The 58,301-nt window shown below is 37.6% G+C and overlaps 1 protein-coding gene and 1 pseudogene across 1 annotated transcript; one reads left to right on the top strand and one right to left on the bottom strand.

The window, feature by feature from the left end:
- Positions 1-15,155: 15,155 nt before the first annotated feature.
- Positions 15,156-46,338, top strand: LOC104109762 (beta-galactosidase 9-like; annotated as a pseudogene).
- Positions 46,339-52,497: 6,159 nt separating this feature from the next.
- LOC104109759 (pistil-specific extensin-like protein) lies at positions 52,498-54,537 on the bottom strand. Its single transcript, XM_009619116.4, has 2 exons — positions 53,630-54,537; positions 52,498-53,107 (listed from the first exon to the last, which is right to left on the bottom strand). Exons 1-2 carry the CDS (start codon positions 54,513-54,515, stop codon positions 52,770-52,772), a joined length of 1,224 nt encoding a protein of 407 aa, XP_009617411.1. The 5' UTR covers positions 54,516-54,537; the 3' UTR covers positions 52,498-52,769.
- Positions 54,538-58,301: the final 3,764 nt, after the last annotated feature.

Genomic DNA, 58,301 nt, shown 5'->3' on the forward strand with positions numbered 1-58,301 from the left:
CTTTTCCAAGACTTTCAATAATGGCCCGAGATATCCTTGCTATTCAAGCATCATCAATAGCATCGGAGAGTGCTTTTAGCTCGATAAGATTTCAAATCGGAGATCATAGACATTCATTAGCGGAGGACAACCTAGAGATTTCCGTATTATTCAGAGATTGGATTAATTCAAAAAGAAGAAATCTTGGTTTTGAAAAATTAACCACTAGAAAAGAAGAAGAATACAATGAGATACTTAGCACTGGGAGCGATGATGGCATGGAACTCATGGAACATCAATCAACATTGCCAATTCCAGAACACTATCCGAGAGAAATTATAGATAAGTTACAACGAATTTATATAGGAGCTTACAAATATTAGTATGATAATTTGTTATTGGCTACTAAGAGACCTAGTTCAAAAAAACCCTTCCTGGAAGGTGGCTGCGTAGATTAGGTGCTCTTCAAAAGAATTATATTTGTATGTGAGATTTGAAAGTTCTATTAATAAAATAAAAGGCTCTAAGCATTGAATTTGTTTTATGAATTGTCTTACACTCTTACTTAGTTACTTAATGGATTAAAATTATATTAAATAAATTATAACTCTATTATATATTTACAATTGCTAGAATATTTTATTACAAGTCTTTTATTTTAATATTTTATAATTCTTTACTTAGTTTCCTAATTTTTGTTTAATTTTTAAATTTATTAAATAAGTCAAAAAACTAGATGTTGCAAACTTTAAAAACTTAGTCATTGTCAAAAGAATATCCGTTGCCAAACTCAATGCTTAAATAATTTATTTTAAAAACGGCACTTAAGGGCGAACCCGTCCCGTCCTGTCCCATCCCCTTTGTTAGCGGGATGGGATGGGCCTACCGTCCGTACCATCCCGTTTGTTATCGGGACAGGATGGGCCTACCGTTTCCTCCCGTTTGTCCCGTCCCGTTTCGTCCCGTCACGCCACCGTCCCGGCTAAATGTCATCCCGTCCCGTTAATTTTATCACGTCCCGTCCCGTTGGACAGCCATACCCGTGAGTGAATCCATTATTGTGGACCGTGTGTATCGGTCGTGTTTAATTGTTATTAGTGGTTTTGAGACCAGAGCTGATTTATTATTGCTCAGTATGGTGGATTTCGATATTACTTTGGGCATGGACTGGTTGTCGCCCTATCACGCTATTCTTGATTGTTACGCCAAGACGGTGACATTGGCTATGCCAGGTCTACCGCAGCTAGAGTGGAGAGGTACCTTGGATTATGTTCCTAGCATAGTTGTTTCATTTCTTAAAGCTCAACGAATGGTTCAGAAGGGGTGTGATGCGTATCTGGCCTATGTGAGAGATGTTAGTATTGGTACTCCTACTGTAGAGTCAGTTCTTGTAGTAAGAGATTTTCCTGTTGTATTTCCAGCATATCATCCGGGTATGCCACCCGACAGGGATATTGATTTTGGTATTGATTTATTACCGGGTACTCAGCCCATTTCTATTCCACCATACCGTATGGCCCCAACAGAGTTGAAAGAATTAAAAGAACAGTTACAGGAATTCCTTGATAAGGGTTACATCCGGCCTAGTGTATCGCCGTGGGGTGCTCCTGTCTTATTTGTAAAGAAGAAGGATGGTTCTATGCGAATGTGTATTGATTATTGCCAGTTGAACAAGGTTACAGTGAAGAACAGGTATCCATTGCCACGTATTGATGACTTATTTGATCAGCTTCAGGGTGCCAGGGTATTCTCTAAAATTGACTTGCGTTCAGGCTATCATCAGTTGAAGATTCGGGAGCCAAATATTCCGAAGACTGCTTTCAGGACTCGGTACTGTCATTACGAGTTCCTTGTGATGTCTTTTGGGCTGACCAACGCCCCAGCAGCATTTATGCACTTAATGAATAGTGTATTTCAGCCCTATCTTTATTCCTTCATCATTATGTTTATTGACGACATTCTGTTGTATTCCCGGAGTCGGGAAGATCATGAACAACACCTGAGGATTGTGCTTTAGATTTTGAGAGAAAGGAAGTTATATGCAAAATTTTCAAAGTGTGAATTCTGGCTTGATTCAGTGGGATTTTTGGGTCATATAGTTTCGTGCGAGTGGATCAAGGTAGATCCAAAGAAGATTGAAGCAATGCAGAGTTGGTCCAGACCGTCCTCAGTTACGGAAATCCGGAGTTTTCTTGGTTTGGCTGGGTATTATCGCCGATTTGTAAAGGGTTTCACTTCTATTGCTGCATCTATGACCAAATTGACCCAGAAGGGTGCTCTATTCAGGTGGATCGAGGAATGTGAGGAGAGCTTTAAAAAGCTCAAGACAGCTTTGACTATAGCCCAGTATTGGTATTACCTACAGGTACAAGATCTTATACTGTGTATTGTGACGCGTCGCATATTGGTCTCAGCGCAGTGTTGATGCAAGACGGTAGGGTGATTGTCTACGCGTCCAGACAGTTAAAGGTGCATGAGAAGAATTATCTTGTACATGACCTGGAGTTAGCAGCTATTGTTCATGCCTTAAAAATTTGGCGACATTATTTGTACGGTGTCCATTGTGAGATCTACACCGATCACCGAAGTCTACAACATCTGTTTAAACAGAAAGATCTTAATTTGCGGCAGCAGAGGTGGTTGGAGTTGCTTAAGGATTATGATATCACAATTCTCTATCATCCTGGAAAGGCCAATATGGTGGCCGATGCCTTGAGTCGTAAGGCGGAAAGTTTGGGCAGCTTAGCATATTTACCGGTAGCAGAGAGGCCTTTGGCCTTGGATGTTTAGGCCTTGTCCAACCAGTTTGTTAGATTGGATGTTTCTGAGCCGAGTCGAGTTTTGGCTTGTGTTGTTTCTCAGTCTTCTCTTTATGATCGTATCAGGGAATACCAGTATGATGACCCACATTTGCTTGTCCTTAAGGATACAGTTCAGCACGGTGATGCCAACGAAGTCACTATTGGAGATGATGATGTATTACGGATGCATGGCATGCTATGTGTGCATAATGTGGATGGCTTGCGTGAGTTGATTCTCCAGGAGGCTCACAGTTTGTGGTACTCCATTCATCCGGGTGCTGCAAAGATGTATCAGGACTTGAAACAATACTATTGGTGGAGGCGGATGAAGAAAGACATAGTGGGGTATGTATCTCGTTGTCTAAATTGTCAACATGTGAAATATGAGCATCAGCGACGGGGTGGATTACTTCAAAAGTTAGAGATTCCAGAATGGAAATGGGAGCGGATCACTATGGATTTTGTTGTTGGGCTCCCACGGACTCAGCGGAAGTTTGATGCAGTTTGGGTGATTGTGGATAGGCTGACCAAATCAGCTCATTTCATTCCTATGATTACTACTTACTCTTCAGAGCAACTGGCTCAGGTATATATTTGCGAGATTGTCAGACTTCACGGTGTACCAGTATCTATCATCTCTAACCGGGGTACACAGTTTACCTCACGGTTTTGGAGGGCAGTACAGCGTGAGTTGGGTACTCGGGTAGAGTTAAGTATACCATTTCACCCTCAGACGGACGGGCAGTCCGAACCCACTATTCAGATACTGGAGGATATGCTTCGTGCGTGTGTGATAGATTTTGGGGGTGCTTGGGATCAGTTCTTACCATTTGCAGAGTTTGCTTACAACAACAGTTACCAGTCAAGTATTCAGATGGCTCCGTATGAGGCCTTGTATGGTAGGCGATGCCGGTCTCCAGTGGGTTGGTTAGAACCAGGCGAGGCTAGACTTTTGGGTGCAGACTTGGTTCAGGATGCCTTGGAAAAGGTTAAGTTGATTCAGGATCGACTTCGTACAGCCCAATCTAGACAGAAGAGTTATGCGGATCGGAAGGTTCGTGATGTTGCATTCATGGTTGGTGAGAGGTTATTGCTCCGGGTTTCGCCTATGAAGGGTGTGATGAGATTCGGGAAGAAGGGCAAGTTGAGCCCTAGGTATATTGGGCCTTTTGAGATTCTTGAGAGAGTTGGGGATGTGGCTTACAGACTTGCATTACCACCTAGTCTTTCTGCGGTTCATCCGGTATTCCATGTTTCTATGCTTCAGAAATATCACGGCGATCCGTCTCATGTGTTAGACTTCAGTTCGGTTCAGTTGGACAAGGATCTATCTTATGTTGAGGAACAAGTGGCTATTTTAGATAGGCAGGTTCGAAAGCTGAGGTCAAAGAACATTGCTTCCGTGAAGGTTCAGTGGAGGGGTCATCCAGTCGAGGAGGCAACTTGGGAGGCCGAGCATGATATACGCAGCTGTTATCCACACTTATTCACCAGCTCAGGTACTTTTTCTAACTCCGTTCGAGGACGAACGTTTGTTTTAGAGGTGGAGAATGTGATGACCCAAAATGTCATCTTTAAATTTAATGATTAATTATGTGATCTAAGCACTATTTACCATTACTCGACTTGCATGTGCAGTCCGTAAAAAAATTTTCGGAAAGTTTTCAGGTGGAAAATGGATTAAAATGTGAATTAGATGTTTAAAACACAACTGAGTTGACTTTGGTCAACATTTTGAGCAAACGGACTTGGATAAGTATTTTGACAATTCCGGTAGGTCTGTATCGTGAATTGGGACTTAGGCGTATGCTCGGAATCAAATTCCGAGGTCCCTAGCCTAAGTTATGGAATTTTGATGAAAAATTTAAAGTTTAAGTTCAAATAGTGACCGGATGTCGAATTATGTGCAAATGACCCCGGAATAGAATTTTGATGATTCTAACAGCTCTGTATGGTGATTTTAGACTTAGGAGCAAGATCGGAATTTTATTTGGAAGTCCGTAGTAGAATTAGGCTTGAAATGCCGAAAGTTGAATTTTTGGGAAGTTTGACCGAAGGGTTGACTCTTTGATATAGGGGTCGAAATCCGATTCTGAAAATTTTTATAGCTCCGTTATATCATTTATGACTTGCGTACAAAATTTGAGGTCAATCGGACTTGATTTAATAGGTTCCGGTGTTGTTTGTAGAAATTGAAAGTTTCAAAGTTTATTAGGCTTGAATCTATGTGTGATTCATGATTTTAGCATTGTTTGATATGATTTGAGGTTTCAAATAAGTTCGTATGATGTTTTAGGACTTGTTGGTGTATTGGGTTGAGGTCCCGAGGGCCTCGGGTGAGTTTCGGATGGTTAACGAATCAAAAACGGGACTTAAACAGCTGCTGCAAAAGCTGCTGCAATTTTCTGTTGGAAATGCTGTCAAAATCGAACTTCCTGAGGATCAAAGGCAGGCTCGAGATCCATGATCGATGGCAGGCTCGAGAGCCATGACCAAGGCCAGTGATCGAAGGCCATAAAGATCGAAGGCCATAAAGATCGAAGCCATGATCGATAGCCAGGATCGATGACTGTGATCGATCCCCAGAGTCGAGGGCCATGATCGGACTCCCTATGATCGGACTCCCCTTAATCGGACTCCCTATGATCGGACTCCTATGATCGAGGTCCAGGATCGGACCCCATGATCGAGGTCACCCTAGACAAACCTGTAAGATATAAAATCAGAGGGGCTTCGTCCCATTCGCCATTTTTAACAACTTGGAGCTTGAGCAGAGGCAATTTTTGATATATCTTCAAGGCAAAATATTGGGGTAAGTGTTCTTAACTCAATCTTGGTTAGATTACCCGAATCCATCACTGTTTTTAACATTTAATTGGTGATTTAAGTTGGAAACAATTTGAAAACCCTCTTGGATAGATTTGTGGATTTGAGGGTCAAATCGTTATTGGAATTTAGTCATTTTGGTATGGTTAGACTCGTGGTTGAATGGGCGTTCATATTTCGTAACTTTCACCGGATTCCGAGATGTGGGCCCCATGGGCAAATTTTGAGTTAATTTCGGATTTTATTGAAAAAAATATAATATTTTCTTATGAAATTGATTTCTATAATTTTTGTTGACTGTATCGAATTAATTATGACTAAATACGAGTCGATCGCAGTCGAAAAATCGAGGAAAAAACATAATACATGATTAAATTGGAGCAAGTCGAGGTAAGTGACTTGTCTAACCTTGTATGGGGGAAATTTACCCTAGAATTGATATTAATGTGATTATTGAAATATGTTGAAAGTCGTGTACACGAGGTGACGAGTGTGTACACGGGCTAAATGTGAAGGATTATATTTTTAAATTGTGTAGATCATTTTTGTGCATTTATTAAATTATTTTATCTTGTTATATTCTTCATCATTGATCTGTGATATATATTTTAAATTTGTTTGCCTTTTTCCTGCTAGTTATTTTACCTGTTTAATTGAAACTTGATTTCTTTCATACTGTGCATTATTTGAAGGTCGATTTTCTTTAAATTAAATATTATTAATATGAAGTATTATACATTTTTAATTTTGATATTGAAGCAACGTATTAAAAATTTGAAATATTATTTTTCCTGAATTATTTATTCTTGAATATTTTTGCAAGATTTTTTTTGGATTATTCTGGCATGAGCCGTGAACTCTTTATTATTGAAAAAATATTGTTGTTGATTTTTTTGTGGAAAATTGAAATATTGGGCACTTAAGGTGCAAATTATGATATATTATGATATTGATACGCATGCGGTGGTATAAAGTTTGGGTGTTGAAACGCATGCGGTGAGATAAGGGTGGCTTGACACGCGTGGCTAGTAGGGGTGACTACTAGAAGTCATGCAGTATGATAAGGGTGGCTAAAACGCGGGATGCTATTTCGGGAAAATGCTTTCTTTAAATAAATTATGGAGGCTCCCGCAGTGATATAAGAAAATGAGATATTGTGAAATTATTTATAATTTGGGACTACGAGGCGGTACCTCGGTAGTGCCCTTGTTGATATTGATTTATGCCTATAGTTGTCTTCGATTAATTGTTGTGATTTTCATAAAGTTGAAGGAAATTCTGTTTTGATTCTACGAGATATTATTTGTAATTATTTATTGTCATTAAATGTGATATACTATTTGATTCATTTCTAATGTCATTTTATTTTACTATATTGATAAATATTTTACCATGCCTTTATTATATTCAAGTAGGGCCTCACCTCACCTCGTCACTACTCTACCGAGGTTAGGCTTGACACTTACTGGGTACCGCTGTGGTGTACTCATACTATACTTCTGTACATCTTTTTGTGCAGATTCAGATACATTTTACTAGCCTAGACGTCAGTGAGTTACCAGCGCACGGAGACTTCGAGATATATCTGCCAGCGTCCGCAGACTCCGGAGTCCCCTTCTATCATTTTATGTTGCTTCCTTATATTTTATTTAGACCTTGACTTATAGAGACATTGAGAATAAATTCTTAGAAGCTTGTGATTTATTTCTATCGGGTTTTGGGAGTTGAAATTGTTTGAATTGTAGTTTATTTATTTCAGATAATTATTATTATTCCGCATTGATAGGCTTACCTAGTTTTAGAGACTAGGTGCCATCACGACATCCTACCGAGAAAATTTGGAGTCGTGACAAAAAAGTTGACCCGAGTCCACGTCTCAGAATCGGGTAAAAGTCACAAAATACAAACATCCATTCAACCACGAGTACCCTGGTACCAAAATTACTCAAATCTGATGTCAAAATCTCAATCAAAACCCAAAAATTCAGTTGAAGAACCTTCCCACTTTTCTCAACCACAATCCGAAATTAAAGGATGGAATTAACGATATATTAGTGGAATATAACCAAAAATAAGTGAAAAAACGTTACCCAATCGATACCTCTGAAAACCCCTCAAAATTGCGTCCAAATCCGAGCTCTCTATCTCAAGTTTTGATAAAAATGGCTAAACCCTCATTTTTGAAATGTTATAATCTGCCCAGGTGTTCACACTATGCGATCGCGGAACATCTCATGTGATCGCGCAGAACAAGGTAAGCTGACCCTATAAAAAGGCTTACGCGAACGCGGACACGCTATCGCGAACGGGGACCACTGCCATGCCAAGCTACGCGATCGCGTAACACCAAACGCGACCGCATAGAGTAAGTCCTTCCACTGCCCAGGTCCTCCCTCTCTTCACTGCGAACGCAGCCCAAGCCACGCGTCCGCGATTCACTGGGCCAGCAAGCTTCGCAATCACATACGAACACCTGAGATCGCATAGAACAAAAAGAGGCTGCCAACACTCAAGGCTTTGCGATCACGTCTCCTCCTCCGCGACCGCATAAGAGGAAACCAGTAACTCAAAACACCAGAAATTTCTGAAATCTTCCAAGTCTAAAACTAGTTCGTTAACCACCCAGAATCCACCCGAGGCCCTCGGGACCTCAACCAAACATACCAACAAGTCCTAAAACACCATACGAACTTTGTCGAGCCCTCAAATCATATCAAACAACGCTAAAAACTCGAATCACCTTCCAATTCAAACTTAATGAATTTAGAAACTTCAAACTTCTACAACTGATGCCGAAACCTATTCAACTCACGTCCGATTGACCTCAAATTTTGCACACAAGTCATAATTGACATTACGGACCTACTCCAACTTCCGGAATCGGAATCCGACCCCGATATCAAAAAGTTCACTTCTGGTCAAACTTTCCAAAAATTCAACTTTCGCCATTTCAAGCCTAATTCAGCTACAGACCTCCAAAACACAATCCGGACACGCTCCTAAGTTCAAATTCACGCAACGGAGTTAACGGAACCAACGAAACTCCATTCCGGAGCCGTCTTCACACAGTTTCAACTACGGTCAAAATCCTAAAACTTAAGCTTCCGTTTCAGGGACTAAGTGTCTCAAATCACACCGAAACCATAAAGAAAACCTCCCGGCAAGTCACATAAGCATAAAAAGATATGGGAAAAGTAGTAAATATGGGATCAAGGCAATTACTCTCAAAATGACCTGTCAAATCATTACAAAATTACTTACCTTGTGTTGCTTGATGAAAATCTCCCCTTGAAGCTCTCCAAAAATCGCCCAAACCAAGAGAGAAATGAGTGAAATGGGCAAAAATCCCGACTTAAAACAATCTGCCTAGGCCCGTCCTTCTTCACGATCGTGGGAATACCTTCGCAATCATGAAAGCTAAAAGTTCTGCCTCCATACTTTTCCTCTACGCGTTCGCGACCCAAGGGCCGCGTTCGCGAAGCCTTGTGACTAGGGGTGTACATAGGTCGGGTTGGTTCGGATTTTTCAATTATCAAACCAAACCAATGGTGTCAGGTTTTTAAATTTATAAACCAAACCAAACCAACAAAGTCGGGTTTTTCAATCTCGGTTTTTCTCGGGTTTTTCTGGGTTTTTGAGTTGTTTTTTCGGTAAAGTCTTCATAGCATAAAATATGTAACTTGTGCTCCAAATATTTCTTAAGTCCTAGTAAAATACAATAATATAATGTATTTTCCAAGAAACTAACACAATAATATGAGATAAGTCATAGCATTATACTAAAATATTCAATAACAAAGATAAAATAATAAAATTACATAATACAAATATTGCTAATTAATAAGCCATAATGAAAATTAACATAATTTTAAAATACTATATATGTCATGCTAAAATAAGTATAGCTAATAAGTACTAATATTAATTACATAAATAAGCGCTAAAGAAAAAGATAAACTAAGTTATGCATTTTTATTATAAACCAATGTAAAACTATAATAATTATCCAACACTATCGTCATTCCTAGTATTGAATTGAATTTCTTTTGTTAGCATTAATATTGATTTGAACTTTGTTTGAGTTACTACATTTATGAGATTTAAAATTTATTTACCATTCAAGAATGTTGTGTCTAAACTTGAAATAATACGTTAAAAGATAAAACTGTGAAAAAGTTTAAGAAATATTTATAAATTACATTACAATAAATATTTATATGTATAAACTATTTTTAAAAATTATATAAATATACTATCGGGTTGGTTTGGTTTCGGTTTGACTTTTTTTAGTTAAAACCAAACCAAATCAATTATGGTCGGGTTTTATTTTTCAATACCAAACCAAATCAAACCAAACCATATCGAATTTTTTTTTTCCGGTTTGACTCGGATTATCGGTTTGGTGCGGTTTATCGATTTTCTTTGTACACCCATACTTGTGACCACTACCCTTCGCGTTCGTGGGCCACGAGCCGCGTTCGCGAAGGCTTAACGCCTGGCAGCCCCCAGCTCCCCCTTCCTCTTCGCGTTCGCGGCCTTCAGCTCGCGTAGGCTTCCCCAGCTTCTGCTTCGCGTTCGCGTATCCTTCATCGCGTTCGCGATGGCCAAATCCCAGTAGCCCCAAAATCCCTCTTCATGAAGGAGAAAACCAGACACCAGCACAGTAGTGACAAAACAAGGAGAATCGATCCAAAACCATCCCGAAATTTACTCGAGACCCCCGGGACCCCGTTCAATCACACCAACCAGTCCCATAACATAACACAGACCTGCTTGAGGCCTCACATCACATCAAACAATATCCAAATTATGAATCGACGACCAAATTCCTTCTTTAAACTTTCAAACTTCCAAACTTCGACGAACGCGTCCGAATCATACCAAAATATTCCCGAATGATGCCAAACTTTACGCACATGTCACAAATCACGATACGAACCTATTCCAAGGTTCGAAACCCCAAACGGACATCGATAACACCAAAGTCCACCTCAAACCAAACTTAAGAAATTCTTAATCTTTCAAAATGCCAACTTTCCATAATAAGTGTCGAAATGCTCCCGGGTGATCCAATACTCGACCCGAATATACGCCCAAGTCCAAAATTATCATACGAACCTATTGGAACCTTCAAATCTCAATTGCAAGGTCGTTTACTCAAAATTCAAACCTTAGTCAACTTTTCCAACTTAAAGCTTCCGAAATTAGAATTTTCCTTCTGAATCAACTCTAAACTCCTCGAAATTCAATTCCGACTACACGTATAAGTCATAATATCTTAAGTGAAGCTACTCAAGGTCTCAAACTGTTGAACGATGTGTTAGAGCTCAAAACGACCGATCGGGTCGTTACATCAGTCTTCTTAATATCTTGCTATTGTTACTAATTGTTGCCACTGCTTCTTTTTTATTATTTCTCTAGCCGGGGATCTATCAGAAATAATCTCTCTGTCCTCCTATAAGAGTAGGACTGCGTATATCTTACCTTCTCGAGACCCCACTTGTGAGAATACACTTAATTTGTTATTGTTGTTGTAGTTATAAATTAGAACAAGTTTGTGCATGATCCACAGTTATCAATTAGGAGTATTTATTTAAAAGTACGACTTGTATTAAATATGAAGAGGTTTTGATTTTTCTTTTGGGATATCAAATCCTAAATTTACTTATTTCCATAGCTTATTTACGTTACTGATAATTAAGATCCCAAAATGACCAAAAATTATATGATGAAGCACGAATTCATTAAGGTAGTTGTGCTATATGCAAGTTTGATATGTTTATTCAACTTATTTTCTTTCCTTTGAAGATTATATAATAATTTGGTCCAATTAAAGAAAGAGTGAAAATTGACCAAAAACCAATCCAAATAAGTCCAAGATATTAACCACCTTTTCAACTAGATTCTAAATTTCTCTTCCTCAAACACCATAACTCTAATTTTTGTTCTTTCTCTTTTTCTACTTTAGGCATTGAACTTAATATCACAATTAAAGACTAATTCAGAATAATAATTCTATTAAAAGAGGAAATCACATTTTGCCTGAACATTTTTTCATTTACGCTCCAACTTTTTAACACCTAGCGACAAATTTAATAATGTGTTTAAGAGTCTGACACGAGTACTTTGGATGAAATTATATCTAAAATTATAATAAGTATTCCTTTATTCTTCATAAGTAATGTCGAATTTAAGTTTCTCAAATTGTCTTTGGTAAGAATACTTTACTTTATAAAGTAAGACTTTTTAGAGCGAGTCTCAAAATAAATAATGGGACACCAAAAACAAAAAAATTCAACTCAAAACCCAATTCATGAGAACAGGGGCGGAGCTCGCATACGAATTTGGCCAAACCCAATAATTTTTACTCAAATAATATATTTGTATTTTAAAAACTCATTAAATAGGTATAAAATATTAATTTTAGAACCCTCCTCTTTCATAAAGTTAAAATCTTGGCTTGGGCTGTGCTGAGAATACCATGATAGTAATGTGGCAACCTCACCAACACCCCACACCATGGGCGGATCTATATATAAAAATATGGATACACAAGCACCCATTAACCTCAATTTAGAGTAGGTATAGTTCTTTAGAAAATTTATTAAAATTGATCTAAATGATCAGTAAGCATCCAAGAAACAAAAACACTATTGGGTGCTTTGGTTAAGGTAGAATTATGGAGACTTGGTTTTGTTAGCTAGCGGGCGAGAGTTCGAAACTCAATCCTAGCAAAAGTTTTTTTTTTTTATAACCGGTAAACTGTTCCTTTTTTCTTATATTCAAGCTACTTTCTTTATTCTTCTTTTTTTTCTTAAAAGAAAAATGTTTCCCTCAATAAGGTAGTTGTTATAAATATATTTTATTATGGATGTCTATTTAGTACTCCCTTGTAAATAAGCTTCCTGAAGAAGCTTATCCATATGGGACTCCGCCGTAAATATATTTATCTATTTAGTACTCTATTGGAAATAAGCCTCCTGAATAAGCTTATCCTTTCGGTACTCCGTTATGGATAAATATTATCCCCGATAGAAGATTATCTATATCTGGTACAATAATAGCTTACAAGCAGCTTACACAGCAGCTTACAAGCAGCTTATACAACAGATTGCAGTAGCAGCTTACACAACAGCTTCCTTTCTTCTATAAATAGAAGAGATTTCAGTTCATTATGTACATATGTTTGAAGTTGAATAATATATCAGTTTCTCTCTATACTTGCCTTTACTTTACAGTCTTTATTTTATAACACGTTATCAACATGAATCTCTATCTTTAAATATATAGTTATCTCTAACTTGAGATAATTTGGAGCAAAAGACGATGAAAGCCAAAGTTGCGTTAGGTAGATGTTCCTAGAAATCTCATAACTTTGAACAAGTGTTCATCTCCGATGTAAGGAGACACTCTTATGTCCGTGGTTAGATCTTATTCATTCCGAGCTTCATAAGGCAGATTATATCCTTGAGTTGGTGAGTTTTTCTTCTTGGCAGTAGTGATGTAGATATTACTTACATCTGGAGTGGCCAAATTTGCGTAATTTAATTTGAGTCTTTTGCTTATATTTTAATATCTTTATCATCGCTTGCTTGGTTATATGTTATGTATATAATACCTATTTTAGTTTGTTTTCATCCTAATTATCTTAATAAAGAATTATAAAGTGGATAACATTATTAAATCCACTTAAACTCCAGCAGAGTTTGCAAGAAATATACAACTACCAGAAGTAGTTATGTTTCGTATATCTCATTGTAACTAAATTTTGTTAACCACTCGAAGTGGTATATGCCTATGACCACCAGAAGTGATAATTTAGGCTTTCTATGATTACAATTAAAGATAAGCTAGAGAAATATTCTCTATATTACATGCACGCCTCGATTTGCTCCTGAAGTAGTAAATATTTTAAAAGAGGTTGAAGCATCACAATTTGATGTGATTAATGCGCGTTCAGATAATCATGTTCGATTTATTGAAGGATGAGAATTTTTGATAAATATTAATCCATTCCCTGAATTGAATGTGATAATATTAATAAAGTCATAAATAGAAAACTCCTCTTGATGTAAATATATTACAATTCACCTTCAGAAGAGTTAATATGATTGAGAGAATATATACTCAATATTTCGTATTTTAAATTTGCTCCCGAAGATATTATAAAGAGATGTTTTCTTGTGCTTAAACAATTGTTTTATATTATTTATTTGATTATAATTTTCTCTCATGATACCAGAAGTGTCTGAGTAATATTTGATAGTACAAAATATATCAACAACTCCCGAAGAGCTAGCTGTTTGTCTAGAAGACATATGACACCAGTAGTGTCCAATAAATATTAGATTGTGGATAATAAACGAAGGCTCTCGAAGAGCTTATATACAAATATGTCATTCATATTATATAATTATGATTAAAAAATATGTTGTAGTAAAGTTGAAGTTTACTAATACAAATGGCTATCATATTGAGATTACAAATGATTGGAAGATTAAAAATCTTCATGTTTCCACAATCATATGGGGTAAAATAATATGTATGTGAGAAGTGACCCACCTTATTCTTCAATTTGTACTATATCATGTATCACAGTAAACCAAAAGTTTACTAATGTAAAAGCAGTTACAGTAAATCATAACTTTTATTGAGGCAAACGTAGCTACAGTAAATCAGAAATTCCTTTATACAAAAGTAGCCACAGTAAATCAGAAGTTTACTAATGCAACAATTTATGCCATAGTAAACCAGAAGCTTACTAAGAGATAGCACATGCCATGATAAACTTGAAGTTTTCATTTGCCATTTTTAAATGAGCTATTTGAGAATTCAGATAAACATATACTGAAGAACTAGAAGATTCTTCAAGAATTCTATTGTGTTGCTTGTTCTCATAATAAATTGATTATATCAGCTAAAGTCTAAGATCCCTGAATTCTGGAATATATAAAAGGTGAATATGGGCATATTCACCATCATGTGAACAACTTATAAATGCATATATAAGATGGTTGCATGTGTGTTTATTGTCAACCTGCAGTTCGGCATTTGAAATTGCTTTTCTCAAGTAAAAGCATAATTTTCAGATTATGAAATCAAGATAGTTCATCTTAATGATGTTGATTTATATCCAAGCTAGTTTAACATTGAATACCTCCTATTTATGGTTTAACTATTGCTTATGATAACAAAGCCTCATGTGTTGGTCTAAGATTTTCTAAATTGCATACAGCAGCACTTGTATGCATCAGACCAACAAAATATGATAAGTCTTCCCCTCACAATTGGTTTAGGATCAGAAACCAAATATTTTTACTATCTAATAATTTTTTATGTGTGGTATATGATTATTGTTTTTACCACAATGAATAAAGATAGGTTTCCCAAAAAAGATTGGGGATATATAATAGTTATTCTAACATTTGGGAGATGGAATAAATAGCTGGAAAATATGCTATGTGAATCAAATTATCATTAATATGATCCTCACTTAGAAGATAATTCAAAGTCAAATGCCAGAAGTATTTTGCATGTCATATATGCCAGATGTGGCCTCAACTGATAGCTAGGAGCAAAGAAGGTGGTGCAGATGTGATTGAGACTTATACTTTTTGGAACGGTCATGAGCCAGTGAGAGGACAGGTATTCATTTCCTGAAATACCTTGCATTTTTGGTGTTTGTTGCTTTGTTGGTCTTGTATTCAATTGAATCTTTTGTATTCTCTGCTATATAATTTCTTTAACCTTGATTAGTTTTAGTTCTTGATATTTCTGAACTGCTTCTCTCTTTCGATGCTTCCCTTTTCAGTATAACTTTGAAGAAAGATATGATATTGCCAAGTTTGCAAAGCTAGTTGGGTCTCATGGACTATATCTCTTTCTTCGAATAGGTCCTTATGCTTGCGCGGAGTGAAACTTCGGGTAATGTTCTTCTTTCATGATTGTTGTGCTCAGTTTTGACTTTATCATTAGTTCATGTAAAATGTGTTTGTTCATGCTTCGCAATCTAGTCTATTATTTCAAAGCTAAAAGTTAACAACTTTTGAATAAATACACTAGTTTTGACCTCACAAGGTGATCAGCAACAGGGAAGGATGCTATGTTAAAATGATAATTTTTAGTAATTCAACAGCTGACTAGGTAGCACCGAGAAATGTGAAGATCACTTAAATTAAAGAAACAAAGTAGAGCAGTCAATAACAGAATTTAGTAGAAGGGCATTAACACATTCGTGTCACGAATGAGGTGCTTCTCTGTTGATCTCACTAGGTGATTGTCACGACCCAAACTAACCTCTGTCGTGATGGCGCCTATCGTGGAACTAGGCAAGCCGACTCATTTTCAAAACAAATCGATATTTTCATTTCAAAGAAAATTTCAAGGTTATTTAACATAAAACCTCCATTTAAAGAGTTCAAATCAAAATAAAAGTGCGGAAAAGAAAAGCCCGACATCGGGGTGTCACTAGTCATGAGCATCTGCTACAATCTGTCTAACAATATCAAGCCTAACTCAGCCTGGAAAATAGCTAAATACAAATAGAGAAAGATAAGAGGGAGAAGAGCAGGGGCTGTGATCGCCAAACAGCTACCTTGCTATCTCCAAGAAAAATCTGCAACCAGAACACTCAATAACTGCCACCATGTCCAGCTACACCTAAATCTGCACACAAGGTACAGGGAGTAACGTGAGTACGCCAACTCAGTAAGTAACAATAATAAATAAAGACTAAGCAGTAGTGACGAGCAAATAAGCATATAACGTTCATATCATGAAATCTCAGTAAAGTACAACATGCTTTAAAAATCAGTATTTGAATCGAATCATCTCGTTTAAACCCGGTTCCAGTAAAAATCATTTAAAGATATTTTTTCCAACAATTTTTTTCAAACAAAGGCTCAATGCAAAGGTGAGCAAAAATGATGAAATCATAAACAGCCTCTCGGGCAAAACATCACTCATAAACAGCCCCTCGGGCAAACCTCACAGTCATTCGTGCCACTCGGGCATACCGCACAATCACTCTTGCCACTCGGGCATACCTCACAATCACTCATGCCTCCCAGTCACTCAGCACTCGGCACTCGGCACTCGCACTCAGTAGGTACCTGCGCTCACTGGGGGTGTGTACAGACTCCGGAGGGGCTCCTTCAGCCCAAGCGCTATAATCTGCACGGACAACTCACGTGCGATAATAATAAAGTATGCTGCAAGCGGGCAGAACCGATCCACACTCATCCTCACAAATCAGGCCCTCGGCCTCACTCAATCATAAAGTATGCTGCAGGCGGGCAGCCCCGGTCTACACTCATCCTCATAAATCAAGCCACTCGGGCATTTCAGTAAAACAGGGCATTCGACCCAAAACATTTATGTGCATCAAAATAGAGTCATAAAACTGATTTATGCGGTAAACAAGTATAAACATGACTGAGTATAGATTTTCAATCGAAAACAATGAGAGGATGGTAAGAAACAGCCCCTAAGGGTCCAAACAGTACTGGCACAAGGCCCAAACATGGCATTCAGCCCAATTAACAGAACTCTTTCTAAAAACACATAAGTATCATATTATTTCCATAAAAATATGCAACTTTATAGTTTCTACAGGACGGACCAAGTCACAATCCCCAACAGTGCATGGCCACACGCCCGTCACCCAGCATGTGCGTCACTAAAAATAGTCGAATGATACAAAATCCGAGATTTCATACCCTCGAGTCTAGATTTTCAATCGTTACTTACCTCAAACCGGTCAAATTTCTACCCCGCAATGCTCTTGCCTCTGAACTCGGCCTCCAAATGCTCTGAATCTATTCACAATAAGTACAATACCATCAATACGCGCTAATGGAATGAATTCCACAAGAAAAGCTACAAAATTAGACCAAAATACGAAATTGGCTCAACCTCGACCCCACGTCTCAAAATCCGACAAAATTTACAAAACTAGAAAGCTCATTCACTCACGAGTCTAACCATACCAAATTCATCAAAATCCGACATCGTTTGGTCCTTCAAATCCTTAAATTACTCTCCAAAAATTCCAAGCCCTAACCCCTCATTTTCACAAATTACCATGATTAAAACAACGGCAAATCACCATATATATACAAGTATTAGGGCTCAAGTAACTTACCTCAACGAAATCCCCTTGATTCCATCTTCAAACCTCTCCCAAAACCTCCAAAAACCGAGTTGAAATTATGAAGAATGACCAAAATTCGGGAAGGGTTCTATTTATGGTTTCTTCCCAGGTTTTTCGCACATGCGGCCATTTTCTCGCACCCGCACGATCGCACCTGTGGTCCAAGAAGCCGCACTTGTGCAACTCACTTACTCACCCAGATTTCGCACCTGCGGACCCCTTCCTCGCACCTGCAGACTCGCATCTGCGGTCCCATGTGCGCATCTGCGAAACCAGTCCAAACTTCTCATCTTCGCATCTGCGCTCAAGGCCTCGCACCTACGGGCTCGCAGATGCGGCCAATTCTTCGCACCTGCGTTCCCAGCCTTGGCCCAGCGTCTCCCGCACCTGCGCACTCCCCACGCGCACCAGCGGCCTCGCACCTGCGACCCTTTCTTCCGCAGGTGCGGAAATAGCAGAAGCAGTAGCTCTAGCTGCAATTTCCAACTTCAACAAATCCGTTAACCACCCGGAATCACCCCGAGGCCCTCAGGGCCTCAACCAAAAATATCAACAAGTCATATATCAACATACCAACTTAGTCGAACTTTCGAATCACTCAAAAAAATATCAAATCATTAAATTACCGTCGGATTCAAGCATAAGAACTTCTAAATTTCTAAATTCGGCAACCGATGCCAAAACCAATCAAACTACATCCGAATGACCTCAAATTTTGCACACACGTCACAAATGACACTACGAACCTACTCCAACTTTCGGAATTCCATTCCGACCCCTATATCAAACTTTCCACTGCCGATTGAAATCGTCAAATTTGCAATTTCGCCAATTCAAGCCTAATTCTATCACGGACCTCCAAATCACATTCCGGATGCACTCCTAAGTTCAAAATCACCTAACGAAACTAACGGAACCATCAGAATTCAAATTCGAGATCGTTTACACATAGGTCAACATCCGGTTGACTTTTCCAACTTAAGTTTCTACTTAAGAGACTAAGTGTCTCAATTCACTCCGAGTTCCTTCCGGACCCGAACCAACTAACCTGATATAATATAATATAGTTGAATAACATAAAAAGAAGTAGAAATGGGGAAAACGGGGCTATAACTCTCGAAATGACCGGCCGGGTCAATACAGTGATTTACTTTTAAACATTCGTTCGTCCTCGAACGGGTCTAGAAACATACCTGGAGTCTCGAATAGGCATGGATATCTGCTCCACATCTCCCACTCCGTCTCCCAAGTGGCCTCCTCCACAGGCTGACCTCTCCATTGCACCTTCACTGAAGCTATATCCTTTGACCTCAACCTTCGAACCTGCCGATCCAAAATAGCCACCGGCTCCACATCATAAGTCATATCACCCTCCAACTGAACTGTGCTGAAATCCAAAACATAGGACAGATCTCCAATATACTTTCGGAGCATGGAAACATGAAACACTGGATGCACACTCGACAAGCTGGGTGGCAAGGCAAGCTTATAAGCTACCTCCCCTATTCTCTGAAGCACCTCAAAAGGCCCAATGAATCGGGGGCTCAACTTGCCCCTCTTCCCAAACCTCATAACACCTTTCATGGGTGATACCTTCAGCAAAACCTTCTCCCCAACCATAAAATACACATCACGGACCTTCCTATCCGCGTAGCTCTTCTGCCTAGACTACGCCGTGCGAAGCCGCTCCTGAATCAATTTCACCTTATCTAATGTGTCCTGGACCAAGTCTGTATCTAAGAGCCTAGACTCACCCTGCTCAAACAATCCAACCGGAGATCTACACCTCCTCCCATACAAAGCCTCGTACGGAGCTATCTGAATACTCGACTGATAACTGTTGTTATATGCAAACTCCGCGAGTGGCAGAAACCGGTCCCATGAACCCCCAAAGTCAATGACACAAGCACGCAACATGTCCTCCAATATCTGAATAGTACGCTGGGACTGCCCGTCCGTCTGAGGGTGAAAAGTTGTGCTTAACTCAACCTGAGTACCCAACTCTCACTGCACGGCCCTCCAAAACTGCGATGTGAACTGAGTACCCCTAACTAAAATGATGGAAACTGGGACACCATGTAAGAGACCAACCTCTCGGATGTAAATCTCAGCCAACCGCTCTGAAGAGTAAGTAGTACCAACTGGAATGAAGTGCGCAGACTTGGTCAGTCGATCCACAATAACCCAAATAGCGTCGAACTTCCTCAAAGTTCGTGGAAGCCTAACTACAAAGTCCATAGTGATCCGCTCCCACTTCCACTCTGGGATCTCTAACCTCTGAAGCAAGCCACCCGGTCTTTGATGCTCATACTTAACCTGTTGACAGTTTAGACACCGAGCCACAAACCCAACTATATCCTTCTTCATTCGCCTCTACCAATAGTGTTGCCTCAAATCCTGGTACATCTTTATGGCACCCGGATGGATGGAATACCGCGAGCTGTGGGCCTCCTCAAGAATCAGCTCTTGAAGCCCATCTATATTTGGCACACATATCCGGCCCTACATTCTCAGCACCCCGTCATCACAAATAGTCACATCCCTAGCATCACCTCTCTGAACCCTGTCCTGAAGAACGAGCAAGTGAGGGTCATCATACTGACGCTCCCTGATACGGTCATAAAGAGAAGACCTGGATACCACACAAGCCAATACCCGACTAGGCTCCGAAATATCCAATCTGACAAGCTGGCCTGCTACGGTCTGAACATCTAATGCCAAAGGTCTCTCTGTTGCTAGAAGATATGCTAAACCCCCCAAACTCTCTGCCCGGCGAATCAAAGCATCGGCCACCACATTGGCCTTCCTAGGATGGTACAAAATAGTGATATCATAGTCCTTAAGAAGCTCCAACCATCTCCGCTGACGCAAATTAAGATCCTTCCACTTTAACAAATACTGCAGACTCCGGTGATCAGTATAGATCTTACAATGAACCCCATACAAATAGTGACGCCAAATCTTTAAGGCGTGAACAATGGCTGCTAGCTCAAGATCATGGACAAGATAGTTATTCTCATGGGTCTTCAACTCGCGCGAAGCATAGGCAATTACCCTACCCTCCTGCATCAAAACACAACCAATGCCTATCCTCGAGGCATCACAATACATGGTGTAAGAACCTAAAGCTGATGGCAGAACTAACACTAGAGTTGTGGTCAAAGCAGTCTTGATCTTCTGAAAGCTCTACTCACATTCATCCGACCACCTGAATGGAGCACCCTTTTGGATCAATTTGGTCAAGGGCGATGCAATAGATGAAAATCCCTCCACAAAGCGACGGTAGTAACCCGCCAAACCAAGAAAGCTCCTAATCTCTGTGGCTGAGGACGGTCTAGGCCAACTCTGCACCGCTTCTATCTTCTTCGGATCCACCTGAATACCCTCGCTGGACACCACGTGCCCCAAGAATGCTACTGAACTGAGCAAAAACTCACATTTGGAGAACTTTGCATAAAGCTTCTCCTCCCTCAATCTCTGTAATACAATCTTCAAATGCTGAGCGTGCTCTTCCTGGCTACGAGAGTACACCAGGATGTCGTCAATGAATACAACGATGAATGAGTCCAAATAGGGCTGGAATACACTGTTCATCAGATGCATGAACGATGCTGGGGCATTGGTCAGCCCAAAAGACATCACCAAGAACTCATAATGGCCATATCGGGTTCTGAAAGCTGTCTTGAGAATATCTGAATCCCGAATCTTCAGCTGTTGATAACCGGACCTCAAATCAATCTTGGAGAACTCCCTCGCTCCCTGAAGCTGGTCGAATAAATCATCAATACGAGGCAAAGAATACTTGTTCTTGACTGTGACCTTGTTCAACTGCCTGTAATCAATACACATTCTCATGGAACCATCCTTCTTTTTCACAAATAGAACCGGTGCACCCCAAGGTGACACACTAGGCCGAATAAACCCCTTATCAAGGAGTTCCTAAAGTTGTTCTTTCAATTCCTTCAACTCCGCCGGTGCCATACGATACGGTGGAATAGAATTGGGCTGAGTGCCCGGCACCAAATCAATACCAAAGTCAATATCCCTGTCAGGCGGCATGCCCGGTAGGTCTGCAGGAAACACATCCGAAAAATCACGTACCACCGGAACAGAATAAATGACAGGAGTCTCTACACTAACATCCCTCACAAAAGCCAAATAAGATAGGTAACCCTTCTCAACCATGCGCTGAGCCTTCAAATATGAAATTACCCTACTTGGTACATAATCTACAGAACCGCTCCACTCAACCCTCAAAATTCCCGGCATAGCCAACGTCACCATCTTAGCGTGACAATCTAGAACAGCATGACATGGAGATAACCAATCCATACCCAATATCACATCAAAGTCAACTATACTGAGCAACAATAGATCTACTCGGGTCTCCAGACCCCCAATTGTCACCGCACATGACCGATACGCGGTCCACAATAATAGTATCGCCCACAGGAGTAGATACATGTACAGAAAAAACTAAGGACTCACGGGGCATATCTAGAAAATGGGCGAAATATGAGGAAACATATGAATACGTGGAACAAGGGTCAAATAATACTAAGGCATCTCTGTGGCAAACTGAGACAATACCTGTAATCTGAAGCAATAACATCTGGTCTGGTAGGGAGAGCATAGAAACGGGCCTGACCACCCCCTGATCTGCCTCCCCTCTAGGGCGACCCCTAGCTGACTGACCTCCACCCCGAGCTGACTAGACGGATGGTGAGGTAGCTGGTGCTGTAGTTGGAGACTGACTCCTCTGCTGAGATAGACCTCCATGACGACGAGGACACTGCCTCTACATATGCCCAATCTCCCCACACTCAAAATAACTCCATGGTGCTGGCGGCAGAAACTGAAGGGAACCCCTAGCACCGGGATGACTGGTAGAAGAACTTGGCATGGAAAAGCCCTGAACAGGTGGAGCACGGGACGAACTCTAAACTGGAAGGGCACTAAGTGATGAGTGGCCCTGATGAGAACTGTGAGAACCATGGCCAGATGATGCACCCCGATGAAATGGCCGAGCTGACTGAGCCTGTCTGAAATGACGACCTCTACCGTGCTGGAACTGACCCCCAAAAGGAGCACCGCTGAATCCACCCTGACCACGAGGCCTCTTGGCCTCCCGCTCAACCCTCTCCTGACCGCGAACCATCTCAATCTGCCGAGCAATGTCGACAACCTCATCAAAGGTAGCACCCGAAACCCGCTCCCTGGTCATGAGCAACTGTAGCTGATAAGTGAGGCCATCAATAAACCTCATGATCCTCTCTCTGTCCGTGGGAACCAACCAGATAGCATGACGGGCCAACTCGGAGAACCGTATCTCATACTGCGTCACAGACATATCACCCTGGCGGAGCCGCTCAAACTGTCTACGCAGCTACTCTCTGCGGGATCGAGGCACGAACTTCTCCAAAAAGACCAAGGAGAACTGCTGCCAAGTAAGGGGTGCTGCGCCAACAGGCCTACACCTCTCGTAAGTCTCCCACCATCTGAGTGCAGTCCCAGAAAACTGAAAGGTAGTGAATGAGACCCCACAAGTCTCCAAAATACCAGCAGTACAGAGTATCCTCTGACACCTGTCCAAAAAGTCCTGAGCATCCTCTCTCTCTGTACCACTGAAAGGTGGTGGCTGAAGTCTCCCAAACCTCTTCAACCTACGCTGATCATCCTCAGGCATAATAGTAACCACATAATCCTGAGCAACAGTAACCGGCTGGGCTGGTGGTGCCTCTGGTGTCTGAAGTCCCTGAATAACCTGCTCGGGTGTGCGAGTGATGGGAGTCTGAATGCCTCCCCTATCCTGAGAAGTGGCTGCGGCCGTCGAAATAGAGACCGCTTGAGCAAGGCCAGTACACGCTGTCAGAATCTGAGCTAGGGCCTCCTGAAGGCTTAGAATCACAATAGGCACATGTGGTGCCTGAGCTGGTGCATCAACAACTGGAACTTGGTCCTGATCTGGGACAACCGGTGGATCTGTAGGTACTGCCCCAAATATTGTACGGGTTACACCTCTGCCCCTACCACGGCCTCTACCGTGGCCTCGGCCTCTCGCGGCCCTCGCTTGTGGTACTGGTGGTTGGCCCTCCTGACCGGTAGTACGAGTCCTCACTATCTATGAGAGAATGAAACAACAGATGTTTAGTTACTAGAATCAACAGATTCACACGACAAGAATCCAAGAATGTGAAGTTTCCTAAAGGTTCTGCAGCCTCCTGAAGATAAGTACAGACGTCTCTGTACCGATCCGCAAGATTCTACTAAACTCGCTCATGACTCGTGAGACCTATGTAACCTAGGCTCTGATACCAATCTGTCACGACCCAAACTAACCTCTGTCGTGATGGCGCCTATCGTGCAACTAGGCAAGCCGACTCATTTCCAAAACAAACCAATATTTTCATTTCAAAGAAAATTTTAAGATTATTTAACATAAAACCTCCATTTAAAGAGTTCAAATCAAAATAAAAGTGCGGAAAAAAAAAGCCCGACATCGGGGTGTCACTAGTCATGAGCATCTGCTACAATATGTCTAACAATATCAAGCCAAACTCAGCCTGAAAAATAGCTAAATACAACTAGAGGAAGATAAGAGGGAGAAGAGCAGGGGCTGTGATCGCCAAACAACTACCTTGCTATCTCCAAGAAAACTCTGCAACCAGAACACTCAATAATTGCTACCGTGTCCAGCTATACCTGAATCTGCACACAAGGTGCAGTGAGTAACGTGAGTAAGCTAACTCAGTAAGTAACAATAATTAATAAAGACTGAGCAGTAGTGACGAGCAAATAAGAGTATAACATTCATATCATAAAATCTCAGTAAAGTACAACATGCTTTAAAAATCAGTGTTTGAATCGAATCATCTTGTTTAAACCCGGTTCCAATAAAAATCATTTAAAGATATTTTTTCCAACATTTTTTTTCAAACAAAGGCTCAATGCAAAAGTGAGCAAAAATGATGAAATCATAAACAGCCCCTCGGGCAAAACATCACTCATAAATAGCCCCTCGGGCAAACCTCACAGTCACTCGTGCCACTCAGGCATACCTCACAATCACTCTTGCCACTCGGGCATACCTCACAATCACTCATGCCTCCCAGTCAATCATCACTCGGCACTCGGCACTCGCACTCAGTAGGTACCTATGCTCACTGGGGGTGTGTGCAGACTCCGGAGGGGATTCTTCAGCCCAAGCGCTATAATCTGCACGGACAACTCACGTGCGATAATAATAAAGTATGCTGCAGGCGGGCAGCCCCGATCCACACTCATCCTCACAAATTAGGCCCTCGGCCTCACTCAGTCATAAAATATGCTGCAGGCGGGCAGCCCCGGTCCACATTCATCCTCAAAAATCAAGCCACTCGGGAATTTCAGTAAAACAGGGCATTCGGCCCAAAACATTTATGTGCATCAAAATAGAGTCATAAAACTGAGTTATGCGGTAAACAAGTATAAACATGACTGAGTATAGATTTTCAATCGAAAATAATAAGAGGATAGTAAGAAACAGCCCCTAAGGGTCCAAACAGTACTGGCACAAGGCCCAAACATGGCATTCAGCCCAATTAACAGAACTCTTTCTAAAAACACATAAGTATCATATTATTTCCATAAAAATATGCAACTTTACAGTTGATACGGGACAGACCAAGTCACAATCCCCAACAGTGCACGCCCACACGCCCGTCACCTAGCATGTGCGTCACTAAAAATAGTAGAATGATACAAAATTCGGGGTTTCATACCCTCGAGACTAGATTTACAACCGTTACTTAGCTCAAATCGGTCAAATTTCTACCCCGCAATGCTCTTGCCTCTGAACTCGGCCTCCAAATGCTCCAAATCTATTCACAATCAGTACAATACCATCAATACGCGCTAATGGAATAAATTCCACAAGAAAAGCTGCAAAATTAGACCAAAACCCAAAATTGGCTCAAACCCGACCCCACGTCTCGAAATCCGACAAAATTTATAAAACTAGAAAGCTCATTCACTCACGAGTCTAACCATACCAAATTCATCAAAATCCGACATCGTTGGTCCTTCAAATCCTTAAATTACTCTCCAAAAATTTCAAGCCCTAACCCCTCATTTTCACAAATTACCATGATTAAAACAACGGGAAATCACCATATATATAAGTATTAGGGCTCAAGTAACTTATCTCAACGAAATCCCCTTCATTCTCTCTTCAAACCTCTCCCAAAAGCTCCAAAAACCGAGTTGAAATTGTGAAGAATGACCAAAATTCGCGAAGGGTTCTATTTATGGTTTCTGCCCAGGTTTTTCGCACCTGCGGCTATTTTTTCGCACCCGCGTGACCGCACCTGCGGTCCAAGAAGCCGCACCTGTGCAACTCACTTAATCACCCAGATTTCGCACCTGCGGACCCCTTCCTCGCACCTGCGGACTCGCATCTGCGATCCCAGGTGCGCATCTGCGAAACCAGTCCAAACTTCTCATCTCCGCATCTACGCTCAAGGCCTCGCACCTGCGGGCTCGCAGATGCGGCCAATTCTTTGCACCTGGGTTCCCAGCCTTGGCCCAGCATCTCCCGCACCTGCGCACTCCCCACGCGCACCAGCGGCCTCGCACTTGCGACCCTTTCTTCTGCAGGTGCGGAAATAGCAGAAGCAGCAGCTCCAACTGCAATTTCCAACTTTAACAAATCCGTTAACCACCCGAAATCACCCCGAGGCCCTCGGGACCTCAACCAAAAATACAAACAAGTCATATATCAACATACCAACTTAGTCGAACCTTCGAATCACTCAAAACAACATCAAATCATCAAATTACCGTCGGATTCAAGCCTAAGAACTTCTAAATTTCCAAATTTGGCAACCGATGCCAAAACCAATCAAATCACGTCCGAATGACCTCAAATTTTGCACACACATCACAAATGACACTACGAACCTAATCCAACTTCCGAAATTCCATTCCGACCCCGATATCAAATTTTTCACTGCCGACTGAAATCGTCAAATTTGCAATTTCGCCAATTCAAGCCTAATTCTACCACGGACCTCTAAATCACATTGCGGACGCACTCCTAAGTCCAAAATCACCTAACGGAGCTAACGGAACTATCAGAATTTAAATCCGAGATCGTTTACATATAGGTCAACATCCGGTTGACTTTTCCAACTTAAGTTTCTACTTAAGAGACTAAGTGTCTCAATTTACTCCGAGTTTCTTCCGGACCCGAACCAACTAACCTGATATAACATAATATAGCTGAATAACACAAAAAAAAGTAGAAATGGGGAAAACGGGGCTATAACTCTCGAAACGACTGGCCGGATCGTTACAGTAATTTACTACCTGTATTGTAGGGGCTTCCCTGTATGGCTTCGTGATATACCTGGAATAGAATTTCGAACGGATAATGCACCATTCAAGGTAATATATAGCACTTATCTCTTTTGATAAACTAACAAGAACTTACATTTAACAAAATATTTTGTTGGTTGGTAAATTGGTCATGTTTTATTAGCGAAGTGGCTCGGATTGGTATCAGTTTTGCTCCGGCTAAATCAATCTATTAAATCGACTAAGTACGCCCGATCTAATAAATACCCTGTCAGAATTAGAAATTCTGTTGACTCGGATCTTTAGTATTCTCTTAATTACATGCACTTTTTTTCTACAATATTTTTATCACCTATAATTAGGTGTCTCTTGTAATTCAACTGAATTAAGTTACTATAGAAGTAGAGAGAAGACCAGTGTTGTGAAGAGCGTGAAGCGAGGAAAAGCGATAAGCCCCTTTTCGCTTAATGCGAGAAGCGAATCGTTCGCCTTTTGAAGTGAAGCGGAATTTTTAAAAAAAAATTAAAATAAATACTGCATAGACAATGAAGAAAAGAAGAAAAGAAGAAGAAGAGGAGAATGACAATAAAATAAATATTGCATAGACAACTAAGAATAAATGATACGAAAAAAATAGCAGTAAATATGCCAAAAAATGGCAGTATAACTGAAACGAAAAATGGGCAGCATTTCGCTACAATTTATCACTAAAACAGTGAAAGAAAATGAAGAAGAAGAAGAGGAGAATGAGAAAAAGAAGAAGTGAAGGGAAAAAAAAAATTCGCCAGCATTTCGCTACTATTTAGACACTGAAACAGTGAAAGAAGAAGAAGTAGAAGGAGGAGGAGGAGGAGGAGGACGAGGACACATACCTGGGACCAAACTTGATGATCTTGAAGTTAAAAAAAAGAGAGCCTTTTTAATTAATTAACACTCGCAGCCCAGTTATAAAGAAAAGCGCTCGCTTCTGTCGCTTTGTTCGCTTCCTCGCTTCTCGCTTTTTCAGGGGAAGCAATCGCTTTTGTGTACCTGATACGCTTCAGATCAGAGAAGCGCCAGATGCTTCGCTTCGCATCGCTTCTCGCTTTAAGCAAGGAAGCGGTCACTTTTAACAACACTGGAGAAGACAATTAGTTCTGTCCTTCTCTTCCTTCCCCCTCAAGATATTCCCTAGGAGCAAATAACTAGGCCGCTCTTATCAACTTGTTTCTCTGTCGGGGAAAGTGCATTCTTGTTATTATCTGGATCAATAATTAAAGGGCTTACTCCATACATTTTTTGGGTTGCATTCCTTGTATGTAGAAATTTTTATCTGTATTAGCTAATGTTCATGTGGGATTGAGGCGTAGTTGATTGATGATTGAATAAGCTAACTTTAAGTTTTGCTTTCTAACACTTCGTTGCTCAAATTGCATTATGATAGTTTAAAGAAATAATTGGCTGCCAGAGGATTGTAATTTGAAAAGTTCCTACACTTTACCCAGGAGAAGATGGAGCGCTTTGTAAAAAAGATAGTTGATCTTATGATGGCAGAGTCACTCTTTTCATGGCAAGGTGGTCCGATCATTTTGTTGCAGGTTCTGAAATTTCTTACTCTAAATCACTAACTAGAATATCAATATTGCTGTAACGCTGACATCTGCACTTTATTAGTAAGACAAATAGGAAAATTTCTAAAAAGACTGCTTGAAATTATTGAATGAATAATGCACCTTACAACTGAGAGTGAGGAGTTTCCTCTTGAAATGATTATTGGATGTCCAGTTTTTTGACACAGACATTGGATGTCCAGTTTGTAGATGAAATTTGCAGCCACTGATCCATTTGGCACTTTTCTCTAGCCCCTTCTTCCCCCTCTCTCTGCATATGTTCTGTTCATGCTTCTGCATGTATGTTTGTATAGTTAAACTGACGTTATGTCTTCGTCTGGTGTTATTTTTTGTCAGATTGAAAATGAATATGGAAATATTGAAAGCTCATTTGGTCCAAACGGGAAGAAATATATGAAATGGGCTGCTGAAATGGCAGTTGGTCTTGGCGCTGGTGTTCCATGGGTCATGTGCAAGCAAGCTGATGCTCCAGAATACATTGTACTGCACTTGATTTCCTGATCTTCTCTAATTACGACCAACTGGTCTAGTTAGTGTCTGATAATTTTGATAAAGATAGATTTATTTGATAATTTATTTAAATGCAATTCATTTCATTGAAGCAGTTGCACAATACCAGTGCATAGAATTAGGTGCGAATATGCGATCACATTTCTTGAGCTTCTTTAAACAAATTGATTTGACTTACAAATTTAAACAAATTTAACTCTTTATCATACAGAACGAATAAAGTATTTGAATTTCCAAGTTAACCGAACTCATGAAGTGAGGTAAACTGATCTAAAATGACGAAGCCATAGTTTCTCAAGCTTTTGGATTAAATTTATAATTCGGAAGCAGAGTTCTCTCTGTTTTATTTATTTCTCTTGTGCTATTGTTAGTCCTCCTTTAAAGGGCTGGGGTGCTTTTTCTTTATCTTGTTATATTATTGAATTTTTCTTTTTGACAGATAGATACTTGCAATGCATACTATTGTGACGGGTTCAGGCCAAATTCTGAGAAGAAACCGAAAATTTGGACTGAGAATTGGGATGGATGGTATGATAATCGCTTCTTGTTTGTTAGGTCCTTCTTTCTCGTTTCATTGAATTCTGAACCAGTATGTGCATGGTTCCGGGAATCCTTAGATTCTTGTTAGTGATATGAATATGATTATACGATCTCTTATAGGTGACTTGGCTTCTGGATGGATCACGAACTAAAAATCTACATTTCCTTGCTTGCTAGAAGCACCTACTTTGAGAATTGTTCTCTGCAGATTCTGACCTTTAGTACTTGACTTTCTATTCTTTCTTGTTTCCTCCGTTCGGAAAGCTTAGAATAATGGCAAATCTGCGTGAAAGGCAGTTTGGCCATATAAGTGTTCCATCTCATAAGTGAAGGTTCCTTTTATCTCTCTCATATATAATGTTTGAAGTCCTGAAACTGGCTTAAATATGTGAAATCACTTTTTAATGGAAGGAGAAGATTATCAAGAGTCAAGACACAAATGTTAGGGAAGTGATTAGAAAGGTATTGTAGAACTTCAAAGAATGAAATGAACCAGTATATAATCATAAATGCATATGAAGTATAAGTACTCGATTTGTTAAAGTTCTACGGTTACGAGGGAAGCCTTCTACTCCCCTTTAGTAATTGTCCCTCTGCATATGAGGTCCATCATAATTTCAGAAGGGCAATGATGGACGCCTTTGATCAGCAGAAACGTGTCTAGTTTGAGAGTGTCATATCGTCCAAGAAAGATAAGTTGCCCAGAGTCAGCTGCTCAATCAATCTGTTACTCTCATGAAAGATAGACAATCGTACAAGGTGGAGGATAACGAGTTTAAGTCTTAAATTAGGTTGCTAAAGGATGGTGGTTGAGTGCTTTGCTTGCTTAGGGTATGCTGTTAGATCTTGAACAGTGCTTTTTTGTCAGGTTTAGATCAGTGGATTGTTTAGTTAAATTGGTATTAGAAATTCATCTGTGAGCTAAAGATCTTTACATTGATCATATGTCTCTATAGTTCTACTGAAATCTAACTCGAGAAATCTGATCCAGGAAGCCTGGTACAGTTGAGCTCATATCCCTTAATATAATGCTCTTTATGATGTTTCTATGTCTCTCTCTGATGTATACAATTGCAAAAAGGAAAGCAGGATCACTTAGTTACTCTTTGAATTAAGTTGAGGAGTCAATAACATCCAGAAAAAGGAAAACAAAGACAATTTTATTCTTTTCTTTCCTTCAGGTTTGCAAATTGGGGGGAAAAACTCCCGCATAGGCCTACCGAGGACATTGCATTTGCAATTGCTCGTTTCTTTCAGCGTGGGGGAAGCTTGCAGAACTATTATATGGTAATTTAGATACAAATGGTGCTCTAAGTTTACTTCCAGTCTGATATAGATAAGGCATGTGCCTTAAACATACTTCTCTCCTATTCCAGCTGACCTTACTAACTGGCATTGTTTTTGGAAATTTTCTTGTTAACTGATAGCAGATTCTCCTGTTCCACCTGTGTATCTCTTTCTTGATTACTATAATTTGTTCAATATCCAGTATTTGTTTGTTGAAAAGTTTAGGAAGTAGGAATAGATCCTTTACTTATCTGGCTAAATGTTGATAACCAATTTATGTGAACTGGAGGTGCTTGAAGTTACTCACTGGTACTGGGCAAAATCTTCAAGTTTGTTTGAATGTCAAGAAAGTCACTAGAAAGTGTATTTCTTGAGGAAACTGCTGGAAAATAAACGAGAGATCATTTTTCTTGCACGCGTTTGTTTGAGAGGAAAATGATAGATTAAATAAGAAGTAGCCATTTCCTTTCAAGCCTGATGATAGTTTAAATAAGAAGGAACCATTTCCTTTCAAGTTTCCTACACTTCTTGCAAGAAATCTGTTTCTTGTAACAAAATTCTTTAACTGCTACTACAGTAATTTGACGCAAAAATACTTGTAACTTAGATCTCTGCCGGCAACAATCAGTTACTCGCTGACTGGCTGTTTCATCTTGTAATTCCAGTATTTTGGTGGGACAAACTTTGGCCGGACTGCAGGAGGCCCAACTCAAATCACTAGCTATGATTATGATGCTCCACTTGATGAATATTTGAGTATCATGTATTGTTACTTTAGGAACATTCTTACGAAGGAAAAAATCGATAGCCAGGTGTACATTGGTGCTATCTTTTGTTTTTAATAAGTAATCATTAAGTAGGCCTTAATAACTACATTGATATTTATCTTATGTAAAATGTCTCTGTTAAAATGTTCACTGATAGAATGTTAAAGTGTTAGTGGTAGGATCATCCTTAAGGTTAAAATATTAGAAGTGCCAAGTTTTTAAATAAGATACTGTCCCACATTACGTCTATAAATAGGTGTATTATAATCATCAAATAATCAATATCTCTTCTCTCTCTTGTTTTCTCACGGTCACCATACTGTATAGGACTACTGCGTCAACCTAAATGGGGCCACTTGAAGGATCTGCATGCTGCTATAAAGCTTTGTGAACCTGCTCTTGTTGCTGTCGATTCACCTCAGTATATTAAACTGGGACCAAAACAAGAGGTCAGTTATGGGCTTGAGTAATCCCAGTGGGTATTGCTGTAAGTCCACCCACGTGTCGTGAAATGTAAAATAAAATGTCGTTTGTTGAATATATGTTGATGAATATATTTTAGCCAGAGTACCTTTACAGATGTATCAATTACTTTTTGTTAATTTCGAAAGGCGCATCATGTTTTTACTTTGTTCTGGGACAGCTACAAAATGCCTTGACATATCTCATAATTCAAAAACTCCATCTGTTATTATTATGATGCTTCACTTAATAATGTCTTTGATGGAGCACAGCACAGTTATTGTTATTCTTGCTTTTTGAGGAGGTTGCAGTCATCTGTTGCTAACAGAACGAACAATATATCACCTACATTTACAAATTACTTGATTAAAAAAAATACCACCTATTTTTATCGTCCTTCTGAAGAAACGCAGATAAGAGCAATGAGAAAATTCTCTGCACTGGTTCTTATTATCACAAGCTATTTACAACACCATATATAGCAGAAACATAGGAGGAAAATCTGTCATTCTAACCAGGAAATTAATCTGGTCAATGGATAAATCTAGTTGATTTGATTTCTTAATATGGAGGAGGAAAGAAGTTTATCTTTCAGATCAGGAAATTAATTACCATTGAGTAATGGTCTACCAAAATCTAACACAATCTAATTTATAGAATTGTTTAGTTTTTGTTCATAATACCTTCCGTTGGGGAAAGTTTGTGAATTACGAATGAGATTTTGTATCTTTTGATTTTAGGATAAAGTTACTCTCTTCTTCTCACCTTAAAATTTATTTTGTGAATCATCGTAATTCTTATTTACCCTTTTCATACCTCGGTATTTGATGCTTGTCATGTTACTTCAGGCACATGTCTATCATGGCCAATATCTGTCCTTGAATGAGAGCTTGTGCGCAGCATTTATTACAAATATTGATGAACACAAATCAGCAGCTGTGAAATTTTATGGTCAAGAGTATACTTTACCTCCATGGTCAGTGAGTATTCTGCCAGATTGCAGAAACACAGCTTTTAACACAGCTAAGGTCTGTCGATGTTCCCACAGATGAAAGATTATAAGTTTGAACTTCAAAAGATTGCTGTCAATGCTTGCATGTGTACTTGTTTCAGTATTTTCTTTTATTTTTCAGCTTGTTATATTGTATTGATAATGCTTTCATATGTGTGGCATCCACAAACTGAGGCTGCAATCATTCCATTTCTGTGTGGATGATGGTCGATAACAAAGATTGTTGATTTTCCATTGCAGGCTAAGTAGTGTCTTATAGCTTCTGAAAAAATGGTTGAAAAGCAAATGTTTACCACCCTTTTTGGCAAATAGTTCATCAAAAATTATGATCTGTCGGTATATGACCTAGCGATGTGTAAATTATGATCTGTCGGTATATGACCTAGAGATGTGTTGTGAATTAGCTACAGTGTTCACTTACTACCACAAGTTATTTGATAGAGAAATTTATCCTGGTTACTAAAGCCTAACTCTTGCTTTAGTAACCTCATCATCATATAGTAACTAACAAGGATCCACTCTCTTTCAAGTACAACATAGTGACCTCATCACCAGAACGCTTCTAAAACAATGTAGTACTTTGTGATTAATTTTAATGATGTATTTAATTTCTTTTCTCTTGCATTCACACAGGTGGGGGCACAGACTTCAATCACAACAGTGGGCCTTGATTCTGTTTCAGTTGGGAATAATTCCTTGTTTCCGCAATTAAGGATTAAAAGCAAACTGGGAAGTATTTCACAATCTTGGATGACATTGAAGGAGCCACTTGGTGTGTGGGGTGACAAGAATTTCACTTCTAAAGGGATACTGGAGCATCTGAATGTGACAAAAGACCAGTCTGACTACCTGTGGTATCTGACCAGGTATTTCAAACTTATAAATGAGGTTAGGATCAGACTGAACAGTGATTACTACCTTTATAATGTCTAACACTCTTTCCATCCCATTTCATATGACAGTATTCGATTGGATGCAGAGCTTGATCTAAACTAAAACGAATATAAGTGCAAGTTAATGACTTGTTCTCCATTCACTCTGTCACTTAATTTGGAGCCGCTTGATAATAGGATTTGTCCAATTCTCAGGATAAAGCTTTAAAACCTCACCGCTTATACCACATTCTCAGGATGACATATGTACTGGAGTTGAAACCAACTTCAAACACGAGAAAATACCCATAGAAGCCAAGCACTTTACATGACCACTCTGGTATCTGCTTGTTGCTAACTTAACATTAGACGTAAAACTAACTTCAAAAATTACAGGCAGGACACTTCTGGTTTAACCAGACTGTTCTCTTTCCCTGTAGTGCCACTGTTTTTGTGTGACTCTGTGTGTTTGTTTGCTCTTTTCCCTTTTTACCCCTTTACTTGGCTTTTGAATCACTGGAGAAATGTGATACTTAACCTTTAGTCTGAGGATTTCAAATTTGAGGACTGAAGGGAATATTAAAATATCAAATAAGGAAAAATGAACTCCTTTGAGGTTTGAGGATGGACAGAGCATAATATCTCTGAGCTTCCAGTTTTGTTATCCTTGCATTTGGTTCGGAGTCTGCTTGTGAATAGTTTGGCATCAACAATGTCAAGCCTCTTTGGACGAGAATCTACAAATTTACAAACCTTTTTGGTACCTTTGGCTTTTGAGATGAATTGCTTGGTAGGCAACTATATTAATGATGCCGCATGTAATAATGTCACTCTCTTAATTTTCTGCTGTCTCCCGGTTCTCCTCAGATGTGTTTTATATTCCTTTAACAAGTGAATAGGCACAGAACACAAACAGCAGAAACACTCTGCAAGATTTGGTTTCAAATTTATTCATAACATTTGTCATTGGTTGCAAACTGAAATTGTGATGATTTACTCTGCAATCTCTGGTGAATGCAGGATATATATTTCTGATGATGACATCTCATTTTGGGAGGAAAATGATGTTAGTCCAACGATTGATATTGATAGCATGCGTGACTTTGTTCGCATATTTGTTAATGGCCAGCTTGCAGGTATTTGGTTAGATTTACTTTGTGCTATCTTTATTATGCATTCTACTCTTTGTGTTAACGTAGCACTCAATCCTCCGTTAGCAGTCAGTTCAGCTGGCATTGTCAAAGTGTACTTCAAGCATTGAACTTTTCTTGGCTTACATGAATATGATTTTCATCTCTGAGCATAGGGACGGTCTGATGCATTGTCATTGAATACCTGTCAAATACTCATTACTAGATGGAGACATATTAAGTAGATCATCTGTCATAGGGTGATCAGTGAAAAGCGAGTAGAAATTCTGTTATTGCCTCAGTTTATTTTGAAGGCTCTTGGAATTGGCCATAGAAAGATAAAAAATGAAGGTATCTTATGTAGAAGGGAGAATTAATAAGAGTGAATTAAAATAGGGTTGTCAAAATTTGAACAGCAACTAGGCCATTTTGACAACACGAAAAGAGCTGCTAAATGGACAAAGTGAGACCAAATATAGTGCAGTGAATTTCAGGGATTAAGAAAGCAGCAAAGTGATAACAAGCCTAAAGCTAAGCAACCTGTATGCTATAGCTAAATGAAGATAATAAACCATAAACCCAGACTAGAACTGAAACAAGAATCCCTGTTTCTGACACTGTTCACACCAGAAACAAAGGAAATTAATACTGGTTTCTTCCCACCATTTTGCGCTTAGAGCAGTGAGGTGAATAGGATGGCTGTAGGTATGCTAGGAATGTCAGGTGAAGCAATACTATGACTACAGGTCATGCGATGCTCTAATCTTGTGCTTATAGTGCACGGGGCTAAAACATCAGCCAAGCTAGCTTTGAGAGGGTCCCTATGTCTGGTCATTCTATTGAAGTCTTTTCTTTCCCGTGTTCTCCTTATATCTCCAATCCCTTACCCTTTTACCCTGTTATGTGTCTGTTGCAAGTGAAGGAAGTATGAAAGGAAAATGGATCAAGGTGGTTCAACCAGTTAAGCTGGTTCAGGGATACAATGACATACTGCTATTGTCTGAGACGGTGGGATTGCAGGTAAAGCTAGTTTAGAAGTTGATTTACCCTGATGAGGACCATGTTAAATCTGAAGTATTATCTTAAATTTGGGAAAGGTGATATTAGTTTTGGGTGAAACCTGAAGCTGTATCATCTCATACTCTCATCAGAAGGGGGAAAAAGGAGATAAAAGCTCCCATTATCCAACCTCCATATTTTGAAACCCTTGCCTCCATTTCTCTTTCTTATTTCTTTCCTTCCTTGAATCACTGGTGACGATGCATGTTACACACTAATTTCCATTCGCTTTACGCTTTACCAAATTTTTAAAGTGACCCATAAAAGCCTCTCAGCTTCATCAAACTGACCTCTAAGCTGAAAAGACTTTTCTGCCACAATTTCAGAATTATGGTGCCTTCTTAGAGAAGGATGGGGCAGGTTTTAAAGGTCAACTGAAGCTTACAGGATGCAGAAACGGGGATATTAATCTCACAACATCCTTATGGACCTACCAGGTACCTCATTTTCTTCACCTTAAATGAATCTTGATGTTCACACATGATAAAAGATTAAATTTCTCATTTATGGGAGGTGTTGCAGAGGCTGATATCCCTTGCTCTAATTATGTGCATATGCAAGTAACTTGAAATAATAGACCAATTAGAATAACCAAAATATGAGAAACTACTCTAGACTGGAAGGACAAGTGGGTTTACTTTTCACTCATTAGTGGTATTTGAAAAGTGTTCATGGTGCTGAACAAATCGATGATAGAATTGTGGATAAGATGTAGAAAAAGTTCCTGGTAGATTTTGCTCATAAGCCTTTTAATATGCATCCTTTCTCAGTGAATATCAGGCTATATCTACTGAAAATATAATGAACTAAAAGGTTAAAAATCCCAAGGATTCTCTATCCATCTGTTCTCTGCTTGTGAAACGACAAAACTTGATATAATTCAGGCTGTGCACACAGAATCAACTTGCAAAAGAGCACCATTTCTTCCACATGCAAGAGGAAAAATTGATCATCATGTGAAGTTGGAGATCATTAAACTGCAGAATGCCATTTCATTATACAACTGAAATATAGGAAGCCTGAATTTTAGTTATTTGTTCAACAGGTGGGGCTCAAAGGTGAATTCCTGAAAGTATATGATGTCAATAGTACTGAAAGTGCAGGATGGACTGAGTTGCCGAATGATGCAATTCCATCAGTCTTTTCCTGGTACAGGGTAAGTCGACAAAGCTCTAATTCCAGATTCAGCTGTCACTAGCATAGAGGAAAACTTGCTAATTATTGGCAATATAGTTTCTTAAAATTAATGTCTCAATTGTCTTGTGCAGATGTGCTTATGACCATTGTTCAGTTACTCAAGTTACATATCTATGACATTGATGCCTTAATTCGAATGACTTATGTCCTTTATTGTCTTCCTTAAGTTATCTTTTATTTGTGGGTGAAGGAAGCACCACATTCAATACTTCTAGAAAGACTTGCTCTAGAAGAGATGTTCAGTATTGTTTAGTCAATTGCTGTGATCGTATTTTAAGTCTTTCATTACATTCTATATTAAGAATCTTATGATTAACTATTTATTCTCTGAGACTTCCCTTCAATTTTTGTTACGGATATCTGGGAGTACAAAATGGAAAATTGTTCAATCAATAAAGGACCCTTCATTCTCACTTCAATCAATCAACTGTCTATGCCTCAATTTCAAATTAATTGGAGTCAGCTATAAGTAATTCTTTGAATCCATTCTGTTCTATTCGGGTCCATTTCATTACAATATGTGATAAGATATCTTTTAAGGAAAATTAGGAGTTCTTTAAAGTTGAGGATTATCAAAATCTCCCAATTTTACAGAGACACAAGTCTCTAACCAGAATAAAAGGACTTTTAATAAACATCACACCAAGTGTAAGTGTAACAACTACGACTACTTTTGGATAAATTGAGATGTGTCTAATGACTACTAAGCTTTAGTCCCAACTAATTGGTATCGCATATATGGATCCTTTTCTTCCTCTTTTGACTTCTTTTCCGTCTGTAGATTGCTATTTCTTAGTTGTAGTTTGTAGATTAAAATGTTATTAGGTAAAAGGAAAATCAGCCCTTCCATTCCTTCTCGAGAATAGGTCCCTAATAGCTCATACATAAGGAACTCTCTACGACCCATTCACTTCTTTTTTTTTCGTATGCTACCAAAAAATTTCTTGGAACAGGTGCTCCCCTATGTTTACTTCTATATATGATGATTGTCTTCGCTAGTGTAAGAGTGATATTAAGTGGTTTGTGTCTCATTGGTTGAGCAGACGAAGTTTGATGCACCAGACGGGACAGATCCAGTTGCCCTTGATTTCAGTAGAATGGGAAAAGGTCAGGCATGGGTTAATGGTAACCATATAGGAAGATATTGGACTTTGGTTGCACCAAAAAATGGATGTGGAAGAACTTGTGATTATCGTGGTGCTTACAACTCTGATAAATGTAGGACAAATTGTGGAGAGCTTACTCAAGCCTGGTATGGACCTCTTTTACTTGCTGAAATTCTATTTTACATTGTAGGATTTTTGGCTCTCATGATTGTACCAGGCCACACCTGGCATCAAGTCATGTGTAGGTTCTGTGAAATGGATCTGAGCTGGTACATTCTGTTGCTTATAAAGTTTTTTTTCTTTGGCGAACCAGGTATCACATACCTAGATCATGGCTAAAGACTTCTAATAATGTACTAGTTATCTTTGAAGAAACAGATAAGACTCCATTTGAGATTTCCATTACTACGCATTCTACTGAAACCATATGTGCTCAAGTATCAGAAAAGCACTATCCACCTCTCCGTATGTGGTCTCACTCAGAGTTCGATGGAAAATTGTCTCTGATGGATAAAACACCAGAAATGCACTTGCAATGTGACGAAGGGCATACGATCTCCTCTATTGAATTTGCAAGCTATGGAAATCCGAAAGGCAGCTGTCAAAAGTTCTCTCAAGGCAAATGCCATGCTGCAAATTCCTTGTCTATTGTGTCTCAGGTATGTTGTTTTTTTTTTTTTTTTTTCATTTTATAAATTTTGAGTTTCACGTTCACCTGTCTTCTTTACAATATGTTGGCTGCAAATGAGTAGATAAACTGCATTCTTTGCAGATAATAAATAATTTCATGATTGTGTTATAGTTAGTTGGACAAGTCGGTCAACCCTTACAATTAAAAGCTGCAAAGAGCATAGGAGTTTCTTCAAAAGGTTTTGATCATCACGTGATGAATTCTTTTTATTAGTGATAGCTATATGCTAAGTGGATGGAGAGGGACACCAACGCTGAATATGCCAGACTTAATAGATGAAAAAACAAATATTCTGAAAATCAGGAGACGCAACACCACCAAGGAAGATCTTTTACATTTATGTTGATAAGCTAAATAATGTCCTAAACATACCACCAAAACTCTTCTGTAAATAGAGAAGTTATGAGCGAAGCAAAAATTGGTACCAAAAAGAAGTGGCTATAAACTAGAGGGTTGGACCAATTTGAAAGATCCTCTAGTGCAAGCTAATATAACTGAAGTTTGGACTGCTCGCTCAAGTAAATAATTGTGAACCTATGACATTGGGATTTGGAGACCCACGTTCTATCAAATTGAACTAACGGTGCTCTTTAATAACTTATTAGAATAGATACAACTGTAAAAATGAGGATTCAGAGTCATTCCTATTTTCAACATTCCTTAGATTTTTTAAATTTGTATGAATTTGATTTGACTTTAAAGAGAACGACAAAGCATAACTCTAATTTCAAAATGTTCAAAAGCAGTAATTATTCTTGGGTCTAGGATCTACATCTATGAGTTGGAAGGTCCAAACAATCAATTCTACTATCCGTTGGTATAATCCAGAGGTTTTTAGACAATTCATAAAATTACACATTCGAGTGCTTTATTCTCTCTTCTCAGATGATTAGAAACCTTCCTTTGCAAGCCTTCCTACCTTTTCACTAGATCTATCATCCTATGGCTTTTTTATCTTTCGTAGACAAGCCCTGTCGCTATTGGGAGTTCGGCAGAGTGGTATTGTTCTTCTACTGATTTTGGAATATAATTCTGTAAATTCTTGCTATTAGATAACTATGCTTAGGTTAGTTCCTCTCTGTTAACTTTTTTGGTCAGCCAAAGGTAAACTTTAGGTATGTAGATAGTGCCTAAATACTCTGTTTGTATCTTTAGAAGCTATTGTTCTCAAATTAAAGAAAAAATAGGCACATTTGTTTTTCTTTTGGTGTCCAATTAGGAACTTTATTCTATTCCTAGGACATATTCTGACAATAACAAAGTAAACTAAAACATTGGGAATTATTGGTGACATCCAATTCTACTCTCTATATGAAAGTAGCACGGTCATTAGCAATAATAAACCCAACAAAGGTTGGGGTCGAATTCCACAAGGAGCAGGTGTGTTTGAGTGTCCAAATGCGTGCAAACTCGATGATTCTTAATGTAATCTTCAAACAAAGAGTGGTTGTTCAATTATGTCTACAATTACTACTAAAGTTTAACTAAGAAATTCTATCAAACACGTAGAGTGCAAATAAGATGTAGTTGTAACAAAATAAGAGAAAGGCGCTAGGATTGCTTCCCCTTCGTGTAGGCTATCTTTTGGGTATACAAATCGTCAGTTCGAGTTAATTAAGCATGTGTTATGACCTCAATTTCTATTCTACCAACTTAATGTCTTCCAACACTTAAGAGAGGTTTCTACCCCAAGCTGCTCTTCCAAGACAACTAAGGCTCAATGATAAGCAGTTGATTAGCCCAAGTAGAAATCACACTATTCCTAGCTAGGTTTCGTTAAACAAATGGTTAACCCACTTAATTCCTTGCTAATTACTCTATACCTAAGCTAAGTTCTACTCTTTCAAGCTAGAACAAGCAAAATAGACATGGATTTAGTGTTTGCAATCACAAAATCAATCAATAAAGCATGGAGTAATCGGATAACACAAAACTTAATTAAATTTCAAATTTATATTAATAACCCAAAAACATAACCACACATAGGGTTCACAATCCTAGCTTAATAAACTTAGCTAGATATATTAAGAAAGGAGAATACAAAAAGAGATGAAAAATTAAACATAATAGCTAAAGAGGAAAGAAAGATTATGTAGAACAATGGTGAAGTAACCCAAAATCCCAAAGAAGAATCCCAAAAGCTGCTACACAAAGTATTCTTGCCAAAAAGATGCCCTAGAATGACTTAAAATAGCTATTTATACTAAGCCCCACCGCCCACGACTTTGTCCTTCGGTCAATTGCGTAGGCTGGATGTATGGGCGTAGGCTAATTGCATAGCCTACGCAAATTTGAACACTTCAACTTTTTTTCTCTACGTAGGATATCTGTGTAGCCTACGCAGAGGCGGATCTAGGATTTGAAGGTTCCGGGTGCCATATTATTTTATACGTAGACGTATTATTATATATACCGGCCACTAGTTACAAAGCTCCAATAAGGTATCGAGAGGGCTATCACAGTCAGGTGCGAATTGATTACCCCTATTTGTAAACTACCCCTCTTCCTATTTAGGGAGTTGAGGCGAAAAATGGTCCAAATGGGATAAATATTTAGTTGGTTTGATCAACTTTGTGCTTCGGTTCGAGTTATTCTTCTTACCGCGCGAATATATTATATTCATGCCTCGAATGATCTTTTACTAATATTCAAATGTTTAACAAAATTTAAAAAATGGGCTGTGAAGAGCTAATTTAAAACTTTCTAGTTCTTTCATATCACGTATGGTTTAACAAAGGGAATGATGAAGATAAAGGAGAATACTTTATTTATTTTTTCATTCGCATAAAGGATTCATAGTTTACTTTCTTAGTTGTTTGGTACAAGTGCAAAAGAAGTAAAAGAAACATGCTTTTTCCTCTTTATCTAATTTAAAAGTGATATAAAGAATTTGAGTGAATATATATAGGAATTTTTGTTATACTTTTCTTGTCTTTAGCTTCCCAAAAGAAAATAACCCTTTAATTAGGTATCATCCTTATTTTTCACCTCAACAAAAGATAGTTTCAATTCATGTATCTTTATGGTCTTTAATAAAAATTTATTTTAAGCAAATTCTGATTTTAGTTATATCTCTTAATTTTAAGGTCTTGATTTTTGTGATTAGATTAATTCTTTATTATTTAATAGCAATCAAATTTTGTTCACCTACATACACACTACCCTCTCCAGACCCCACAGTGGGATAATACTGGGTATGTTGTTGTTGTTGAAAGAATAGCTTTTGAGTACGTTCTTGATATTTCACTTGTCTATTCGAAGATAATTTATTCATATTCTCACTAATATTTTTAAAAAGCAGTTGAAACACTAATAACACTATTTGTGTCAAAATGGTACTTGAGAAAGTGAAACAAATATTAGCATTTGTTAGTTTAAGATAATTCTATATCCTTGTTCTTAAAATTTTCAAACACTTACAAAAATATTCTCAAACGGTAATGTATAAAACAAATGTTATCGTGTATTTTTGGTACTCATGTTACTTCTGAAATACTGAGTACCTAGTTTCTTTCTCCTTGTTCTAATGTTCTTTTTGGTGCTTCATTTTCTTCTCATTTTTCATGTCTTCCTTTCCCTTTTTTCTCTATTTCCTTCCTTCTAACTTTTTCTTACCCGTCACTTATTCAACAAAAATCGTTACTCTAAATATAGGCAAAATCCCTTTTCCTCCTGGAATTGGACTAGCATCTTAAAAAAATTCCTTATCTCATAAAATTCATCTATACCAATCACATTTCTTACCTTCTTCCATAGAAGACATATAAAAGAAACAAAAGAAAGAGAAAAAAGAGTAGAATATTAAACTATAGAGAGGAAAGTATAATACTCCACTTCCATCAGTTCCATCAAAATTTTAAGTGAGTTTTCTTCTTGAACTCGCTCATGATATTCTTGTCTTCAAGACGCCATTTTTTTTTACCTGTTGTCCCATTAATATTTATATATAATCACTGAAGGTTCCTGCACAATGAGATCATTGCGAAAAAAGAATCTTTCAAAGATTAAGTGATGGTATGAATGTAAAATATTTCTTACCTCTAGAACATCAAGTTAAAACCCCAAATTTGAAGCGAAAATTTAAAAATTATTTTTTAAAGAACATCAACAAATAAACTACACATAGAATTGATAGATTTAAAGAAAATAAAGAAATAAAGGCAACATTATCACACTCAACATGAATTTTTTTTATTCAACAGAACAACATTAAAATAAGAAAAGATCAATTTTTAGGGAATATAGTGACTTCCAGTGAAACCATACTACACTTCAATATCCAATATTAACAGAAACTTAATCAATGCAAGTTTAAGTGATGCTATAATATATTAGTAGAAATAGATGAGACTAACAAAGTGTTAATGATTAGAAAAACCTGTGTTATCGCAGGGATCTTTGAAAGGGATAATGGCAACCTCTTCAAAATTCTTCTTGTTGGTAGTGATTGATAACTTGGCATGAGGGGGTTCTTTATAGTCTTGGTATGAACACTATGCAGTTTTTTGAGAGAATTGAATAAATTGATTGCTTCCTTAATCCTCAAGGATGTTAATTGTTACATGCGTTTGGAAGTATAACAATTACCAACCATCCAGCTAATGAATAAGTTTTAATACTACATTTATTTTTGTAATAATGGCTCTAAACTGCCGAGAGAGAAAAAGAAAGTGATAGAAAGAAAAAGGTAAGAAAAAAAGCAAAAAAAAAAGGAGAAAAGGGATAAATAGGCTTCTTGGCCATAGAAATGTGCCATGTCAGCATTTGTTTTCCCTCTTTTGTATATATATATAGATTAACAAAATACTACCATAAACAAATGGTCACTACAACTAATAACTAAGACGATCATAATTCTTTCATTCTCGAATAAACAAAAATATACATATGCATCATTCATTTACAATTGTCCTCGACTGAGTTTTCATATTTTGAAAACGGTCATTACTTACCTTTTCAAAAATCATACAAAAGCTAATAGAGATTCAAGAGAACAATATGCACAATAAAGTATAATCGGAACAGAGAAAAGCTAAATACAATAAAGTATAATCATACAAAAGCTAACACAATAAAGTATAATCGGAACAAAGAAAAAAATTAAATCTGAATTGAATAAAAGGAAGACAAGGGAGAAAATAAAAGGGTCAAAGGGGTGTAATAGCTTATAAGTCTATACAATTAAATATTAACAATACCACCAAAAATTTTATTTTAAGAGAAATCCAACATAAATTTTTTTTTTTAAAAAGCAAGAGAATAAGAGAGATTTACAGTCAAATTACAAAGCAGTGGTGCAGCAACAAGGTGAGATGCGATGGAAAAGTGGACGCCAAATGGTGATAGTCGGCCGCCGGTGAGTGTGAAAATCCAAGAGCTCCAAAGTTTGAGGCAGCAACACCGTAGCAAAGAAGAATTTTGGATGGGAAAAGTTTTTGGGATGTAAGGGAGCTTTTGTTATTTTAATGTATTCAAAAGAAAGCACAATAGAAAAGCCAAAACAATATTAAATAAGTCAAAAAGTATTAATAAAGTAAAACAAAGAATAAATAAAAAAGAAAATAAGTGAACTATTCGTACACCTCACATTAATTGTCCAATAGTACTAAGAGTTCCAAAAATTATGTGTTGCACAAGTCTCGACTCGCGCTTCTAGGGAGCTATTTTCAGGCCTTTACCATTGGCACCCAATGACTGTTTTGTTCATTAGGGTGCCATTTTATTATATGTACAATATTTCTTCTATACATATAGATATAGTTCCGACCGAGGTCTGCGGGTCGCGGCACACCCCCTCGGCTCTATGTAGAAGTTTGCGTAGGCAAAAACAGAATGTCCTTAAAGCTTTACTTCTCAGGTCTTCCTCTACGTAGCCTACGCAAGGCTACGTATGGCCTTAAGCTCAAACTTCAACTTTTCTTCCATTTTTCACTTGGACTTGGTCTTTTCTTGATATTTTTGATTCATTTCCATTCTTTAAGCGTACTCAAAGCTTCATTACCTGAAATCGAGTCATTCAAAGCATAATTAGTCACTTTTTTTCCAATAAATGGGGCATAAAATCCTATAAAAACACAAGAGACATTGGCTAAAAGCCAACTTTATCAATTATATGTCAGTGTTGATGTGCAATTCTAGTACACATATAAATATGCAGCTATAGGTTACATTTGCGCTTTGTAAATTGTACATGTGCTTATGTACTTAGAGTTTTTGCTGCTTATATATTTGTACTTGTACTGTCAATAAATTATCAGTTCTTGTATGTATTAGTATGTTTCAAATCCAAACTATGCGATCAAAGGATGTATGATAACTAGACTGTTTTGACTGAGAGATACTCCTTCATATTAGAGCAATATGTTTATTGCTTGACTGCAAAAACATTGTTAAATTTGTAAAACAGGACGGGTGGTGGTTTGAGTTTGGTGCAGAAGGTGTTTCGTTTGATCTGTCAAATACTAAGAGTCTCTTAATCAAAGTTTCATCTCTTTACAGGCTTGTAAGGGAAGAAATAGTTGCACCATTGGCATTTCCAATGCTGTATTTGGAGATCCATGTCGACATGTTGTGAAGAATTTGGCTGTTCAGGCAAAATGCTCGCCACCACCAGATCTCAGCACTTCAGCTTCCGTGTGAGAAATTATTTCGTGAAATCATAAAGCTTAAAGTCCTCCATCTGTTGCCTAGCCCCAGCTCCTTCAGCAATTCTTAAATTGCATAGTTACAGGCACTCGCAGAATGCACGTATGGACGATTATCTGTAAATGTTCGGCTGATGTATATGAAATGAAATGTCTAACAGTCTCAATATCTATTGCTGATGAATATGAGCTACAAGTTATGGCTATAAATAACAATCCAAATAGCTTTATTGTTGTGCTGCAGAGAAGTCATCAAGGTTTCAATTGAATTTGGAACTTTATCTTAGATCAGGAGGACTTTGTTACTACTAAAGAAGTGTTACTATATTACTTTTCTCCTTATAGAGTTGAAGTTCACGAATGAATGGACAGTAGTATATTGGCTATTAGGCATCAAATTGGAAGCTTATTAATGTGCTGCCAAGAATGTTAATATTACTGAGCCTATTAACTAAGACATCTTTTCAAAGTAGTCAAACAAAATAACTCCTTCTTGTAAGTGAAACAGAGAGTCGAGAGAGTAAACAAAAATGAGATACAAGGAACTGCTTCTACTAATCTATTTAGAACTCTGCATCTGCAGTTTTTATATAAGCAAAAAACATAACAAATTTAAGTAAATAAACAGGAACTATCCACAGAGGCCAGAGCTTTCTCCTAAATACTAGATTACAAAATCACGATAAACTACTCTGCAAAAGACTAGGATATACCTATAGAATGGGACTTTACTTTTATCTCACGTATAAAATTTGGCGTTGGAAATTCTTGCGGAAGATCGTATTTACCTAACACATAATCACACGGAGAAAAATAAATTAACATAAGGATTTAACCATATTTGGCCCAACTTACGTCTTTGTAGCTTGTCTTTGGGGCAGCAGAGGTCGAAAGATTATCTTTGGTTTTTTATTTATTTCAAGCTTTGGCAAAATGCCAATTAAATAAATATCAGCCTTTAACAATTACAAGTTGCTAGCACATTCAAATAATACTTTAAATTCAAGCTTTCAATAAATGTATAATGTATTAATTGATGCACCACTGTAATTTAAGTACACAAGCTAATTAAAATCCACTAAAGAATAGGACTTTAATCTTCTACTAACAGTTCTCACCTACAAATCGATCAAATCTTTGATCCAAAGACCAAAATATATACAACCCTCAGTGTTAATCTCCAGAGAGTAGAAATCATGTGCTACTACTTCAAGGGGAACTTGTTTTCTTTGTCCAACAATCGTTATAAAAAGAGTAGATAACGTGAAATAAAGTTATATATAACTCGGATTCACGCCACGTAAGATCCAAAGAGGGAAATGCTTTTATCAGGCATATCGATGGTTCAAACTCGAGACACAAGGGAGAAAGGATCCTACTCGTGATGATATTTGTAATATGGCTATTAATTTGGCTTCTTTTCAAGTGGGGGCCAAGTTTTCATGACATTTATCATGATATCATATCCACTATAACAACATTTGTGGACCAAGTTTTCATGACATTTGCCATGACATTAAATCCACTATTAGGCCAAGGATTTCTTGCTATAAATAGAGGGGCTTCTCCTCATTTGTAAACACACCAATTCAAGAGCTTTTCACTCTTGTCTTTCTTTCTCCTCCTTTATTTATTAAGAGTATTTTGTAAGAGAGTTGAGTGTTGAGAAATATTTGTGTGAACCTTTTCTTTGAAGTGATCTTGTGAGGTTATTCTCTTAGGGTATTTGGGATTAATTAGAGTATTTACTCTAATTTTGTACTCTCTTTTGTACTCTTGCTGGCATAGTGAAATTGTTCCTCTCCGCTTGTGGATGTAGGTCACACTGACCGAGCCACGTTAAATTGATGCCTTCTTTATATGCTTTAATTGCCGTTGCTATCAACTTGCATTGTCTTTGTTATTATCATTATAACATTGTTTGGCTAAATTCCACACTATTCGGGTTCCCGATCCTAACAATTTTGATAAATTCGCTGTCGGTCTTTTGATATCTCAAGTGTCTTTTAATTTCTGACCATCATTCTGATAGAGTGAGTTGCTTCCTCTTCCTCTTGTGCATGACATTGGTTTTAGGAAAACATAAGCTATCCAAACATGTTGGATATACAAGACGATACACATACCCGATAGAAAGGAATAGATATTCTTTAGTAGTAATAAATTGTTGTTGTTTAGGATTATAAATGGAAAAATGGCGATTCATTGGTCCTCGAAAAATTAATTCACCATTCTCTGTGCAACACAAAATATTACTGTATTTTACAAAATAATGTTGGCAAAGTTGTGGCACGTGGCGAAGTTTCATTAATCATTTTTAACCGTCTTCTTCCATGATCCAGATATTCAGTTCTAACTCTTTACTCCATATGTTGTGGTTGGATTTGCCGCCATATAAACTAAGACGACCTTTAAAAGTAGTCAACTGAAACAACTCATTAACACCGACAAAATTTGGTGTTGAAAGCTCGTTCAGTTCGTCTGACTTCACATCAGAATATATAATTGAAGAAGCTCTACTTACATACTGGTCAAATTCTTGATCCAGAGACCAATATACACAACCCTCAACGCTAATTCCTTGACCGCATAAATATGACCATGAATTAATTTCTTGTTCTAAACTAGGGAGACATTGTTCTAAGATTGGAAGAGTTGTTTTTGTCGTCCAATTGTTGCTATTCACACAACAAACAACGTGAAACAAGTTATAAATCAATATAACCTTGTAATCGTCAGTTGCAGAATTATAACACACACCACAAGCGCGAGGAAGCATGTAATGTAGGACTCCATAAAGCTTGCAGTAAATAGATTTGATCAAAACAGGACATATATGGGCATGGATGATACTGGTTCTAGTCTGTTCCAATCACTTTTGATTACCGGTAGCTAAAAAATTCAAACATTGGACATGGGATCACGATGTTCTTTTTTTCCTTTTTTGGCATTTCATCTTTTGATCAGTCAATTATAACCACTTCACATATTGAGGAGTGAGGACTTAAGTCCGATTATTTAAAAAGTTAAGGAAAACAACATACAACATTGTTTTTAATTTCATGATCCTCCTTTTTTTTTATTACACATAAGAGATTTATCTTGTACACATAAGAGATTTAAAAAGGACACTTTCTTTTTTCATTCCTATACACTATTTGAAACTTTATTACGAAAAATGTTCATGTTTTGATATTTACCCGACCTAAACACATTTTAGTTACAAAATATATACAATCCACCTTAAAAGGCTCTCAATCCATTATTTGTATCTTCAATCAAGGGATTTAGTTACACCATTTTCCTTTTTTTCTCTCCTCTCTTCCCTCTTCTCTCCGGATTCTGTTTGCTATACCCTTGATATCTAAGTTCTTTTCTTCTCTTTGAATTTTCGATGTAAATTACTGCTCTGCGTTTTTCTTACGTTTTCTTCGTGCTTGACTATATCCATCAGATTATCAACAGAGCTCTTCCACGTGGCAAAACCCAGCTTTCTAAAGCCCACCAGCAACCCGTCAGAATCCTTTTATTTCTCATTCTGATTTTTGGCAAAAAGAAATAAATTCTTTCTATCAATTGGAATAAAGTTTCAGAGTTTTTTCAAATGCCTCCACTGTTAGTGATTTCGAGACTGAGGGGGATCGAGCATGTAAATAGCTGATTTCACCAAATTCAACATATTGACACAAAATATAAATATACATATTGTTTACATTATTATTTCTACCCAGTTAAATACAACTACAATATCTTACAACTTAAATATAATTTTTATACAAATTTTATACAAATATGTCTTTTGTATATTTTGTATCTGATTTATACAAAGTAAAAATAAATTTCATGCAACTAACTATATATTATACAACTTATCTACAACTTTCATACATTATTTCTACCTAGTTATATACAACTACAATATCATACCACTTAAATATAATTTTTATACAAATTTTATACAATATGTCTTTTGTATATTTTGTATCTGATTATACATAGTAAAAATAAATTTTATACAACTAATTATATATTATACAACTTATCAACAACTTTCATACATTATTTCTACCCAATTATATACAACTACAATATCATATAACTTAAATACAATTTTTCTACAATATTGTTCAACTTTCATACAATATTTAAATAAAAAATATATATAAATAACATAATACAATTTTATTACAATTTCATAAGTATAATGTATGCCATGTCTTCTTCTTCTTCTTTTTCTTTTTCTTCTTCTTCTAGTTTCAATCTGAAATTCAGCCAAAATCAAGTCTAATCTTCATCAAAACACCCTCAAAATTGAGATATAAACTCCAAACAATATTTCTAATTATTTGCAATAACACCTAATCCAAACAAATAATGATTTTTGAAAACCCAAATTCGAATTCAAAGTTTCAAAGCTTTTTAATGGCTGTCAATAGTGGAATTGCTGCTCTATTTTCCTTTGCTCTACATTACTGAAATTAAGGATTGAGAGATAGAGAGAGACATAGAGAGAATTCCTAATTGTTTGCAACAACATCCAATTCAAACAAATAATGATTTTTGAAAACCCAAATTCGAATTTAAAATTTCAAAGCTTTTTAATGGCTGTCAATGGTGGAATTGCTGCTCTCTTTTCTTTTGCTCTACATTACCAGAATTAGGGATTGAGAGAGAGAGAGAGAGAGAGAGAGAGAGAGAGAGAGAGAGAGAGAGAGAGAGAGAGAGAGAGACGGAGAGAGCGCATGAGGAAGAGAGAATAAGGATGAGAAATAATTGATTCCTAATATAAATGGATACTAATTAAAATTTCTAAAGTGTATATAATTGGTAAATTTGTATATAGGATGTAATTGAATTGAACCTTGAGTATGGAGGGTAATAAAGTTTTAAATAGTGTATAGGAATGTAAAAATTCCCTTTCTTAATTTCAACATTGTAAATGACTATGGAGGCCCATTTTCTCTTTACTTATCGATTTGGGGTCAAATGATTTTATGGGTTTTTACAAACTTATTTTTAGTTTTATGACTATATCTTTTTTACACACGAGAGATTTACTTTTACATATAAAAGATATAAAAAAACACTTTCTTAATTTCTACATTGTAGTAATATTTATTGTTTGTTCTCCTTCCCATTTACTTCAAAATCAATTAAACGCTTTAGCTACAATTATTTTACTTAAGGTGTTCCTTCCGCTTTTTTACATAGCAATAATTTTATGATTTAGAGGTGTATCTAAAGCGCATACACTAAAATTTAGTGAAAATGTTCATTTAGCGCGCGGTGCAGCCAATGGGTATCTGTAACAGCTAAAAGGAAACTAAAAGAAAAGATTAACAATATGAAAGTATGTATCACTTAATTAAGTAATAGATCAATGTAGATCTCACAAATTTTCTTGTGCATTTCAGAAAAGGACAAAAAAGAAGAAGATAAGACATACCTTCTTGTGCTTGGGGCCTGATCTAAACATAGGAATTTAGGTTTTCACGTCACTTAAAAAATATAATGTTACACTTGGTCAACAATGAACTCTTGGAATTGAAATCCCTTCATACTAAGTTAGTATATGGGCTTGGTTGAACAGGCTTGTCTGGCTGGGCCATCAGATCCAATGGAAGCTCATTACTGCTATCATTCTGGGGCAGCACAGGATCTAAGCAAGTTTTCGAACTGGTAATTGAAAAATAATCATCGTTTGCAAAGTCATTAAAAAATAACCATTATTTTGCTGTAACACGGAATGTTCCAGCGTAATATACGAGAGATTGGAGCACTTGTGTATGAACTTCTAGCATATTATGTTGGAACTCCAGCATACGGAAAGTTCCAGCATAATATACTGGAGATTGGATCATCTGTGTATGGACTTCCAGCATATTATGTTGGAAATCAAGTACATTATAAAATTTCAGCATGTTATGCTGGAAGTTCACATATAAAAAAATTGAACTCCAACATATTATGCTGGAATATTTTTCAGATTTTGAACAGTGTTTTTGTTCAGATTTATCTTTTAAATGAAAAGTGGCTAAATTTCGATGATTTTGAAAACTGTTGCTATTTTGAACAGACTATTTTTGAATTTCTCCCGGTAAACGACCAGTAGGACTAGAGACCCAGGCCCAAGAGCTGCCACTTTTTATAAGGGAAGTTACACATTTGCCAGCTCGATCAAAAATATGTACAACTTCGATTTACATTGATTATAAACTAATTATACACGACTATATATATATATTTTATATCTTCCAAAAAGATATATATCTTCCAACTTTTTTTTTTTTTAGTGGACGGTTATTTATTTTAATTTCTCTTTTTTTCTTTTTGGGTGGACGGTATGGAGAGATTTGCACAAATAGGATAATTTAAGTGCACTGTTTATATTTTGTCTTTATTTAAGGAAGTTTTGCTAAAAAGGCCTTAGAGCTATATTACCGGACGAATTAAAAAAAATAACCAACACTTTTTCCGATCAAATCACAATTTTTATATTTTGTTACTAGGAAAACAAGACTTGAATATTCAAAGGCTATACTCATTCATGCATTCAAAGTCAATATGTAATGGTTACAATTTTTATAAATTTCAATTTTGGATTTTGCTACTGAAAATCCATATATAGATGATATCTTTTGTCTGGTGTAAGTACAAGGATATGTATTTCTTCTTCTTAAACTACAGAAAGGAAAAGAAAAGAAAAAGGATTTTCCACCAGAAACTCAATCCTTTCATACTTTTATTTTCCTTCACTTTACCACTTGGTCTTTCTAATAATGAAGAGCTCAATTATTTTTTGCATGGTAATTTGCTTGAGGCTTCGAATATAAAAGGTCCAACACCATGGAAATCAAACATGGGTGGCTGGACAAGGGCAGGACCAGGATTAACAGGTGGTTTAGGTGGTAGGATAGGTATCAATAAAGCACCAGATTTTCCACCATTGAAGTTTGTTGGGACATTGCAAATGGGTTTCGTTGATTTCACTAAGTATACCTTGCATTTGTGAATATCTGCTCTGGTTAAAGGCATGGGCATGATCACGAATTCACCATTCTTGTCTGTCATGGCTGTTTGAACATTTGCCTTCCTTGCATTATTGTGACAAACTAGCTTCACTACAGCTCCTGCAAAAACAGTACAACCATTGAAATCAAAAGCTCAATCAGAAGAGAGAAATAATGAAGTAAAAAGTAGACACTCCAATTTACTAATTAATAGGAGTATGGATTTAATTAGGTTATGTACACTAACAATAATTTTCTTTTTACACGTACGTGTATTCTCTTGTTCCAAGATTATTTAAAATTGAAAGAGTTCATAAACACTCAATTCATTAAATTTGTATCCAAAATTTAATATTATATTTGTTACTAAGATTTTAGTAACTTTTCACTCGTTCACTCAAAATTTAATACTCCTATTATATTTGTTACTAAGATTTTAGTAACTTTTCACTCGTTCACTCGTTCAGTTGAACCCAGTAGCACAAAGGCTGCACTCGTCTTTGTGTATTTTAATATGTTACGTTGTATAGTAACATGTCTTTATTTTCTGTTTTACGTGTATAAGAAGGTTTAGTGATTTGTTTTAGTAATTGCAAATAGAATGAGATGGTAATGAAGAGAAAATTAAGGTTGTGAAATAACCCTGGAGTGGTGAAGCTTTATAGAGAGTGGGAAGCCCTCTGCTGTTGCAAGATTTGCAATGAACACGGCCAACGACAATTAGAGGCTTCCCAGCAGGATGAATCAAGGGTGGTGGCAGCTTAACTGGTGGAGTCAGAGTTGGTGGAGATGGTGTTATAATAGGTGGCTGATCCGTTGGTGGTGCAGGCTCAATAATTGGTGGCTCGTAATCAGAAGGTGGTGGCTCTACGGTTGTAGGCTCATGATCAGAGGGTGGAGCAGGTGGCGAGTCAACAATTGGGGGTTCATCATAAGTAGCTGGTGGCGGAGGTGATGATCTAATAGGTGGTGGAGGTGGCTGAGTATATGCTGGTGGTGGTGGTTTCCTTATTGGTAGCTGAGTAGCTGGTGGTGGTAGTTTTGGTGGCTGAGAAAGTGGCGGTGCCCGTTGCATTGCCGGTGGTGGTGTTGCTCGTTGCGTTGCTGGTGGCTGAGCAGCCGGTGACGGAGATGGAGGTTTAATAGGTGGCTTAGCAGATGGTGGTTGCTTTGCTGGTGGCGGCGGAGGTGGAGGTGGTTGTTTTGGTGGTTGAGATGGTGGTGGAGGCAGCAGAGGAGGTGGTGACTTAGCTGGTGGCGGCGGTGGTGACTTAGCAGGCGGCGGAGGGGATGACTTAACCTGTGGTGGTGGTGATGGTGATGGCTTGTTTACCGGTGTAGGGCTAGAGGGGCTTTTCTTGGGAGACTTTCCAAAGAATAAGTGAACTGTTGAGAAGATTGGATGGTGTTGTCCTTTGTCTAATGACGAGCTTTCAATTCCTTTACCAAAGCTAAGCTCTGAGAATGAGCTGAGTGCTAAAACTGAAACTTGTATGAGCACTAGGATCTTTACTGATGTAAAAGCCATAGCTGTAAACAACTATGGGTAAAAGGAAATAAGGTGAATGAATTTATAGGAGCACGAAAAGGTATATTATGAAGTTTATGTCATTAAATATAAATAAAGGAAAAGAAAATTGAAAACCCATTTTTCATATGAAGTACTCCTCCATCTCATATTAACAGTCGTGGTTACTAAAAGTAGTTGTCTCAAATTATTTGTCATTTTAAAAGTTCAAGATGAAATTGATTATTTTTTTTCTTTTTTACCTTAGTAATAATTGTTCTTAAAGATGGAGATAACACAAAAATAGAATAAATATTCAATGAAGAGAGATTATATCTTATGACATAAATAATGGTAGAATAGTTCAATTTCTTTCCTAATTAATATTTTTTAAGAGACGTGTAAAAGAGAAATACGACATATAATATAAGACAGTGGGAGTACTATTTAACTCGTTTTTGTTTTCAGCTGGTAATAGTTCAATATTCATATTGAGCCAATTAATGTGAATTCACATTGCTTAAAACTTATTAAAGAGAAAATAACTCTGTATCAGGTTACTATTTCCGCTTCTTGTAATGTTTGACTTTCCTAAACTTTCAAAATTTTGTCTGTTGATACGTTTAAAATGAATAAAATGTCAAGAGTCAAGACCAACATATGAGATATCTTGCAGAAGTATAGTCTATGTAGCAAATTATCATATTAATCACCTATTTGTGTTTGGGGTCCTGTAATTTAGGCTAAGAAGCAAAGTTTCGTTTATTTCAAGAAATAGGTTAATGACGGTTTATTTTAAATTAAGCACATATTATGTTTTGATATTCCGGTAACAAACGTTGTCGTACCATTTTCTCTCTTTATTTCAGAACATTCTTGGACCTGCATTTTTACATTTAAAAACTCCATCACCATAGCAGAAATTTGATCAAACATAGGACATGGGCATAATTAATAGTCTTTCGTTGAAGGAATTCCATGTGATAAGAGTATTTTAGTTGGTTGAAAAACGACCAAACATTAGACATGATATAGTTTTTCTTTTCTCATTTTGCTGTTTCTTAAAACAAACATTGCAATTAATTCGACCAAGTAATTAATGTTATTTCTAAGAAACTCTTTAGATCATTTAAGAATATTGTGATTTTGTGAGAGACATACCTTTATTCTTCCTTTTTTTTTTTCCTTTCTCTAGTGTATATACTGGATGTTTATCAATTTCTTTATCTAGCCGTACATTGATTACTCATAATTTTTCAAAATTAAGCTAAAGATGATCTCGAGCATTGATTACTCATCAGCTTTCTCTTATCTTCTCAATTTTTTGACCTTTTCAGTTTTGGGCTTAACCACGCGGAAGATGATAAGTAGTTATTACTTATTACTCTAGTATTATCTTAAGAAAATTAATTGTTGATCATCTGCTTGGGATTTTCCTTTGGTTTAAAAGTGAAGGAAAAGGGAAGGTACATCTTATGGAATTAGTTGAGTTGAACACAAGTTGACCCGAACACCATAATTATAAAAAGTGAAAAAAAAACAGTGTAGATTATCTTATCCTTTTCCCCATTTATTAAGAATCAACTCAATCCCTTTAGTTACAATTATCTAGGTTTCTTTCTTCCTGTTTACCATTTCACTTTTTCTACCATTGCATAATGTGTAGTCCTCAACTCGAAGCGTGTGGTACTGTCTTTTTTGCACTAATTTGTCCCGGAAATTGAATATGGAAAGAGGTATAGCTAAGATTTATTTATCCGAATCCAGCAAGCCTCGATTCTCGACCCCAGATCAGAGAAACCCTAAGAGCATTGTATACGATCGAAATGCCCGATTTCGTTGGAGGGGAGTTGCCTTGAGGGTAATCTCATAATATATCGGGCTCGAGCTCGAAGATAGAACATCAAGCCTGGAGATCGAAGTGTTCATTGAGATCGAGGCCAGCAACAATTGAGATCAAGCATGACTGACTTCGAGTAAGGCGTAATAACGGAATAGCGAGATATCAGTAACCGGTTGAAAATCACGGCGGAAATCCCGTAACAGATCAAATCAAAGCGGTTATTAGTGCCAATCATGGGATCTACTTTCGTTATTAGAGTTGTACCTTATTTAGGATTCCTCTATTATATAAAGAGGGATCCCATTCACTTGTAAGGGGGACAATCACTATTCACTGATAAGAATATACACATACGCTGCTTTCTTTGTTTTACTTACTGTTCATCGCTGTTTGTTCCATCCTCTACTGTTCTTATTAAATAACCTCGAGACTATCTCGAATCGAGGTCGAGGCATTGTTTGCAGACCGGTTTGATTTATTTTATTGTCCAATTTATCTATTTAATTCGTTGTTTATCAATTGGTACTGGTTTAAATCACATATCCTTAAAACCACAATATAAGTTTAATTATTACTCAATTTTTAGGGTAAACAGTTTGACGCCCACCGTGGGGCTAAGGATAATAGTGATTGTTCAGTACTGATTCTGGTAAAACACACTATTTTATGCTTGTTCTTGTCAAGTATATTTGCTTTCAAGTTAAAACATGTCAAACTCACAAAATGTATCCACACACGGTGACAATGGCCTCAGATTCCACAGTGAAAATGAAAATGTGATTGTTCCAAGGAGTCGAGCTGCCACAGGCTAATCTCGGGGGAGCACCGGTTGCTAACCCAGTCGATGTCAGTTCACACGTTGCTCTAAACGCGAATCTAGGCGCAGATCTCGATGGGAGTGTACACAGAGAAGGCCGATCTAGTGGCCAAGGAACACAGGGCAGAGGAGACGAAGGAGTCAGTCTCCAAGTGATATTCGAGATGCTTCAGGCTCAGCAAGCCGCTATTGCTCAGTTACAAAATCAACATAGAGCTCCGAATAAGGTTGAGCCAGAAATTATTCGCAGTACCAAGCCAGTACCGGTAAAGGTCGAATGGTAACGATTCGGGGACTGATCTTGCGGTAATGAAAATGCTCGAGGAGCTCACCAAAAGAATTGAATCAGGGGAGAAGAGAATCGAAGCCAACGATAACAAAGTGGAGACATACAACTCTCGAGTTGATCAGATACCGGGGGCACCGCCAATCTTGAAAGGGATGGATTCGAAGAAGTTTGTACAAAAGCCGTTTCCTCCAAGTGCGGCTCCGAAGACTATTCCAAAGAAGTTTCGTATGCCATACATACCCAAATATAATGGGATCACCGATCCCAACGAGCATGTTACTTCATATACGTGCGTCATCAAGGGTAACGATTTAGAAGATGATGAAATCGAATCTGTACTGCTGAAAAAATTCGGAGACCCTTTCAAATGGAGCAATGATTTAGTATCATAACCTGCCACCAAATTCCATCGACTCATTTGACATGTTAGAAGATTCTTTCGTAAAGGCACACATCGAGGCCATAAAGGTCGCAACGAGGAAATCAGACCTTTTCAAGGTAAGACAAAGGGATAATTAGAAGAGAAAAACAATGTTAGTACTCCCCATTCCAAATTAGTTGTCATATTTCACTTTTCGAGAGTCAATTTAATTAATATTTAAAATTAAATTAAATTAGTTTAATTTAATATTTTAAAATTAAAATATAAATATTCAAAAACTATTTATATGGGATGGAGGAAGTATTTTTCAAGTATTCAAGTCCAGTTTAACTTTTGAGAAGCAAAATATGACAATTATATGGGATGGAGGAAGTATTTTTCTTTTCTTTTTCGAAACAAACAAATTGAGCGTACACTTGGCAGTTGGCAATGATGCCAATTATTTTCTAAAATAAATTCCCCCAAAAATAAGTCAT

This window comes from Nicotiana tomentosiformis, chromosome 2 (assembly GCF_000390325.3).
Source record: "Nicotiana tomentosiformis chromosome 2, ASM39032v3, whole genome shotgun sequence".
Classification (NCBI taxonomy): domain Eukaryota; kingdom Viridiplantae; phylum Streptophyta; class Magnoliopsida; order Solanales; family Solanaceae; genus Nicotiana; species Nicotiana tomentosiformis.

Excerpts from the sequence above, each read along its gene's own strand:
- LOC104109759 (XM_009619116.4), bottom strand. The coding sequence starts at position 54,515 with ATGGCTTTTACATCAGTAAAGATCCTAGTGCTCATACAAGTTTCAGTT. Across the intron at positions 53,108-53,629 it reads TAAAGCTTCACCACTCCAGG|GAGCTGTAGTGAAGCTAGTT; the intron begins GTTATTTCACAA and ends CTGTTTTTGCAG.